A 61,067-nucleotide genomic window follows, 5' to 3' on the forward strand; every position below is an offset into this window, starting at 1 on the left:
ACAACCATCAGCACAAAGCAGTGTAGGGAAAGTGTCAAACCCTTCGGACAAGCAGAGTGAGAGTATAAGTCTCATTCCTTTCTGACACTCTGGTGACTCAGACAGAGTCAAATCTCCTGTAGATTTTGTGTAAGCACGGAGAAGTATGATCCACCAGAATCCTGAATCCACCGGTGCTACTCTTCCTATAGCGCTTTCTCCAAAATCCGCTATGATTGTGTCGGTTTTACGGACTGGATCATGAAGCACCTTGAAGCTTGCTGGCATAACACCTTCCCCGAGCTTGAACCGATCAACCCGTTTCTCCCAACCTTGAAGCTGAAGCGTCTTGAGCAAGAAGTTTTTCACTATATCTGGCTCTCCATTCATCAGAAACGCCAGTGCACTTGGTACAAAGTCTCGTACGAACACCTACACAAAATTAAACTAAAAGTTTTAAGATATTATGTGCTCTGGATTCAAATACTCTAACCAATATAAAAACTAACGTGACCTTTATTTTATGAAATACCAAGACATTACTAGTTTGTTACTAAAATCAAATAATATGACCTTTATTTTATAAAATACCAAGAGCGTTACTAAATAGTGTTTTTAGGTTTGATTACTCAAAATCAAAGAAGATAAGGGTCACATTTCTATGTCACGATTTAGAAAAGTTTGTGTCGTTTAAACCTTTTATATATATTAGCTAAGTCTTTAACCACATTTCTATGTAACAGAGCCATTGAGAATAAAAACGTAAAATAAGCTTCTAACTAAGAGAAAATTTGCTCATTTTATAGAATTATTTCACGACTAGGTCTCCGTTTTTTGCTAATCGATTGAATTGATTATGGAATCATTTAATTACCTGATCGTAGTTCAAGACCTCCTCGGAGGCATGGTCATAAGCTGCAATGGTACCAACAGGTTGACCACGGAAGAACACCATTGACCTTCTCAAAGCTTCCCAAGCCTCAGCAATTATCGGATGAGGCTCAAACGAGTTCCTTACAGAGAGAGGAGTGTCCAATATTGACCTACTTCCAGGAGAATGAGCCATGTCTAAAAAGCTGTCCTGTCTTACATAGCCATTTGATAACTCGCTCATTGACCTCTCGTCGAATGATCTCTTCCGTTCGGTCTTTAGCTGCCTCGGCTTCTCCAAAGCCCGAGTCAGATGGAAATCATCCATCTCTGATAATGAATAATTTGTGTGTGATCCTGCAACTCTTACCCTCAATGGTTCTTTATGACCTTCCATTTCTTTCGTTTTAATTGATAGAACAAGATCTATAGATTCAGTCATTAAAAAAAAAAAAAAAGACACAAAATCAATTATTTAGATAAAATCATTAAACTGATTTTGTTTCTATCTGGAAATAAAACTATCTCCATTTTGTAACAACAATGGATTTTTTCTTTTTTTAGAAATAAATTTGTGTTTCTTTTAAGATTTTTTTTTTCAAAATTCCTTTAACAAATTACTTATCCAAGTTCCAAAGGGTTGAACAAAAAAAAAACAAAAAAGCTTATCCAAATAAATTGTGTCTAATTATATTATAATTTGTTTTTCCTCTGACTCTCTTTTATCTTATTTAATTACTTATCCAAATAATTAAACAAAAAAACTCTTGCGTCGTTGAGTCACGCGAGATTACCCATAAGTCCATAACAAAGTATACATGAGAAATCAAAACTTATCTAATGATAATAGTTCCAAACAATAATACAAGATTAGTACTGTTAATAACAAAAAATATTAATCAAGATCCCCATGATAACTAGATCTACATCTAGATTTAAATACATAATGGTTCTAACATAAGTGAGATATATTTTAAGAAAGAAACCAAACCTGAGAAGACGACGGAAGCGTCAAGAACTCGTACCAAAAACCGGCGATATCGCCGGAGAGTGAGAGAAGAAGGGGCAAGAAAGTAAGAAAAGTGGAAAAAAGAGTCATGAAGAGTGAAGCTGTTGTTTTATAGATTAGATTAGAACAAGAAGGAAGAAGAAGACAAAACAGGACTTCTTAAAGAGACCGAAACAAACAAAACGGGGCCTGGTAAGGGATACATGTCGACGAAAGGGACGGAGTTTACCGGTAGGTACCGGTAAAGATACGGTCAAGTTGTGTTATTGGTGGTACGTGGAGTAACCGGTAATGTACTGAACGAGTAAGTGAATCTCATTGTCTGATTTAGTTATTGGACTTTTCGCTTGGGATACTTATTTTATCGGTTTCCCAGTCATTTTTTATCTTTATTGTTATTATTGATTTTTGTTTTTGACATATAAACCAAACACAGTGGTGGACTGGTAGCTTGCTAGTGTGTTAGGTAGACAATATAATAATAATTAATAAGTATATACCATATTTATGTAATGTTTTATTTTTTTAGTAGAATGATGAGAGCTTTAATATAATAATAATTTTTTTTTTTTTTTCGGGTGCTCGGGTCGGACCTAGAACACAAAAACTGCATACTTTTGATGATGGTTCAGTTGTTAGACAATTTTATTTGCCTCAAGGCTCAGTAAGACTTTTATGAACTTACAGCTTGTTGGTCTGACAACAACAACGAAGCAGAGTTTGGCTGAGGAGCTGTTAAGACTAACTAACTCTTGCTTCTCAACCCAACCTTTGTGAACAATGTGGACAGGAACCGAAGAACCAAACTGAACCGATTAGGAAAATGGAAACCGAACCAAATTGTACTCGATTCCAAATAATTTATTATATTAATTTGTAATAATTTTACTATGAAATTAATTGTAAGAAATTAAATAAATTACGTAATCATTAATGTATGTGAGAAATTATATATTTAACTGGAAAATACAAATTAAAATTTTAAAAAAGAATTGCACAATCATGTTTTAGTGGATAATTGCTGAATCAAGTTTAAAAAAAAAAAATTGGCAACATTATTGATAATGTTAAATATTTAGCAAAATGTTTGGTGATTGACAATTTAACATCACTAATTTTTGTAATAAATGTTAGTAATGAATTTAAAATGTATATATTTTAGATAAAGAACCGCGTAATACACAATTTAATAATTTAAAACTTCTATAAGTTTATAAAACTATAATATTGAATAACTCAGAAATTTAGCAATATATTATTCCTAAATTATAATGTTTGTGGTATAACATACATGTCTTTTTTGGTTACGAATCTAATATGTTTTCCCGTACTCACATGTACATACTATGCTAAAATTTAATCAAACCAACCATATTATTTAATTATAAAAAGTCAAGATTTTAATTAACAAAAATTTGCTTTTAAAGATTCAATTATTATATAAAAATATTAGCAAAATTAGTAAAGATAAGTTGAAATATTGTCTGAAAATTAATATTATGGAAAACATTATTGTAATTAATATCACATATGATTTATGTTAATATGAAACATCCGTAAAATTTAGGTACATTTTATAAAATTTTAAAATGATTATTAGTATTGTACTTTAATATTTTGGAATTGGTTTTATGAATGGTTTAGGTACAACACTGAGAATAACACAAGTAAAAAACAAAATCATATTACTGTACTTTAATCAAAAATATATGAGAAAATATGTAATATATATATATATATAAATTAATTTAAATTTTTAACATTCATCTCAATTTATATACTCTAGAGAAAAAATTATATATCTTTGTGACAGCGTCTTATACAATATTTGTTTACAAGTGGTCCCGTACCTCAGTTGGTTAGAGACTTGGTCTTATGAGCTGAAGGTCGTGGTTTCGAGCCCCTCCATAACCATTTGTCATTCAATTTAAATAATAAATTTTTTCAACAAAAAGATTCATATATCTGAAAATTTTAGATTTTATAAAACTGAAATACTAAGAAATCTGCTTTTAAGGTATTAACAATTCCAAAACAACATATTTCAAAAAGTCTCCATTAAAATACCCTTTTACTATGAATTATCTTTAAATTTAGTTATACTTATTCTAAGTTATTAATATTTATCTCTGGTATTCTTTAATATTAATATGTAGAGATATGATTTACTCATCTTCTTTTATTTGTGTTCATTTTTTTCAAGAAAAGAAAATGATATGCATATTTTAAGTATAAATAAGATTTATAAAAAAATTACTTCATTTTTTCAGCAGGAAAAAAGAAATTTGAGTCCTTTTTGAATTAATATCTATCAACAAAAAAAAACCGGGTAGAATCAGGTTAATAATTAGATAAATTAGAAATTATTTTAATAATATTTAATATATATTAACATATTTTTTATGATGTATATATTTAAATTTTAATATTTTTATTTTAAACATTTTTTGTAAATATAGAATTGACATGTGTTAACATCTAATCTTTACGATTTACATGTGTCACAAATATGTAGAATTTGGCAATATATTTGATAATGGTGAATATGTAGCAAAAGTTTTGGTGATTAACAATTTAACATCATTAGATTTTTGTAATATATATGAATAAGATATTTTAAATATATATATATATATATGTAGATGTAAATTACTTTGTTCATACAAAAAGGTAAAGAATTCTATTTACTAATTGAAAATACTCTTTATTTTTTCCTCAAAAAGAAAAAAAAAACAAAAGAAAATTGCTATCATTTTCCTACAATATATTTTTAATATAAATTTTATTAAAAATAAATAACCCATCTATCTGTTAGTAATTTAGTATTATATTAAAAACAAAGGATTGTATATAAAAACTAAAAAGGAAAGGTTTGACCCAAAAAAAAAAAAACAGGAAAGCATATCTCAAAAATGATTGCTCCTGAAACTTGTATTTTTCTCTATCTTAACCTATGAATGAAAGTATGATGAACAAACAAACAAACATAGGCTAAGATGATCAGATGCAGTGCAAGGTGTTTCAATATCCTTATGATGTTGTAGCATAAAGGATGTCAATCCATAAAGAATGTGATATGTAAGCAGTCAAGATGTGATCAATGCATTCAAGTTAAGCCAAATATCAAGTTGGTTTATTTCTAACAACCTAATGACAAAAATTCAATGCAGAAGATTAAAGCAACTTAAGACAGTACTAATGCATAATTAAACAGTAGAACAAGTGCAATAAACTATGCTAAGCAATAGAAAACTACTAACAAATGCAACTAAGAGCAAACTGAAATAAAATAGAACAATGCATAAACAAGTAAGTAAACTGGAGCTCGACCTAGCACTCGGTCGAGTGCATGGTCGAGTGCATGGTCGAGTGGGTGGTCGAGTTGACTTGCGGATGAAAAACAGAAACAGAGCAACAACCAAAACATAACAAAACTAAAGTAAATCAAATAGGAAGCGAATAACAATGCTTGAACAAAGAAATCAATAAACAAAGAAAGGTCCTAAGGATGGATTCATGGGCTGGGCTCAAGCTATGGTTATCTAGATTGATCAACAAACCTCAATCAACAATGAGCTATCTCTAGACAGTGATCTTCCAAGACTTGTTAATCCATTCCCATGGCAATAACAATGGAGCTTAGATACTCATAGACTAGCTCTCACTAGCTATTACATATAAAAGCAGGCATTAAAAAGCCAGATCAATATTGTCAAAAATCAAACAAAATATCTAATCTCTTAGCATGCTTCATAATAATCTCCAGCATTAGCCTTATCTAGCAACTTAAACATTGGTGTGATGCTAAGAAGCCTGAGATCTATCCTCACCCTATCAGTTTAAGGATAACATAGAGCATATCTAATCCAGAAGAGATATATAACAAACAAGCTTGATCAATCTAAACACCCATAACCTTTACCCAGCCTAATCCATCCTTAAGATCTCTACACACTACTAAGAATCACAAAACATGATGAACAAAGTCATAAACCCAGAAATTAATGAAACTTGCATGATTAGATAGATGAGATGAAGATCTACAATATTGAAGAAAAAATCAAACTCAAATTCTCAATACTTAGAAAGTTGTGGAACCAACAAGTATCAAGGATTTATTGGTTTTTGGTACAAAAGTGGCTAATGATCTAAGCAAAAAGAAAAGAAAAAGTAGACAATTCCCAAAAGGGTAAAAACTAGGTTTAGATATTTTTCCTCTGTAAAGTGGTTCTCTTTGCGGCCATAGGGTACAATAGGTTTATATATGAAGGAAGGGAAGCCCTAAAATGGCTAGAGGACAAAATAGAGAGGCGGCTCACAACTCGACCATGTGCTCGGTCGAGTGCATGGTCGAGTGACCTCTTCTTCTGCTTCTTCCAATGGTCGAGTCCTCGATCTGGGATGATATCTGTTCAGTAAAATCGGGATAACTCTTTAACTAAACCTCCAATTGACTTGAAACCACCGGCATTGGAAAGATAACTCAATTTAATACAGCTCTCGTGAAGACGGCTGAAGATGAATCGCAACAGAAGATCTTCATTTGAATGGATCTTTGAGGAGCTCGTTATGAATCCGACCATGTACTCGACCGTGTGCCTGCTCGAGTGGTATGGTCGAGTGCCTTATTTTCCCTTCCTAATACATCCAATCCTCTTGTTTAGCTCCAGAAATAACACCAAGTCCTTCCTTACCCTTTTAGAGTTCCAAAACCCCTAATAATACTCCAAATGCACAAATGTATGCAATGCATGCTTCTAAACATCCTAAGTGCATATTTGGACAGAAATGGCTATAAAATTAAGGAATCACTTCTATATGATGCAAAACATGAACTAAACAAGGCCTAAAATATGGTAAAATATAGTGACATCGGCTCCTTATTCTCCTTCTTCTTCTTCAATATCATCGGAAGTAAAGGTTATCTCAAAATGCTTCGTCAAACCCAAAACCCTCCCTGAAAAATGGAAAGAACCATACCATTTTTCACCATTAGATCATTTCATTCTCTCAATCCATTACATCCAAAAGGGTCTTGTCTTTCTCAAACCACCGTTTTCTGAATCTGACGATGCAAAAGAGTTCATGGAGACTTTGCTGCAGAAGCTCTAAGACTCGCTTGCCACAACACTTGTCCATTTCTATCTTCTCGCTGGTCGCCTCTCGACTTTATATTCCGACAATCAAAGTCAAAGATCTCACTCAGTGTTTGTGGATTGTAATAACAGTCCTCGTGCTGGATTTATCCATGCTGATGTGTGTGGTTTTTCACTTCAAATCTTTTACCTTAAAAAGACCACACAACTGCTGAAAGTGCACAGCTAATCGATAGTAGTATTTAAGGATCGATCCCACAGAGAGAGAGTTGTTGTTCAACGGAATCCGACAGAGGTAAGAAAGGCTAGGACTAAAAAAAAATAGGGTTTTGGTTGTCACGATTGTAGCAAGCAAATGAATGTAAATAAAAGCAAGTAAAATAAATGAAACAAGCGTTGGGCATCAAGGGGAATCGTAGGGGTTCAATGATCTATCTATCTAGGAAAGTTTAGGGTTAGTTTGTTTATCTAAACCTCGGACTACGAAACACTAATGAATCTTTAACTTAAAGTTCTCAAGCTAACCGTCTAAGATCACTACAATTCGTTACTCAACTGTAGCAGGCAACGACGCATTACAAATCATTTAAGACAGGTTCGATTCTAATCCGTGGAATTCCGTAGGTAAGGGGTATGTGCTTCCTATGTCTCCCCACACATCTAAGCTAGGTCAAGCACACATGCAAGCTTTTGGCAAAGCACACACACTTTAGATCATATTTAGTTCATGAGGCTAACTTAAAGCATTAAGTAAAGACTTAGAATTAAAGCATAGAATAAACAGATTTAAATCTAACAAACCCTAAAAATTGCCACCTAAACTAAGATCATCTCCCCCCTTTGATTTATCCCTTTAAACCCAACTAGAAAACTACTCTAGAATTTTTAAGGGAATCATCAAAGCAAGGTTTAAACAATTCAAAAACATAAAAGAATAAATAGAGAAAAGGGTTTTAGATATTACTTCAATGATTGTCAAACAAAGTTGTAGGATCTTCTCCCTTAGAAACAAAGTACAAAGCAAATAGAATAGAAAGAGTTGGTGGATCTCAAAGCTTCAAAGAGAGGGACGAGGGAGAGGTCTGGACGTCGGCTGCTCCTCTGGTCGCATCTCTTGGCTGCTCCAATGATTGTACACTCAAAACCCTAGGGCTTAGAAGAGTATTTATAGGGTTCTGTCTAGGTTTAGGGTTTGGTAAGGGTAGAAACGTCTTCTCTTGATAAGCACATGGAAATGGCGGCGTAGGAAGCTTCTAGAACGGTGGTGAAGACTTGGATTGGGCCGCCGCGGTGGTAGCTGGTCAGGCCTTCAATAAAAAGCCCATTGGCTTGATGGTTCTCCTTATGTTGGTTTAAGGTACGTCTCGGTAAATCGGGCATAACTTCCAGATGGTTGGATGGATTGACTTGATTCCACTTCGAGGAGAAAGATGACTCTCTCAGATTTCAATAGACACCAGGTACGTCGAAATGTGAGTTCTGAACGTTCTTCAAACGTTGCCCTTACTGTAAAGCTCTGCAACTTTCCTAAAACGTATTTTCCTTGCCTTTAGGTCCTTTTTGCTATAAAACCTATAAAACTTTTTTGAAACCTAAAATACTTGATAATAGACATTAAAGCCTTGAAATCATATCAAACTCATCCTAAATGCATACTAAAACTATAGCTAAATTGGGTAAAATAATGATGTTATCACATGCTGAATCAGATCTAAGTGTATCAGACATTGTTGGGTCTAAGTATGTTCCTTTGGTTGTTTAATCTTTCTTTGATCACCACAAAGCACTGACCCGTGATGGTTACACCATGAGTCTCTTATCAGTCAAGCACTACAAGAAAACATGCCATTTGTGACTCCAAATTTCTTCCCAAAATAGTCGCAAATATGCTATATACGAATATTTTGCGACTATTTGAGATGATCGTTAAAAATTGGTCGCAAATTTTCCTGATCCCAAGATAGTCGCAAAATACCGACTACTATGTGACCTCATTTTAGAGTCTTAAATTTGCAACTATGTTAAGACTCTAGTATGTAGTCATATATTAGAGACTAATTAGTGACGTATATCTATAGTGAGTTTTTTGTGACTCAAGATAGAGACTAAATTTTGACGGTATTTCAAATCGCATAATACTGACATTTTTGCGACGAACTACAGAAGAAAAAACAAATAAAAAGATTTATTATATCAAAGAAAAGGAAATGAAAAATAATTTTATTTGTAATTAAGCTCATTACAACCCGAAAATACAATAATTTTATTTGTATATATCTATTGACTATATCTATTTATTAGCATCATCGACGGAGTGACGGAGAACAAAACGGTGGGTGGTCGGAGACGGCGATGCGGTGGCCGAAGACGGAGAACAATCATTTGGTAAATTTTTTTCAAACTTACATAGCCTTACTTTAAAAACCTACGTAACATTTTCTACATGATTTGTTTTTTTTCAAAGAGTTTAATTAATACATGTAAATTCAATTTTTAAATCTGGAGGAGTTGCTAAAATGAGGCAAAATAGTCGCAAAATTAAGACTCTTTTGTGACTATAGATAAAATCCGGCAAAACATAATTAGTTTTTCTCTTAGGTTGCAAAATAGTCGGTAAAGAGTCATTTATTTATGACTATTTGCCGACTAAGTATATCCGTCGTAAATGTGCAATTCTTTTGCATCTGTTGTCATAATATTCGTTAAGTAGTCTTAAAACAGTAACAAAAGCGTCACAAATATTTGCGAACACAAAAAAAGTCAGAAAAGGTAGTCCCAAAATGCATGTTTTCTTGAAGTGATTAAAGATACATTTTACTCATTCTTGTATATATAACTATCTCTTAAAATCATATTATATATTATTCAAATATATATAACAGAGTTGTAGTAACTAAAGGTGAAACTCTTTTACTAATGGTTGATACTCATATTGTGTTATATAGGTCACAGAATTGGTAGATGGTGTGTTTATAGGATTTTCGATGAATTATGCGATTGGTGATGGAAGTTCAATCTGGCAGTTCTTCAACTCTTTTGCCTATATATTCAATTCACAAGAAGAAAGTATCATTGAGAGTAACAACAAAAAATTGCTCTGTCTCAAGAATCCTCCAATCGTTCGTGAAGTGTTCGGTCCAACATACAGCGTTCCTTTCAATGAACCTGATGATGAGTCCTTAAGTCTTTACAAAACTCCAGTTTTGAAGGAGAGAATGTTCAGTTTCTCATCAGAAATAGTGACGTTGTTGAAATCAAAGGCGAATCAAGAATGTGGAACGACAAAGATCTCTTCTTTTCAGTCGCTAACCTCATTCATATGGAGAAGCATAACAAGAGAAACAAAACTACCGAATGATCAAGAAACCATTTGCTGGGTTGCTGCTGGAAATAGATCAAGAACGAATCCACCACTGCCAATGAATTATTTTGGTAATTACATTTCTCTTGTGAAAACGACTACTAACGTTGGTGATTTATTGGAGAATGACTTCGGATGGGCTGCTTTGAAGCTGCATCAAGATGTATCGGAACACACTATAGAGAAGATCTCTGCCGAGATAAATAGATGGTTGAAGTCTCCTTTACAGATGCGAGTTTGGGATGGGGAAAGCAGTGGCGGTTAGAAGCGGTTATGGCGGTAAGTATGACGGGAAGTATTCAGCTTATCCAGGAACAGAAGGAGGAGCAAACATAGATTTGGAAGTATGTCTATTTCCCGAGTTTATAGAAGCTTTGGAATCAGATCAAGAGTTCATGTCTCTCGTCTCTTCTTCTTCTTCCTGATCCTACTGTCTTTGCTTGTTACTCTCACAGTATTCTGCAGAAGTTAAATCTTTCAACTTCATTAAGATCAGAATAAACATATTGAAATCTACGTTTGACTTTAAAGCAACAAATTCATCAGAAGATTAGAGGAGCTGACGATCTTAGTTATTAACAGAGTTCAGAGTTCTGGCTACTTTTACTTCCGGTTCGATTGGTTGACTTTGTAGTTAAGCTCCTCAACATCTTCGTGAAGATGATCATATAGAATTTAAAGAAGATTAAGAAGACAAGTATAAGAATAACTCTCTTATTGCTTAAGAAAATAGCTCAAAACTTAAGTGTTCACAATCTCACAAAACTCTCTCTCAAATACCGATGTGTTATGTCATGCCTTGACAACTCCTTTTATAATCAACACCAATCCTAATCCTATTAGAAAACCTCTATGTTTAGATAACTCCTAAACATAATTGATCCTTATCAGTTTAGGATTAGGATATCTTTCTTCTCAAGTTATCTTCAAGCTTATACCAACATTATCGCTCCTAAGCTTGAAGTCATTTCCAACTAAGTCTCCTACACCAACGAGTTCCCTCATCACCTTAAATTTAATCCTTCCGAGAACTTTAGTCAAGATGTACGCCTTTTGTTTTTCCCCTGGAACATGCTCAACCTCTATCAGTCCTTTCTCAACACATTCTCTTATGAAGTGGTACCTTGTATGAATGTGTTTACTTCGACCATGAAACACATGGTTCTTGGTAAGAGCAAGCGCAGAATGATTATCAATTCGTATGGCCACCTTCTCTCTCGGTGACTCAATGATTTTACCCAGCAAGTCTTGAAGCCATATCGCCTGTCTTGCTGCTTCGGTTCCGGCCATAAATTCAGCTTCATAAGAAGATAATGCAACCGTTTCTTGTTTCTGTGAGCACCACGTTATAGGACTCCCTCCTAAATAGAATATATGACCGGTCGTGCTTTTCCTGTCATCTGGGTCTACATTGTAGCTACTATCACTGTAATCAATCAATCTTGTGGACATAGATACTGGTAAACGCTCAAACCTGAGTCCAAGTGTGTTAGTGCCTTTAATATACCTTAAACACTGCTTTATCGCTGCTCCATGTGTTTCTTTGGGGTTTTGCATGTAACGACTAAGTACCCTAACACAATATGATAGATCAGGTCTCGTGTGGAAGATATAACGAAGACATCCAATGATCTTTCTGTAATAAGTTCCATCAATATCCTTTAGCTTCTCAGATTTTGATAACTTCAAACCCTCCTCCATCAGTGTATGAACTGGGTTGCAGTCTTTCATACCTGCCTCTTCTAAAATCTTTAAAGAGTAGCGGTTTTGACTCAATCTGATTCCATCTTTATCTTGACATACCTCGATTCCAAGATAGTAAGTTAATTTTCCTAAGTCACTCACCTCAAACTTCAAAGACATCTCCTTTTTGAATCCCTTAATGATCTTTATGTTTGATCTTAAAACAAATAAGCCATCAACGTAAACTGCAACAAGAATGATGTCTTGATTTAACCATTTCCGGTAAACCGACGGTTCCTTTAAACACCTTGTAAACTGAAGCTCCTTTAGAATCTGATTAGCTTATCGTTCCACGCCCTTGGAGCCTGCCTTAGAACGTACAAAGATTTCTTAGGTTTGTAGACTTTATCTTCAGATCCCTTTACTTTGAAACCTTCTGGTTGCTTGACATAGACTACTTCCTTCAAACCTCCATGAAGGAAAGCTGTCTTTACGTTGAGGTGGTGTATCTCCCATCCATTAGCCGCTGCAAGATTAATGAGGAGACAGATTGTTTCTATTCTCGCCGCTGGAGCAAATACTTCCTCGAAGTCGATCCCATGTCTCTGCACATCGCCTTTTGCAATGAGTCTGGCCTTGTATTTATTTATACTACCATCTGAATTCCTATTAAGTAAACACCCACTTCAGTCTTATAGGCTTTGCTCCAAGTGGGAGCTCAACGAGACTCCAAGTCTGATTTTTGTCAATTGAGTGCATCTCATACTCACAAGCACGCATCCATTTCTTGGATTCCTTTGCCTCATAAAAATCCCTTGGCTCGTTATTCAAACATATCAACACTCTTTCTCCTTCTTCTTCGGCTAGTAGAACATAATCTTTAAGATATTTTGGTAAGTTCTTTGACCTTGTAGTTCTTCTTAGTTGTATTGGCGAGTTGTGATTCTCACTATGATCACTAGAATCATCCCTTTCATCATTGATGTTATTATTACCATCGTCCGAGTCCTCACTCTCATCTCTGCTTTCATTATCCGGTTCATTGTTTTCATTGTTCTCCTCTTTTTCGACATTAACGGCTCTATTTCTTGAATTCCATGATTACCGTAGACTCCAAAGTCGATTTTGAGCTACCAGATTCTTCTTGTGCAGTACTCCTTTTATTCCAGTCCCAACTCTTAGATTCATCAAAAATAACATCACGGCTTACCAATATCTTCTGAGTTTGTGGATCAAGCAAGCGATATGCTTTAGATCCTTGTTATGTACCTAGATGAACTAACACTCGCGACCTGTTATCCAGCTTCTTCAGATGCGGAGTAGTAACCTTTGAGTATCCAATACAACACAAAACTCGAAGATGGCTAATGTTGCGCTTCTTTCCTTGAAACGCTTCATATGGAATCTTATCACTAAGCACTCTTGTAGTTACTCTATTCAAGAGATATGTAGAGTGTCTCACAGCCTCTGCCCTCAAATAATTAGGAACATGCATATGTTTTAACATGCTTATATTCATCTCCATTAAGGTCCTATTATGCCTCTCAACAACTCCGTTTTGTTGAGAAGTATATGGAGCTGTGAGATGCCTCTTAATCCCTTATTCAACACAGAACGTATCAAATTCTTGTGATACAAACTCACCTCCCCTATCAGTTCTGAATGTTTGTATACTTGTTCCAGTTTCTTGCTCCACCATGACTTTGAACTTTCTGAATTTTTCCAAAGCATCATTCTTCTCCTTTAGCAAACTCGCCCATATGTACCTTGAGTGTTCATCAATGAGAAAAAAATGTATTTGTTTCCCGCCGACGTACTTGGGGTTATAGGACCACATAGATCGCCATAAATGAGTTCTAACAACTTGGTTGCTCGATAAGAAGTAGCTTTTGGAAACACTTGCCTTGTTTGTTTCCCAAGCACACAGGATCCACAAATCTTTGTCTCATCAAGAGTGCAGTCAATTCCGTAAACAAGCTCCCTCTGTATCATAGAGTTGATTGTCTTGCAGTTGACGTGTCCTAACCGTTCATGCCACCTGCTTGAGTTACTTGTTGTTGTTGTTGTCTGCAAACACATAGTCTTCTTTATTCACATCCGGACTTTGTACAACCGGTTTCTCGACTTCATTGTCTTGACAAGTAATTATCCTTCAAGATCATGAACTGTTAGATAATCACCTCTCATTCTTACATCACAACCGGACTCTATTGCTTGTCCAAGACAAATAATATTGCTTTTTAATCCTGTAATAAAGTAAACACCATTCAAAGTTCTTGCTTCACCCTTCTCGTTTGTGAATCTAACAGTTCCCTTTCCTTTGATGGCAATCTGAGAATCATCTCCAAATCTCACCTTCCCTTTATCGGAGTAATCAATCTTTGAAAAATATCTCAAGTCTCCAGTCATGTGGTTACTGGCCCCATTGTCAAGATACCAAGTATCATCTTCTCCAGTGTTTGCTTCGTATATGCTTGGTATGACTTTCTTCTCATTCAAGTGAACCACTTCATGCATCATCAGTTCATCTGCTACCTTAGTGTCATTGTTATCCGTTTCTTGTGTTTCCTACAATAATGAGTTTGTCACACCGAAAACACATGATTTTGGACATATTTCTGATCTTCCGCGACCTCTTCCTCTGTAAGTAAACCGTCCACCGCGACCTCTTCCTCTGGATCTTCCACCAAACTCACGAAACTGAGATTGTTGAAAAGTCTGTTGTGAATCACTGTTTGCAAACATTAACTTGATCTGGTCTTCTTGAGTTTCTACTTCCTCGCTAATCCGTTCTTCATACACCTTCAAACGCCCTATGATGTCTTCAAACCTAGTGGTCTTAAGATCCAAGACTTGTTCCAATGACACAACTATATGGATGTACTTAGTCCGTGGAAGGCTTGTTAGAAACTTCTTGACAACTATATGATTCTTCAATACTTTCTCCAAGAGCAGCTGATTTTGATGAAATCTCAGACAATTTTCCAGCAGAATCATCAATTTTATCTATATCTTTTATCTTGAGTCGATCGAACTCGGCCATTAGTGTTTGCAATCTTGCTTCTTTGGCGCGTTCTGCTCCCACATGTCTTGTCTGAATAGCAACCCAAACCTTTTTAGCTGTTTCAAGCTCTCCAACCTGCAGTATGAGTGCCTCCGGAATTGACTGAAACAGAAGAGTCGTCGCCATGTTCTTCATGTCACTATCGTCCGTTGGTGTTTCAATTATCGACCAGACTTTATTTACCTTGAGCAACAGCTTCATTCTCATGGCCCATACTGTATAATTTTTTGAATTCAGCATGGGGCACTTAATTGAAGATGTTCCTCCATCTATGGTTTTAACTGTCGCAGCATCAACGATCTCTCCCATTATAAAAAAAGAAATTTGTCACTCACGATCTCACAAATGCTCTGATACCAATTATAATTTAAAAAAGATTAAGAAGACAAGTATAAGAATAACTCTCTTATTGCTAGCTCAAAACTTAAGCTCTTCACAATCTCTCAAAACTCTCTCTCAAAAACCGATGTGAAATGTCATGCCTTGACAACTCCTTTTATAATCAACACAATTCCTAATCCTATTAGAAAACCTCTATGTTTAGATAACTCATAAACATAATTGATCTTTATCTCTTAAACCATAACTCGGTTTTGGATTAGGATATCTTCTTTCTCAAGTTATCTTCAAGCTTGAACCAACAGATCGAGCCATCGAGGCCATGGTTTTGCCTGCAATTTCCTATTTGTTAAACCAAAGAATGTATGAATATTAAGATAGGAACAATAAATAATGAAGTTCAAAGTAACAATATATAATTTTAATATAATATTAATTTAATTGACAACATATATAATTTTTGTTGTAATATAATATTTTTTATTTCGTAAGTAAAAACACAACAAAAATTGAAAAACTAATGAGTTTATAAAAAATATTTTTTTTATTACTCAATGATCATATTAGTATCGTTTTACATTTTTTATTTTATAGATTTTGTTAAAAAAAAATAAAAATAAAAAGGATTAGAAACCTAATTAGAAACCAGTTCTTTTCGAGAAGAACTTTTTTTTTTCATTCTTAAGAGAGAAGTCTACAAATATTTGAAGTTAACAAGGGGAGGTAGTTCCTTTTATAAAGAGAAGAAGATTTGAAGTAGGTAAGAGCTAGGATATTGTCCCAAAAAAAAAAAACCACCGGGGATATTCTAGAAGGTTTGAGACTTACAACATGAATGATAGTATGCAAACTTTCATAGCCACGACTAAGTCGGTGGTGTCGTACGCTAGAGACAAAATGGCCAACGTCAGCATGATTAGGGGGCTTCATGCGTTCATAGTCCCAAAGATCCAGCCCGAGGTACTGAAGCCAACCAAAGAAAGAAATATTATCACATTATCATATCAATATTGTTTTGAACTGAACTACAAATTAACCAACTTACGTTATTGTTTCTAGGCGGATACATGAGATTGTATGTACCCCGGTGCCTCCTTCGATTCACATTGAGATTCATCATCATCATCATCTTCATCATCATCATCATCATCATCATCATCATCATCATCATCATCATCATAATGCTTTCTTTTTTAGTGAAATGAAGACGGCGGAGGAACAGTAGATCGAGATTTCCATCTTGAGAATCCATATAGAGTTAGGGTTAGCAGGCCCATTAATATCTGGCCCATCAAGAAAAATGATTAGGAAATGGGCCCATTATATCAAACTTTTATGTTAGAAAACTATTTATTTTATAAAAAAAACTTAATGATTCCTTACATTCTTCTCCGTAAAAAAATTTGAATGATGAACTATCTTTCTACCAAATCCTTCTCTAGAGATTGTTGGCAAGTAAATCAATGGGTGGAGGAAATGGATGTTCACCGGTTAAGAGGGAAGTAATTAGAAAAGTTTTGCTAATATATTTATTAGGATGAGAAAGGTTTTGTTAAACAAAAATAAAAATAAAAAAGATGAGAAATCTAATTAGAAATCAGTTCATTTGTAAAAAAAGTTTTTTTTGTTTTTTCTTTTTTTCCTTCTTAGGAAAGAAGTCTACAAATATGAAAAATTAACAAGGGGACGTGGTTCCTTTTATAAAGAGAAGTATATTTGAAGTAGATAATAGCTAGTATTTTGTCCCAAAAGAAAAACAAAAAACCACAAGAGATATTTGATGCAGCAGCATCTTGATGGCTTAGATACGTATTATTGGTTTTTACGTGTTTTTGTTAGTCTCCTTTTTCTTGTTTTCTAAGAAAGACTTCTTTGGGTGTTTAAGTCTTTTTATTTACTTTCTCCTACGTCGGTTGTGACCTAGGTTGGAAACTATATAAGTGCTCTTGGGGTTTTAAGGCACCTTTTGATAATTAATAAACGAGATTTGTTTCTCATCCCTTGCCTTGATTTGATTAGCTTCATCAAAACAGGAAGTCGGTCTCAAGAGATTTACGCAAATCTCTTGATTGAGCGAAGTAGGTCTCAAGAGAATAATTCAATTCCCTTTATTGAGCTACAAACCAGTTTCTTACGCTGCGCCAGGTTGGTATGAGAGCTTCGCTACGATCCGTAACCATGCCGCGAGCAAAGAAAGAAGTCCAGCCAAGTGAGGGAGAGCTTAATCGCCAAGACATCGCAGAACTTCGAGCTCAAGTTCAGAGCTTAGCAACGGCGGTTCAAGCGATGAGTTTGCGTACAGCGGCTCCGGAGGAAGACAAAATTTTTGAAGAAGATGACAAAACAGAGTTTGACGAGAATCCTTTTGGTGAAGAAAAGGTGAAGCTTATTCGTCAAAACGGGGAAGATGATAATGACGTGAGATGGGAATCTGGCTTTAAGCTGGAGATTCCAGAGTTTCATGGAGGTTCTTCACCCGAGGAACTTTTGGATTGGTTTGTTACAGTGGAGGAAATTCTGGAGTTTAAACGTGTACCCTTAGAATGTTGTGTGCCTTTAACTGCGATTCGTTTTCGACATCGAGCTGCAGCGTGGTGGGCACAATTGAAAACAACTCGTTCACGTCAAGGGAAGGAGAAAATCACATCTTGGGGCAAGCTTCGTAAGCATGTGCAAAAAAATTTTTTGCCATTCAATTATGAGCAACTATTGTTCCAAAAATTGCAGAATTTACGTCAAGGGAATCGTACGGTGGAAGAATATGCTACTGAATTTTTCCTATTAATCAATCGTGTGGAAGTTAGAGATTCAGAACAACAGTTGATTTCTCGTTTCATTGGAGGACTTCGTCAACAGATTCAACACACACTCAACCTGTTTCACCCTCTTTCTCTTGCCGAAGCTCATCAACAAGCAATCAACATTGAAACACAGACCAAAGGCAATTATTCGTGTTGGAGTTCTTCCCGCCTGAATCGTCCACCTTCCCCTGCTACTCCTTTTGCTCCAGAAGTCATTGTTCCTGTTCCAGCTAAGGAGACAGCTATTGTTCCTGTTGACACGAACCGACCAGTCCGTACGGGAACTCTCCGTTGTTTTGCTTGTGGAGAACCGGGGCATCGTCAGTCTGCTTGTCCGACACGCAATCGAAGAGGACTACTACTTGATGATACTGGGCGTGATGTTGAAGTAATATATGATGAGTATGAGGAGGATCCAATTGTTACGGAGGAGTTAGAAGCAGATTCAAGTCAACTTTTGATGTTACGTCGTTCTTGCTTAGCACCACGTAGCCAATCTGAGGCTCCGCAATGTCATAACCTCTTTCATTCACGGTGTACGATTGGTGGTAAGGTTTGTAATTTCATAATTGATTCGGGTAGTTGTGAGAATGTTATTGCAGAGTCTGCAGTTCAAAAGCTGAGTATTCCCGATGAGCCACATCTCGTCCCTCATAAATTGGCTAGGTTGCAAAAGGGCAATGACGTGAGTGTCACACGACGTGCACTTGTGACGTTCTCAATTGGTGAAGCTTATAAAGACAAGCTTTACTGCGACGTGGTTCCTATGGATGCTTGCCATTTATTGTTAGGTCGACCATGGGAATTTGATCGAAAGGTCGTACATGATGGGTATCATAACACCTACAACTTCAGCTTTCAAACTCGCAGCTTTATTTTGAAGCCTTCGTTGCCTGCTCAAGTATCCTCCCCCTCTAGCTCAATCTTAATTTTACAAAAGCGTCTTTTTGAAGCTGAAATGTGTGATGCGGGTATTGTTTTTGTCATGCTTACGACTCATGCGACTATTCCAACGGAACGTGTTATTCCTTCAGTGTTTCAAGACGTGATTCATGAGTTCGCCGACGTGTTTTCTGATGACCTTCCTGCAGGGTTACCACCTTTACGAGATATCCAACATCGCATTGATTTTGTGCCGGATGCAGCTCTCCCTAACAGATCCCACTATCGTATGAGTCCTAGTGAACATGAAGAACTTCGCCGCAAAGTCGAGGAGTTGGTGTCTAAGGGTTTTTTGCTTATTCCTAAGAAAGATGGTTCTTGGCGCATGTGTGTTGACAGTCGTGCTATTAACAAGATTACTATACGCTATCGTTTTCCGATTCCACGTCTCGACGATTTACTTGACCAGATTGGTAAAGCAAGTGTGTTCTCCAAGTTAGATTTAAAAAATGGGTATCATCAGATTCTAATACGTCCCGGAGATGAATGGAAGACTGCATTTAAGACTCGTGAAGGTCTCTTTCAATGGTTAGTTATGCCTTTTGGTTTATCTAATGCCCCGAGCACTTTCATGCGTGTTATGAATGAAGAACTTCGCCCTTTTATCGGTAAATTTGTAGTTGGTTATTTTGATGACATCCTGCTCTTTAGCTTGTCTCTTGAGGATCACATTCGACATCTCCGTGATGTCCTTCTTGTTTTGCGTTGTGACAAGTTTTACGCTACTATGAAGAAATGTGAATTTGGATCACCGGAAGTACATTTTCTTGGTTATATTGTCTCGGCTGAAGGTTTAGCTGTTGATCCTAGCAAAGTATCGGCTATTAAGTCCTGGCCTGAACCTAAAACACTTACTGATACTCAAAGCTTCCATGGACTAGCTTCTTTTTATCGTCGTTTTGTGCCACAATTCAGTAGCTTGATGGCACCTATTACTGATTGTATTAAAGAAGGTTCTTTCTTGTGGACTCCAGCTGCTTCTACGACATTTGAGATGATTAAAGAAAAATTGAGTTCAGCTTCAATATTAGCTCTTCCGGATTTTTCGTTGGTTTTCGAGCTACATTGTGATGCATCAAAGACAGGCATTGGTGCCGTCTTAAGCCAGCGACAACGTCCCATTGCTTTTTTTAGTGAAAAATTGTCAGGCTCTCGGTCACGTTACAGTACTTACGATGTGGAGTTTTATGCTATTGTGCAGGCAGTCAAACATTGGCGACATTATATGTTTCACAAAGAGTTTGTTTTGTATATAGATCATGATGCTCTTAAACATCTTAGCACACAAGACAAGGTTTCAGCTAGACATGCTTCGTGGATTGGCTATTTACAACAGTTTACATTTGTGATCAAGCACACGTCTGGATCTAGTAACCGTGTTGCTGATGCTTTGAGTAGACACCATGCACTCCTTGCTGTGTTAAACGTCTCTGTTCCGGGTCTTAGTACTTTCACAGATTTATATCCCATAGACCCTTTCTTTGGTCGTATTCTACAAGATGTTGAGTCTGGTTCGTCACGGGATTTTACACTTCATGAGGGATTTCTCTTCAAGGATTCTCGTTTATGTATACCAGATTGTAGCTTACGTTTGCAACTTATCTCTGAACTTCATACAGAAGGTCATGTAGGGCGGGATAGAACATTACAGCTGGTAGCATCTTCTTACTTTTGGCCTTCTCTTCGACGTGATGTCGAGAGGTTTGTGGAGCGGTGTGTTATTTGCCAAAAATCTAAAGGTCACGCGTCTAATGCCGGTTTATACATTCCCCTTCCTGTTCCAACACAACCTTGGACGGATATAAGTATGGATTTTGTCGTGGGTCTTCCGCGTACGCAACGCGGGTTTGATTCTATCTTTGTGGTGGTTGACCGGTTTTCAAAAATGGTCCATTTCATACCTTGTAAGAAGACAACTGATGCAGTTCAGGTTGCTAATCTTTTTTTTCGCGAAATATATCGTTTACATGGTTTACCATGCTCCATTGTTTCTGATCGAGATTCTCGCTTCCTTGGTCATTTTTGGCGTTCTCTTTGGAAATTACTTAACACTAGCTTGGACATGAGTTCAGCTTATCATCCACAATCTGATGGGCAAACGGAAGTTGTTAACCGTTCTTTGGGAAATCTGTTACGGTGTTTGGTTAGTGAAGCTATTCGGTCATGGGATTCAAAACTCCCTCAAGCAGAGTTTGCTCATAATCATGCCATCAATCGTAGTTCTGGTTTTAGTCCTTTCCACGTTGTGTATGGTATTTCACCACGAGGACGGGTGGATATTTCATCCTTTCCTGATCGTACTCGACTTCATGGTGATGCTGAGGTTTTTGTTGATATATTAGCACAAGTACATGCTGACACTAAAGCTCATTTGGAATCCTCTACAGCAAAATACAAAGCTTCCGCGGACACGCACCGTCGACGTCTTGTTTTTAACACAGGTGATTTAGTATGGGATGTACTCACTAAAGATCGAATGCCAGCAAGAGCTTACAACAAGTTAAAAGCCAAGAAGATTGGTCCTCTTGAACTGTTGGAATGTATTAACGACAATGCTTATCGTCTTCGTCTTCCCTCTGACATAAACACTTCTGATGTGTTTAATGTACGCTACTTGTCTCCGTTTGTTCCTCCACCACTCCTTCTAGATTCGCGGTTGAATCCTTCTCACCATGGGAGTCCTGATGCAGCAGCATCTTGATGGCTTAGATATGTATTATTGGTTTTTACGTGTTTTTGTTAATTTCCTTTTTCTTGTTTCCAAAGAAAGACTTCTTTGGGTGTTTAAGTCTTTTTATTTACTTTCTCCTATGTCGGTTGTGACCTAGGTTGGAAACTATATAAGTGCTCTTGGGGTTGAGGTTTTAAGACAGTTTTTGATAATTAATAAACGAGATTTGTTTCTCATCCCTTGTCTTGATTTGATTAGCTTCATCAAAACAGGAAGTCGGTCTCAAGAGATTTACGCAAATCTCTTGATTGAGTGAAGTAGGTGTCAAGAGAATAATTCAATTCCCTTGATTGAGCTACAAACCAGTTTCTTACGCTGCGCCAATATTCTAGAAGGTTTGAGAATTACAACAGGAATGATAATATGCAAACTTCATAGCTACCACTAAATCGGTGTTGTCGTACGCTAGAGACGAAATGGTGGACGTCAGCATGATTAGGGAGCTTCATGCCTTCATAGTCTCACAGGTCCATCCCGAGGTACTGAAGCCAACCAAAGAAAGAAACATTATCACATTATCATATAAATATTGTTTTGAGCTGAACATCAAATTAACCATCTTACGTTATTGTTTCTAGGTGGATACATGTAATTGTATATACCCTAGTGCCACTTTCGATTCACATTGAGATTCATCATCATCATCATCATCATTATCAGTGAAATGAAGATGGTAGAGGAACAGTAGATCGAGATTTCCATCTTGAGAAGCCATATATAGTTAAGGTTGACAGACCCATTAATACCTGGCTCATCAAGAAAAAAAGATTAGGAAATGAGCCAATTATATCAAACTTTAATGTTAAAAACTATTATTTTTTTTAAAAAACTTAATGATTCCTTACATTGTTCTCCGTAAAAATATTATAATGATGACCAATGTTTCTCCCAAATCATTCTCTAGAGATTGGCAAGTAAGTAATTGGGTGGAGGAAGTTGATGTTCACCGGTTAAGAGGAAAAAAATTAGAAAAGTTTTGTTAATATATTTATCTTAGGATGAGAAAAGTTTTGTTAAACAAAAGTACAAATAAAAAGGATGAGAAACCTAACTGGAGAAGATGTTTTTTTTTTCTTTTTTTTTTCCTTCTTAGGAGAGAAGTCTACAAATATGAAAAATTAACAAGGGGAGGTGGTTCCTTTTATAAAGAGAAGAAGATTTGAAGTAGATAAGAGCTAGGATTTTGTCCCAAAAGAAAAAGAAAAAAACCACCGCAGTTATTCTAGAAGGTTTGAGACTTACAACATGAATGATAGTATGCAAACATTCATAGTCACGACTAAGTCGGTGGTGTCGTACGCTAGAGACGAAATGGCCGACGCCAACATGATTAGGGAGCTCCATGCCTTCATAGTCCCATAGATCCAGCCCGAGGTACTAAAGCTTACCAAAGAAAGAAAGATTATCACATTATCATATCAATATTATTTTGAACTGAACTACAAATTAACCAACTTACGTTATTGTTTCTCGGTGGATACATGAGATTGTATGTACCCTGATGCCTCCTTCGATTCACATTGAGATTCATCATCATCATCATCATCATCATCATGCTTTCTTTTTTAGTGAAATGAAGACGGCGGAGGAACAATAGATCGAGATTTCCATCTTGAGAGGCCATATAGAGCTAGGGTTAGCAGGCCCATTGATATCTGGCCCATCAAGAAAAAAGTATTAGTAAATGGGCCAATTATTGATAACAGGATTTTCATCCAGGGTATCGATTACCTATGCAGTTGTAGTACAAAGGGTTATCAATCCAAATGGTTGTTATGCTAGCAGATAAGATATGATCATAACTATGCAAGTCAAGCCAAGCAATAGTTGGGTTTGATCTAACAATCCTAAAATAAGCAAAAGAAAGCAAAAGAACAAGAACCACATGACCTAAGCACTCGATGCAAGCATTCGAGTACAGGATCGGGTGGGGTGATCGAGTAAACAAGAGAAGCAAGAACAGCTCGAAGATATACTCGAAGCAGGTGATCGTGTACCTGTTCGGGTAAGGGATCGAGTGATGAATAAAAACGTACACAATCTAAATACAAAAGCTCCTAAGGATGGGGTACTCGACTCCCAAGTGTTCCTGGCCAATATGGATATCCTACATGCCTCAAGCAAATATTCCTTAGACAATGAATCTCTAAAATCTTGTTAAAACACTCTCTTGATAGAAACAATCAACCTTAATCACTTCCCTACCCAACTCTCGTTGGAGAAACATGACCAAGCAGGCAATACAAACCGATTCATTATTGTCAATAAACCCCCTTACTCATCTAATCTCTTAGGCTAAGTGATTAAATCTCTAGCATTAATTAATTCAAGCATTTCATCTACACCTCTCGGTGGTAAAACGCCCTAGATCTAATCTCAACCTCTCGGTCTGTTGACAGCATTAAGAACACCAATCTAGAAGGGAATTTATAAAACACAAATATCAAGCTAAGACATCATAATCGGTCAAGAACAGAAAATTGTCTATCCCATCCCTAGAAACTTTACTACAGTACTCAGATCTCATTGTCGAAAACACAAAAGCATAAGTGAAAGAAAATTGCATTATATCAAAGATAGAGTAGAGTAGAAGAGTATAAAGCAGAAATCTAAAAATGATAACAAAAAGAAGTAAAATAAATCCTAACAAAAGTGGAAAAGAGTTTGAGTCGCTCTAGATCTCTCTCAGAAGCTCTCGCTCTTTGGTTTGAGGGTCTACGGCGTGCTCGTTTGCGAGGAAGAAGAGGGGGGGTTTATATATGGAAACCCCTTTGACCTAGCTTCCCAGTCCTGCCCGAGGGTCTACTCGATGGGGTACACAAGGATAAGGTCGGGTTACTCCTCGGGTAGATCTTCCTGCTCTTGGTTCCTCCTCGATCGTGTTGGGGTTCGGACTGTTCTTCCAGCTCGATGGCTCCTTCGGGTACATGCTTGGATTTGTCCTTGTTTCTCCCCATTTTAGGCTCTAAAGCACCTGTTTTCATCCAAAGTATGCAAATGCAAGAATGCAACACCCTAAATGACCTAAAAGTGAATTCCTACAGTTAATGACCTAAAAATGCTAAGGTAAGGGTATAAACAATGCAAAATATGGACAAAAAAAGATGCTAAAAACATGTAAATTAAAGAGTTATCAGACCCCCAAACTTAAATCTTGCTAGTCCTCTAGCAAGGAAGTAGGAGGGTGCGGTTTGAAAACGGGGACTCATAACCTTTATATGCTAAGCGAAGGATTCAAGCTATAGTCCTTAAAGATAGATTAATGGTGCTAAGATCAATCAACATACTTACAAAGATTTTTCTATGCTTATTACCATGCATCGATCTAGTTCAACCTCCAACTAAAAGTAATGAACATCTCTTTCACATTCATTTAAGTGTTTGGCGAATTCTTGCAAATGGAAGGTGAATCAAGATCAATCGTTTTCAAGGGTAAGGATTTTTGGTAAGGTGGTTTCAAACAAATTCTTTGGATGGTTTTCTCTCAAAAGAAGGAATGCTAGACAGTTGTGAAAACTATCTAAGATTGAGAACAATTTGGGCATACAAAGCTTAACTCTTGATAATCTACCCTTTTCTCATTCACTTTTTTATTTATTTATTTAAACCCCCTAGAATTAAACTACCCACAACCTTGATTTTAACTCTTTTTTTGTAATCCCTAAGGTTTAGACTTTAAACATTTAGCTCTCTTCTCTTTTTTTTCTTTTCTTTCTTTGCTAAACTCCTAATATGTATATTTTTTTTTTCTTCTTTTTCTAGGAGACTAGCAAGATGTTTTTTTTTTTTTTACTAAGAGACTTAGAGCTACTTGATTCTTTTCTTCTTTTCTTTTATTCCTTAACCCAACCCAAATAAACATGCTAACCACCTATCTTTCAAAACCGATTTCATTAGCTAGTTCAAATTCTAACTTAGCTAAATCAAGAGGCAGTTCTTTGTCGTTCTCAATACTCTCAAGGTTTCACAACCTATAGCACAATGAAAAAGGTCTCACTCAACAATTCACAACAAGGTTTGAAAGAATGGTTTGAGTTCAAGGGTAGGAAAAACAAATCGGGTTAAACGAAAAGATTGGTAAAAAAAAGGAGTGCTAACCCGAGTTTAGAGTTACCATCAGCAAGTATTCAAATTCCATAAGCAAGATAGTTTAAGTTCAAATTAATTCCAATATTATAGAGATGTTGCAATGTTCAAACAAGTGGAAGAAGTTTTCAAAAGATGCAAGGTTCTAAACAAAGATTTTTCATTTTTTTTCCAAAGATTGATCTAGCAACAATGAACTGTGATTAAGGGCTATAGCTTCAATCCTAAGGTTTGATTTTAAACAAGGTGGTTTTAATCATTGTCCCCTAAAATGCATATGCAACAATCCTATATGAAGCAATCTAGAATCAATCCTATTATGAAAATGTAACTACATGACCACTCTTTTTTTTTTTCAAATTTTTCAAATTTTTAGGGTTTTTTATGCAAATAGATGCAAACTCAAATGAATAAAACTAGCATGCAAAAAAATGAAATAAGAAAATAAAACACAATGTTATATACATCGTAGGACCCTCCCCCAAACTTAAATTACACAGTCCATGTGTAAATAAAAGTCTGAAAAGGAGTCCAAGAATCATACAAGATGAAATAAAACTAAATGCAATGTTATTTACAAAGGTGGATGAATGAGGTACCTCATGGGTTGGTGAAGAAGGAGGTTGTAGCAGCCTCCATACTCGCCAACGTGTAGCCAGGGTCGTCACCGGCTTCAGCAGGCGCCGGGATTCGCTCATCAGAGAGCTCGGTTAGCCGCACGGACCACTTGCTCGGACCAGCATCTGTGGGGTTGATCGGGTAAGTGCTCGCGTAGATCATCGGGTAGGGCATCAGGTAGTACGACGGATAAGGTGGGAGAGGTCCGGAATGATCACCTGTATAGCCGCTTGCAGGGTGCATCGAGTAGGGCATCTGATACGGCATTTGGTAAGGCGGAGGGAAAGGCCCCGAGTACTCACCCGAATGGGTGCTCGATGGGTGCATCGTGTCGTGTACCCCATCGTGTCGGGCATCAGATAGGCATCTGAGTGGCTTCTCCGCGATCTTTCAGGTCTCTTGACACCCTCCTCTGCTTGGGGATCGTAGGATGATGCTCTGTGAGGTTCTGGAGGTGTCAGTCCTCGAATCCCTCCCACCGGTCCGCTTCTCCCCATCCAAGTTGGTGCGTATGCCGAGGTAGGAGCTGAGGCACAGCTTGCCTTGTCTTGCAGCTCCTTGATCTGACCTCCCATCATCTTCACTGAGCCAGTGAGGTCCTTTACCTTCTTGGCTAGGAAGTTGTTCATCCTTTTCAGCCAACCGATCCTCTTCTGAGCTTCCCTCACCCCAACAGGTTGCTTTTGAGAGCACACATACTCCTCAAAATCATACTCATCCGAGTTGTCTGCCTGTCCTTGCTCTGCTTGCTCTCCCTCAGCTTCGAATTCCTCCTCCGGATTGTACAGCTCCTCCAAAGGTGGTGTGAATTCTATGTCCCTAGCCGGAGTTTGGTGCACACGACGTTGGGAAGGATCATTTGGGTGGGTCCGACGGTTGGATGGATAAACTTGAAGAGCAGCATGTCGTTTGGCTTTTCATAAGCCAGGAACCTCGCCAATGTGAGGTAGTCGACGTCTAGCCATTTCGTCTCATGAACCACTCCCTTTAGGGGCACATCGCAAGCAACCACGATTGGTGTGACTAGTCCTCCAATGGAGATCTCTCCAGCTCCATCCCTCCTCTCATTTTTCATGGCTCAAGACTTCAGGTAAAGGAACTGATAGAGCAGCACAAAGACCATGCTAGTATCTGCAACATCCCCTACTAGTGGTGTAGCATCCCTAGCATTGTCTAAGACTCCACACAAGGAAATATCTAGCAGCTGGAGCTCATGATCGTTCACATTCCCAGTCTCCTTCCTAGCGAATAAGGTACAAGCTAGAGACTTGTGAAAGTACCTCAAAACAGGGCTCCTTATTTGAGCAGATTTGGAGCTTGTGGATTTGTAAGGGAGCTTGTCGCCTATTGTTAGCCATATGGACTTCATTTCTGTCTTGCTCACCTCCATGTTCTCCCCACTCCCAGCCTTGAAACCGTACAGCTTCTCCATCTCCTTGAATGTAAGACGGTACTCCTTGTTGCGCACGGAGAAGGTGATGAACCCAATCCCCCCATCGGGTAGTAGGGTCGAGTTGTCGTCAAAGAAGTGTAACCGCAGCGTGGATAAAAAGTGTACCGTCTCCTCCTCATAAGCCTCGAGGTTGGCTCGCATCATCTTGCCCAGGTGGCACATGTCGAACAGGAACTCGACGTCTCTAGCGGTGCCCAATTGCTTCATCGTTTCTCGGTGGGGATAGCGGGTGCCGAAGAAGCTCATCTTGCGGAGGACCTTGAAAAGCTTGGCTGGAGTTTCCACCTCTTTTTGCTTCAGCCTCCGCAAAGCCTGGCGTGTGCGTTCTCTTTACTCCTCTTCTTGGTCACGGCTCTCCTCCTCTGAATCTCGATCCTCTTTCTCAGCTACTCTCTCGCCTACCTTCTCAACCCTTTCAAAGGCTGGTCTCTTCCCCCTCGTCACTGCAGCTCTGCTCCTTAACCGCGAGGTTTGGGTTTCCTCTGGTTCTCCTCCACCGACATCAGAATCGACATCCATCATGTCGGTAACGGTTCTGTCGGACGTAGACCGGTCCCTACGTCAAGGAGATCGACGGATTATGACAGCTACATGATCTGGGCAGAGAACACGGGTCTCTACTCTATCGGCTGCTCGAGTATCTGCTCGGGTGTAGGATCGGGTTGAGCATCAGGTTGGGGATGCGAAACGCCCAGTCGACGGTTGGGAATGCGGAACATCTCCTTTTCCTTGGGATTCTCGAGGTTTGACGGTATCACCTCCGATTGTAGCAGCGGCGGAGGTTGAACGGCTCCCCTTCTTTTGGTATGTCTTCATCTTTGGAGCCATTGTGGACACTTGAACTTTAGAACAGAGAATAAGCTGAGATTAGTAGGGTTAGTCCACAAAAATAAAGAAAAGTCGATTTCTAGAGAGAGAGAGAGAAGGAGTTTTGGAAGACAAAGAGTTTAGGGTTTAGAGAAAACTTATGGAATTATGGAGTTGTGAGGTTGAGGTTCCTTAAATAGGGAGGGTTGGCTTCCTGGGCTTCACCGAGAGTGGGCTAGGGTTTTGTGGAATTCGGACTCCACTCGCCACTCGATGAGGAACACGACCAGACGCTTTGGATACGGATTCGGGTAGAGCCTCGTGTTCCCAAAATTTCTCTTTCTTCTTTTATTATTATTATTATTATTATTATTATTATTATTATTATTATTATTATTATTATTATTATTTTTTAGGTAAATAAAAATATGGGAAAGAAAATAGAAAATAAGATTTAATAAATAAACAAGAATTAAAACAAAATAAAGGATACCTTTGGGACTTCCTCCCAAGTGAGCTTGTTTAAAGTCACTAAGCTTGACTCTTCATGCTCTAAGCGTGGGATCTAGGAGGGAGAGGTTCTGGAATTCTCTCCACTGTAGCTGGCTGATTCAATCGATTTTCCATGTCTTGTCCAGGTTCCACAGCAAATGTGGTGTTGACTTCTTCAAGATGTTTGACTTTTCGCTGCTTTGTCTTAGTGGAGAAAGCTTGACCATCAATAGTTGGCCTCTTAATTCCCTTTTTGACATCAAACTCCATCTTGAAGTGCTCCCCATGCTCAATTCTGATCTTGCCTTGCTTCACCTCAATCACTGCACCTACTGTTGCCAAGAATGGTCTCCCTAGAATCAGTGGATCATCTGATTCCTTATCCATATCAAGGATCATGAAATTAGTAGGGACTTCCACCCTTGCAATCCTCAGAACGAAAATTTTCCAGGATCCCAATCGGATGTCTGATTGTTCTATCAGCTAGAACCAAATACAGACTACTCGGTTTAAAACTGATGAACCCCATCTTGTTAGCAACTGATAGCGGCATGATTCTGACTGAAGCTCCCAGATCGCACAAGCAAATTTTGAAAATCTGAAGTCCTATAGAGCATGGCAAAGTAAAAGAGCCAGGATCTTCCAATTTCTCTTCGATTCGTAGCTCAGGATCTAAGCACACTCCACCCCTGAGAATCTCATACCCAATCTCCTTGACAGCTTCCTTAACCTCAATCTCCACCTGAGCTGCCTCCTTGGTGATTTCCTCTTGAAGCTCGTGTGGTGGCAAAAGTTTAGGAGGTGGAGCTTTACGCTTGGCCATACGCTCTGCATGTGCCTCTAATTGGATGTCAAGAGCAGCATTGAACCATTCCTCTAGTTCCCATTATGCTGCTTCAAGAAATTGAGGTTGATCTGTCATCTGAACATCTACACGATGTATCATCTGATCACCAACATCGGGTGAGTCATCGGTTTCAACCTTGGGTAGTTCAATAGATTGTGATTCTCGAACCAATGCTCGATCATCAACTCGATCACTCTTCTCAGGTAAAGGCTCGGGTTCATACTCGGATATGTAGTACTTGGCCTCATTTATCCCATAATGATCCATAGCATCCCCATCTTGAACATCACTGTACTCAGTGAGGTAGTCCTCATAATCATCATCAAGGAAAATGGCTTGGGCAGTGGCACAATCCTTTGGGTTCTGAACAGCTTTACCTGGAAGCTGGTTAATCTTTGGAGGTGGTTGGTTGTTGTGGTGGCCCTCGAGGTATCTCAGCTTGGTGTTGAGAGAGTCATACTTAGCAGTCGAGTCATTGTATCCAAAATCGATCTTTTTGCTCATATCAGCAAAACGTTTGGCATCGTCCACTGCAGCCGATGCTTGACTCTGGATCATTTGTTGAATCAGCGCGTAGATAAGCTTCTTGGGATTGGTTCTACAGGCTTTGTTGTTGTTGGAATCCAGGTGGTGTAATTGGTTGGTAGTTACCCGAGTACTGCTGCTTATGAGCATAGCGTTGATTGTATTGAATCAAAGGCTTTTGCTGACCTTGGTTCCTTTGGACTCTGGATGGGTAGACTTGGTCTTGAGGATTAGTAATGTTGGGGTTACGGTAGGACAGGTTCGTTTTTGGTTTGTAGTTGTTGTACCCCTTGTTGTAGCCTCCTTGATTGTTGACGTAGTTCACATCCTCAAGTTGCACATTCTCCCCATTATGTTGCATAAACTGGTCTTCCTCGTAGATGGCATGGACGTGCTGCTGCTGGCTTAGGAGCTTATCCAACTTGTCATTTAGGGCTTTCATATCCCTCTTGTACTTGGCATCTTCTTCTCCTGTAGATCGCACAGTAAGATCATACTCCTCATTATAATGCCCGTCAGATTTAGCAAAGTTCTCCACTAGGTCCCAACCTTCATCAACATCCTTGTTGAGGAAGTTACCATTGCTTGTCGTGTCCAGCAACATCCGTATCTTGGGGACCACTCCTCTATAAAGTGTACTCAGCAATGAAGCATTGCTGAAGCCATGATGAGGACATCTGGTAGTGTATCCCTTGAAACGTTCCCATGCTTCACTGAACGTCTCATTGCTCTTCTGAACAAAGTCGGAGATATCATTTCGCAGCCTTGAAGTTCTGGAGTTGGAGAAGAATTTGGCTAGAAAAGCCTTCTTGCATGCTTTCCAGGTGGTGATGGACTTCTTGGGGAGTGATTTCTCCCAGATGTGTGCTTTGTGTCCCAAAGAGAATGGGAAAAGCCTGAGCTTGAATCCATCTTCACTAACTCCATTTATCTTTGTTAGTATCATCTGGATGAGACTACTCTTGATCTCAAAGTTGTTGTTCTGGACAGCAGGTGGCACAATGCCATGTCATTGAGTGTGATTAGATGGAGCATCTCTTGCTCCTATGTTGGTCCGTGCTTGAGGAGCTGGTGGACCGTTCATCATTTCTTCCTCAATTGTTGTTGGTTGTGGTTGCTAGACTTGTTGTTGACGTAGTACCCTAGGTCTATCGATGTTGTCGATGAAAGGACTCAAGTGTTGGCTACCTTTGGATCGTGTTTGCATGCACAAACAGTTGACCGAGTGACTATACGAGGGTCAACTCGATCCAGGTGATCGAGTAACAGGTCGGGTGGGTTCTCGGGTTGTACTTGAAATGCAAGACAAACAAATACGAAAGTAAACAAGTCAGTAACTAACCAAAGTAAATTATAGAACTTGATCTAGCAAGTGCTCAAATCCTAAATGTAGCAAATGAAAATCAACCAAATGGCAACGACGCCAAATTGATAACAGGATTTTCACCCAAGGTATCAATTCCCTATGCAGTTGTAGTACAAAGGGTTATCAATCCAAATGGTTGTTATGCTAGTAGATAAGATATGATCAGAACTATGCAAGTCAAGCCAAGCAATAGTTGGGTTTGATCTAACAATCCTAAAATAAGCAAAAGAAAGCAAAAGAACAAGAACCACACGACCTAAGCACTCGATGCAAGCATTCGAGTACAGGATCGGGTGGGGTGATCGAGTAAACAAGGGAAGCAAGAACAGCTCAAAGGTATACTCGAAGTAGGTGATCGTGTACATGTCCGGGTAAGGGATCAAGTGATGAATAAAAACGTAAACAATCTAAATACAAAAGCTCCTAAGGATGGGGTACTTGACTCCTAAGTGTTCCTGACCAATATGGATATCCTACATACCTCAAGAAAATATTCCCTAGACAATGAATCTCTAAAAATTTTTCAAAACACTCTCGTGATAGAAAAAAGCAACCTTAATCACTTCTTTACCCAACTCTCGTTGGAGAAACATGACCAAGCAGGCAATACAAACCGATTCATTATTGTCAATAAACCCCTTACTCATCTATTCTCTTAGGCTAAGTGAGTAAATCTCTAGCATTGATTGATTAGAGCATTTCATGTACATCTCTCGGTGGTAAAACGCCCTAGATCTAATCTCAACCTCTCGGTCTGTTGACAGCATTAAGAACACCAATCTAGAAGGGAATTTATAAAACACAAATATCAAGCTAAGACATCATAATCGGTCAAGAACAGAAAATTGTCTATCCCATCCCTAGAAACTTTACTACAGTACTCAGATCTCATTGTCGAAAACACAAAAGCATAAGTGAAAGAAAATTACATTATATCAAAGATAGAGTAGAGTAGAAGAGTATAAAGCAGAAATCTAAAAATGATAACAAAAAGAAGTAAAATAAATCCTAACAAAAGTGGAAAAGAGTTTGAGTCGCTCTAGATCTCTCTTAGAAGCTCTCGCTCTTTGGTTTGAGGGTCTACGGCGTGCTCGTTTGCGAGGAAGAAGAGGGGGGTTTATATATGGAAACCCCTTTGACCTAGCTTCCCAGTCCTGCCCGAGGGTCTACTCGATGGGGTACACAAGGATAAGGTCGGGTTACTCCTCGGGTAGATCTTCGGGTTGTTCTTCCTGCTCTTGGTTCCTCCTCGATCGTGTTGGGGTTCAGACTGTTCTTCCAGCTCGATGGCTCCTTCGGGTACATGCTTGGATTTGTCCTTGTTTCTCCCCATTTTAGGCTCTAAAGCACCTGTTTTCATCCAAAGTATGCAAATGCAAGAATGCAACACCCTAAATGGCCTAAAAGTGAATTCATACAGTTAATAACCTTAAAATGCTAAGGTAAGGGTATAAACAATGCAAAATATGGACAAAAAAGGATGCTAAAAACATGTAAATTAGAGAGTTATCAATTATATCAAACTTCTATGTTAGAAAACTATTTACTTTTTTAAAAAAACTTAATTATTCCTTACATTCTTCTCCGTAAAAAATTTTGAATGATGACCTATCTTTCTCCCAAATCCTTCTCTAGAGATTGTTGGCAAGTAAGTCATTGGGTGGAGGAAGTGGATGTTCACCGGGTAAGAGGGAAGTAATTAGAAAAGTTGTGCTAATATATTTATTAGGATGAGAAAGGTTTTGTTAAATAAAAAGATAAAGAAAAAAGATGAGAAACCTAATTAGAAACCAGTTTTTTTTTTCCTTCTTAAGAAAGAAGTCTACAAATATGAAAAATTAACAAGGGGAGGTGGTTCCTTTTATAAAGAGAAGAAGATTTGAAGTAGATAATAGCTAGTATTTTGTCCCTAAAGAAAAAGAAAAAACCACCGCAGATATTCTAGAAGGTTTGAGACTTACAACAGGAATGATAGTATGCAAACCTTCATAGCCATGACTAAATTGGTGGTGTCGTACGCTAAAGACGAAATGGTCGATGTCAGAAGGATTAGGGAGCTTCATGCCTTCATAGTCCCATAAAGAAAAAAGGATTATGAAATGGACCAAAAATATCAAACATTTATGTTAGAACCCTATATATTCTTTAAAAATAAAACTTAATGATTCCTTACATTCTTCTCCGTAAAAAAAATTTGAATGATGACCTATCTTTCTCCCAAATCCTTTTCTAGAGATTGGCAAGTAAGTCATTCGGTGGAGGAAGTGGATGTTCACCGGTTAAGAGAAAAAAATTAGAAAAGTTTTGTTAATATATTTATCTTAGGATGAGTAATGTTTTGTTTAACAAAAATAAAAATAAAAAGGATGAGAAACCTAATTAGAAACAAATTCATTTGGAGATTTTTTTTTTTTTTTTTCATTTTTTCCTTCTTAGGAGAGAAGTTTACATATATGAGAAATTAACAAGGGGAGGTGGCCCTTTTATAAAGAGAAGAAGATTTGAAGTAGGTAAGAGCTAAGATTTTGTCCCAAAAGAAAAAGAAAAAACCATCAGAGATATTCTAGAAGGTTTGAGACTTATAGCAGGGATGATAGTATACAAACCTTCATAGCCACGATTAAGTCGATGGTGTCGTACGCTAGAGAGATCGCTGACATCAGCATGATTAGGGAGCTTCATGCCTTCATAGTCCCACAATTCCAGCCCGAGTTACTGAAGCCAACCAAAGAAAGAAACATTATCACATTATCATATCAATTTTTTTTTGAGCTGAACATCAAATTAACCAACTTACGTTATTGTTTCTCGGTAGATACGAGTGATTGTATGTACCTCGGTGCCTCCTTCGATTCACATTGAGATTCATCATCATCATTATCATCATCATGCTTTCTTTTTTAGTGAAATGAGGACGACGGAGGAATAGTAGATCGAGATTTCTATCTTGAAAATAATGATTCTTAATGCATGTAATCATAAGTGAAACAGAAAAATAACTTGAAAAAAAGAATGATTCTTAGAGAAATTTACGAGATAAGCATTTAATCTCACGAGTATTGTCTGATTTGGACTTTTTGTCCGTACTTATGTATTTATCATTTCTTGCCTACGTTAAATTACATGAGTAACCCTCCGAAGTCGAAGGCTACTGATTTTCAAACTTTGAATATATTTTTTTTTCTTTTTTCCTTTTTTCTATTCTACTGTTCGCTAAACCTTCTCCTCTTGCCGACATTGATGACTCTTCAACATCAATGTGTATCTACAATATGCAGAAACATTCATGAGGCCTCCCAATTATTCCTTTCTATTTCTCATCTGACTCCTTCTGCAAACCGCTAGATTTAATTTCAAATTTTAACTTTGGTCTGGAGAATCAACGAGTACCATCCTCCAAGAACTTCAAATTTGTCTGCTATTCTTAGGCTTCAAATCGCAATCTACAGGCGGCAACTCTGACTCTGTCTGTAGTTCTCTCAATCGGTAGGTCTCAAGCACTTCAGTTATTGGGATCTCATATCTGCTCTTCTCGATTACTTATGTTTTCTCATCCGCAGTATTGTCGACTAACTTATTTGTGTTGCTTATCCCTCCTAGCGATTTAAATTTTCTTATGTAGGTTCAATTGGAAGCAATGTCTTCCTCTACTAACCAACATAGCACTTCACTATCATCAGGTATAAATTTTGAAGTAGATCTCTCTAACTCTACTTTTATTTGTTTCGTCTATTATTTGTCTATTCTACCATACCCACATGCGTATTAATTGTCTTCTTGTTTTATATTTAGCTGATTTCCTAAGTAGACAACTCTAGTGTATGCTTCTTCTTTGTCGACACCTCTGCTCTGCTTCACTTGTTTTGTTATTAGTTTAGCTCAATTTTAGGCTACATTATGGTTCCATATAACTCTCCAATATAGGGTTATCCTATTTGCCACAGATATCCTCACTATTAGGGTTTACTGTTATCTGTACATCAAGCCTTTTTCGGTTTTTGCTCCTGTTATTCATTTCTCCATTGGGTTCCCTTTATTACAATCCTGAGGGTTTATATGTTTATATTATTACAGCTATACTTAACTTTCTGCTTATGTCCCTTACTTTTCTTTAGTATCCAATGGCTGCACAGTCACTCCTCTCTCATCTGCTTTCCCTACTAAACACATCTACATGTTTAAAAATGTTGCTCTATTATGTACCTTTGCTTACTAACATTCTCTATGTTGTCTCTTATTTTCCCCCAAGGTGAGAGTCCTCAACGGATTTTTGCGGCTAATTGCTACCCTCTTCATGTTGTTTGTATCAACTCCTACTCAAGACCTCGCTACCTAATTGACATCCTGCAAATCCTCGCTGGGTTGCCTGAGCTAGATATGTTGTTGGCATCTCCTCTTGGGGCTCTCTTCTCCTTGCCTGTTTGGTTTTGCTCTCTATCTTGTCAACTAGTCCACCAGCTATTATGTAGACAACTTTATACTCCTAATAGTGACGAAATGTTGTTTGTTAATGGAGGCCAACCTTCGCGCTTCTCCTTGATTGAGTGTGAACAATTGACTGGCCTTTCCTTTGCACCTTTTCCACCACCTGCCGAACTACTCCCTCTAACCAATCATGCTAATGGATGTGCTCCATACTGGTATAAACTTATAGGTCGTAACATTGCGTCAACAACTGTTGATGATCTTATCACCCTGTTGAAGGCTGAACCAAACATGCCGGTTTGGCGGAAGTTTAGAGTTGCATTAGTGGTTATTGTTGAAGGCATTCTCCTTTGCAGAACGCAGCCTGTGAAACCTTCTTTGGAAGTTGTTGAGATGGTTAAAGATATTCAATTCTTCCTTCACTATCGTTGGGGTCGGCATTCATTCGAACGCCTATTTAGGATGGTAACCATTGGAGAGTACATCCCAGATCAAGCGGCTCTTATCCAAAAACTCAAACAATCATCCTTAGTTGCGCATGGGTTTCCTCTTCCAATTCAGCTCCTCGCATTTAGATCCATCCCCTCGTTGCTCAAGTTTCTCCCACATAATTAAGGCAGGTCAACGTTTCTTGACCATTCTATTACATATCTCCCCAAATGTAAATCCTACCATACCTCCAACATCGTCTCGACTGAACATGATCCATCTGTAAGCGCTCTACCTCGATCCTTCTCCTCTTCGTACTTCTACTTACTTTCTTACACATCTACCTATCATATGTTCCAGTTGTAAGTTTTGTTCCCTTGGTCAGCAGCAACTGAATTCAAATCTACTGCCGGAGGTGATCCAAAGAGGCAGCTCTTAGAATCACTTGTATCATCTGGATACAAGGTTACCCCAGACTTTGGATTTGGAGGCGACTCATCTCTACCATCTCTGAACGCCCGCAACACCAAAAAATACATAGTCGTGACTTGGTGACTTCCTCTTCAGAGGTTGATTCCACAAGACATAGGAGAAGGCATTGTAAAACGTCCAACGTCTTTGAGTGTGCTCAACAAGTTGATGGTATTGTAACTTTAAAGTTGAGAGCTTTTAAGGAGTCTTTACTGGCTAATTTGGGACAACTTCAACTTAAGTCCAAATCCAAAAACATAGAGGGCTCTACCAACGGAAAATCTTGCTCTCAGGTTGCATCTGACAGCAATCTTTCCCTATCGCGTGTCACACCTTCTGATTATGCTTCTCTACATGGCCACACTGCTTGTCCTACTGCAGCAACGTCAAAGGCATATTCCGAAAACTCCTTCTTCTTCGCATCTTCCAGCACTACAAGAAAACATGGAATTGCCGACTGCAAGTTGCGACCTAAAACACAGTCGCTAAATTTAGCGATTGAATTGCTATTGTTTTGTTACTCAATGGCTACTAAAATAAAACAGTCGCCTAATAGATGCTAATTCGAGATTGATGCATAATGTCGCAGTGTAGTCGCCAAATTGCGACTAGTTTGGAGACCAATTTGACAGTCGCCAAACATTGCGACTAAACAGCTACTCTTTAGCGACTGTTTTATTTAATTTGGACTTTAAACCAAATTTGGGCCGTAACAAAACGGGTCAGACCCAAATCGTTTCGCTTCTTCCCCGAGAAAACCCTAATCCCTCAAATCTCTTCTCAATTGTTTCTCTTCTTCTTTCGTTTATTCCTCAAACCCTAATCCCTCACATCCCCAACTCAATCGAGAAGCGCCATAGTCCCTCCTTGTATCTCTCAATTGCTCTCAATCGTACTACTTCCTCCATACCCCGATCAAAAACCCTATTCCTCATCATTCCCCTCGTCGTCTTCTCTCTACTACGCATTCAAGCTATAACGCTGCTGTTTCTATTGTCGTTGATGTCTCCTTTTATCTCACACGATTCCAGTTTCGGGTTACTAAAGGAGATGGGCTTGTGATTCTTTCTAAAATTGCAAAGAGTTCAGGTTAAAGATTCAAACTTTCTTCTAACTTCACTTTACATATTTCATGTTCAACTATCTCAAGATGTCTCTAATTTTAGGTTTGGTTCTCGGCTGAGCTCAAAGTGTTTCTTGCTAGATGTCTTTTTCAAAGCTAATGAAGTTTTCCAAAGGATTTATTTATAGTTGGATAGATGACTCTGATTTTCTTTATTCACCTATTGGTTTGGCCAGAATCTCAAGATTTGAAGTAAGACTTGAGTGTTAGTCTGCAAAGAAGGGAAGCAAGAGAAACATCATTGTTGTGTCGTTCCCTAATTTCTATTTCAGAATTAATAAAATCTGCTTGAAATTGGAGAACTATAACAGAAGAATTTTACTTCTTGGTTTGCAGGTGTAGTCGATAGCAGGTTAGTCCATATATCCAATACCGTTGATACTTGCAGGCGTTCCATAGATCATGAGGAATAAGAAAAATTGTAAAGGACTGGTTAGTTATTCATCTTTACACATAAATGAACAAATGTTCTAGAGATTGAAAAAGTAAAGAACCTTTGATTCATGTTTTAACCTCCGATGTTTGCAGGAACGAAAGTAAATTGTTGTAAGAAGTGCAAGTGGCTACCTCGGTTCAAGAAATTTGTCTATGTTCTCGATGAACACTTGCAGGACATGCTCGAAAATGAGTTTCAATAACTCTTGTGTTTTTCTGTTATGGACTATTCAACATGACTTAAGCTATTCAATAACTCTTGTGTTTTTCTAGTGCTAACAAAACTCATATTTCTTGTAGTGGTGGGTCTCATGTTATATCATTGTTTGCAGTAAAGTTCAGCATCAAGTCCCTTAGGATTTTGGAGCTTGTTATTGAAGTTCCAGAGACAGCAACTGTAGGCTTACTGAAGGTGTGTGATTAATTTGTCTTTTCCTATCCATCTCTTTAGATGTTTTGGTTCTGCTGTGTGCAATGATCAATGTTATTTCATAACATTAGGCATGATACTTAATACTTTTGGTTTTAGAGGACGGTAAAAGAGGTTGTTACTGCTTTACTCGGTGGTGGAATACGTATTGGGGTGTTAGTCCAAGGGAAGAAGGTTAGAGATGACAGCAGCTGTACCTCTTTGCTCTGAAACTCCTGTTGTTTCTATGCAAACCGATTCCACTTCCTGTACCTCTTTGCTCTGAAACTCATAAAAACTTTTGTAATGATTGTTTGGATATTTTCTGGAACTTATTATGTTGGATGTATGTTGATACTTATGTCTTTGTTTAATTTCATGTTTGTTATGTTTTAGTTATAGTTATCATAATCAGTTTTGTTATTATAAAATCAAATAATTCATTTTTACCAGAATTTTTTAAAAAACATAATAATTAAACAGTCGTAAAACAGTCACTGAAACGTACACAAAACAGTAACCAAAACAGTCGCAAATGAGTAACCAGATCGATCGCCAAAGCGTTGCAATTCAGTCGCTAAATTTAGTGACTGTTTGGCGAGGGAAAAACGACCACAATTATCAGTCGCCAATTAGTAGCTTTGTTTCGACAGTTTAGCGACTGATTATTTTAGCGACGCACTGTTTACCGACTGCGCATGTCAGTCGTTACTAAGTAGTTTGCGACTGTATAGTAGTAACTGTTTTTGTAGTCGGCGATTCCATGTTTTCTTGTAGTGCAGTACATGAATCTCTTCAAAAACATGTTTTGTAAAAAAAATAATTTATAACTGTTTTTGTAGTCGGCGATTCCATGTTTAACTCAGCTTCCTTTTCTTCTCTCTTGATTGTGCAGGAAAATCTAGAGAAGAGATGTTTGTTAGTTGATCCTCCCCCTGATTCATTCCCTTATGTTTCCCGTCTTCACTCCCTTCAAGATCAGCCATCTCCACCCAAGAAATCTCGCGTGTCTGAAGCTCCCCTCCTTCTCTCCTCGCAGTTGAAGCATAATAAAACTCGTTGTCTTGCGATTGTTCCAGTCCTTCCATTACCTAATTTTTCCAACCGGTTTGCACATCATCAGCATGAAACTCGGTTGGCCAGGTCTAACGAACCTATTTCCAGTTAATTCCAATGGTCCAACTCATAACGTCAGCAGGAGGAATGTTGCCTATCAACTTTATTCGAGGACCCGCTTACGATCTTCATACCAAACTCTCCCACCCGTTACCCCAGCTGGTGAGGCCATTGTAGGTTACACACATGCATCTATATGACGAGTATCTCTCTAACGTCTAACCGGCATCCGACTACTGACTACTGACAACGCATTCACTCCCATTTGGCGATAGTCAGGACGATAGTCAAGTCAAAAATGTACTTCTAATGGTCTCTTATTACTTACGCCTGTTTGGTCTTGTTATTGCCTACTATGTTAAACATTAAATGCAGATGGAAATTTCATATCTAATATAACTTGTTTCCTTCAATTCTATCTGAGTAAAGTCATCTATAACACATCTCTGACTTAAACGCTTTGCCAATCACTAAAACAATCCATACAAAAGCAATCCTTACCACACTCTGTATGCCACCTCCCATAAAAGTGCACTTGGGATGTTATTGTGTATCTCATCTTACACACCGTATTATCAGAATTTTAATGATCTGCTTACCACCATAAATAGACACTAACTATGCATCACATATCATTCTTCCGCCTTTCTCTCTCAATTAAATTATTTTTTAACCTGCAATGGACAAACTTGATATACATGTTGCACTTGACATTGCTTCCCGAGTTGGTCGTTCTACTTTTACTGATCTCTCAGGTATGCTTTCGACATCTAATTTTTAATCCTGTCTTGCTTCCCATCCTACCGTACTACATACACTTTCCCTGCAATTCCTCCTCGAAAATCCAAATCTTATCAACCTCACCTCCCCTTATTGTCCTTTCTTCTCTCGTTGTCTAATGGCACATAATCCAGCTGCTTGTTATCTTGAGAGTTTGAAACTTGCAACCAAAGATGGCCATGCCGAAACAGCTCTGCAACTCTTACAGAGCATACCCAATGGTCAACGGCATGTTTCGTTTACAACATCAGTCCTCCAAATTTGCCTAGGGTTCTATGAAGATGCCATTCACCAACAAGATTTATTTGTAGCATCAGTTGGTTCTTTTAAAGCCGCGGATAAAATTGGCAGTACAGTTTTCCGTCCAATCCTCAAGATAGGTCCAAGAAAGGTTCGGTCTCATGGAAACACTTGGAGATATGACCATATTCCCAAGTGTGGTCCATGTTCCCTAAACAATCGTTGTCCAAATTGTTTTCTGTACTGGTTTTCAGTTATGTATCTCCTCTTATGTTAGGCTCTCTCGTCTATTTCCCACATTGTCACATTTCTCTGGCAATGTTAATGTCAAGTCCACGTTTACCCTAATTTATATCTTACCTCTCCCTATTACATTAGCCATCTTATTATCTATTGCTCACAATATTTATTGCATCAAAGATAAGCTTATTCAATACGCAATCACCTTTTAACTCATCTCTCCATATATCTACTTGCTTCTCTTATTTCACCAGCAACATAATAACATCATTGACTTTCAAGCAGTTGGTAGGTATTATAGTAAATGCTTTGCTCTCACTCACCAAAAAATGTTCACGATATTTAAACCAACATCAAATCCCTTGATAGAGTTACTCAAACACAACTACCAAACTGCAGAGTATTTCAATGGACTCCATTCCTCAAGTTTTGCTTGTATAGATATAGTTAGATGGGTTGCCTATCATGGTTTTCGTCAGTTGGGACCTTTACTGGCATCTGGTCCTAATTTCAATAGGATTGTCCTCGATCCCACTGTGTTACAAGAAGTTGACATTGACGAGTTCATATTTGTAAGCCCCCTTGCTAATGAAAATTCTATCTACCGCCCATTCTTACTCTGCTTTTTGGATGCTGGGAACCAGAATTCCGAGTGTGTCGAAGGATAGCGACTTGCTGCACAAAACGGACCTTCAGACACCTCTCGAAATCTGCTCAGGTCATCAGCTTCCCACAACATATGCGTTCGCTTTGCTCTAGGCACGTTCCTCATTTGTTCTAGGTCCTTTGACACTGGTATGGAAGTAATTTGTGCATTCTTATCTTTGGTTCCGTCAGTCGAGGAGGCAGTTGGAATTGTTGAAATGGTTGTTTCCCAAATAACAGAGATGGGTACACCAAATGCTGGTCTCTATGAGCCTTTCATGCGTTTTACTAGTCTTCCACACTGTTACCTTAACAACTTCTCTGTTCTCCACCTCTTTCCCAAGTGTTTTGCTTTCAAGTACGCAGCTCTCTTTCTTGAATTATGTTAACTCGACCTTAATGTGCCTTTATATTTTCAGTTCTTTCTATTATCGTCTACTGTGTAGTCTACCTTGCATAACATATCATGTTGCATGATGTGCAGTCCAATATGTACTCTTATATGTACCAGTTGTAATTTATGCACCTACGTATGTTCATGTGACCTTATTTTGTGTAATCATAAGTCTATTATGCACCAGACGCTTTCTCATATATATATATATATATGTGTGTGTGTGTGTGTGTGTGTGTGTTCAATATTCATATAACTACCATCAAAGGTTGAACCAACAGTTTGAACCGTTACTAACACAAACGTATAACAACCTACATAGTCATTGTTTCAAGAAATGATCTATGTTCCAAAAAACCATCACAACAGCCTCTCTGATCCACCTCCACTGCTTCCACACATCCAACTCCAGTACTTCATCCACATTGCTCGCAGAAAACAATTTCCTGTATGCTGCAACCACAAAAAGGTTTAGCAGTGCAACCAGAAATATTTTCTCTTAATTACTACGCCAGCTTGCCCAAAAGAAGCTAATTCCACTTCAACCGCCACTCCTTCTATTTCTGCAGACCAAAATCAGATGGTTCCTTCACTTTTAATGAAGCTTAAGAAAACCCTGCATTTACCAACACTTCTACATGCATCTGGTGCCCAAAAAACATCCCGATGTTACCTGGAAACCGAAATTGAAACCGAATTATTGTTTTGTTTTAAACTATTAAATTGCCATATATGAGTTAGAGCGCACACGAAAGTAAACGACCTACCACACACATATAACATCCAATACCTTATCATATTATGTTTTTGCAAGTAGCTCGGTTATGACCTGTTTGCCCACATGTTGAACACTTATGGGGGCCGTTTTTTTCCTTTTATTCCCCTGCAACCATCAAACTCAATATATTGCCTACAACACAAATTTACAAGGGATGAAGACAATTGACCGACTACATTACCGAATGTTCTCCAATAGAAGGAATCCTTCTTTTCCTTCTTCGTCCTGGCCCTGGTGGGTTAGTGGGAAGGTTGAACTCATTCTCCACTACTGCTACAGGTACATCGCCATCATATTGATTTAGGACAGGGTATATTAACGCCTCATAAGTAGCTCCAAACACAGGGACAAGATACATTTCACCTAGAAGCGACGTAATGTATACACCATCTGTCCTCATTGCATCAAAAGCATGACAACAAGGTATCCAAAGCTTCTGAAACCCATTACAAGTACAACTTTTCTTCTCAAGATCAACAAAGTTGCCCTCTGTTTGACTGACTTGGTAAGTCCAATCTGAGACTGTTATTACTGCCAACCCAGCGGATGCAACATGGTTGTGAAGCATGAACTTATTCACATTAGGTGTTATTGGCTCAGGAAGGGTAGCCAATGTTTTTGCCTTTGCTCGATGAATTCAGAACCACTGCATCAGCTTCATCCTTATAGACTCAACCATAGTCACTATTGGGAGCTCAACAATCTTCGCTATAGCACTATTCAGAGCTTCAGCGACGTTGCTACTCATTATATTATACCTTTTATCGGGGCAGTAAGCTTGAGTCCAATGTGCAACTGGTATTGCAATTAAATACTCTGTGCAACGGGTGCTTCTATTAGCTATTTCGAGTAACTACTCGTTGAAAGCTTCAACATTGAAGGCACGAGCAGCTTTCCCAACTAATGCAGACAACCCTTTACCAGCAAAGCATGTTGGTAAACCTGACCAATTCCAGCATATATAGCCCGGTGCCTATCAGATACAATAACCAAGTCTTCAGCATCTGGAACAATTAAACTAAACTGCCTGAAAAATCACGTCCAAGCAGTTTCATTCTCAGTCGACAACACCAAATGCTATTGTGTAAACTTAAAAGTTTGCATCCTGCATGCTTAGATTGGATGATGACATTAACTATGAGCAGACATTGCCAACTGATTCTTCAGAAGCTGCAGAGTTTGGTGGATCTATTATGGAAGAAGGTGGGCCATCAACGGTAGCACAACCTCAGGATGCGGTCGGCTAACAACCAGAGGGTGGCAGAGCAGATGTAGGCGATCAGGTTCTCTAATATGTTAGTACTGCAAGACATCAACCTATCTCTCGCAGCACATTGGATGATGACATTAACTATGAGCCGACATTGCCAACTGAAGACGCAGAGCCGGTGTTTGATGATGTCATTAATTTGACCAACACTAATGGTTGTGGACCTGTGTCAGCTGAAGAAGATGCAATCTATATTGGTCGGCAGTTTAAAGACAAGGACGATATGCAGAATACGGTCTCCGGGTCAGACCTTGTTTGGCCCACCTTCTTCCATATTAGATCCACCAAACTCTGCAGCATCTGAAGAATAAGTTGTTAGGCCATCTGTGAAACATTCATCAATGGCAGGATCATTGACGTCTCCACCATCAGGGACAATATAGTTGTCAGACTCTGCCAAAACTTGCTGTGGTGATAGAGGGACAATTTGTTCTGGTGATTGAGGAACAATGATAACATCATTATTTTACCCATTTTAGCTATAGTTTTAGTATGCATTTAGGAAGAGTTTGATATGATTTCAAGGCTTTAAGGTCTATTATCAAGTATTTCAGGTTTCAAGAAGGTTTTAAAGGTTTTATAGCATAAAGGACAAAAAGACAAGGAAAATACGTTTTCGACAGATTAAGAGCTTTACAGTACGGGAAACGTTTGAACAATTTTCAGAACTCACATTTTCACGTGCTTGGTGTCTATCGAAAGCTGATAGAGTCATATTTCTCCTCGAAGTAAAATCAAGTCAATCCGATCATTCATCAAGAAGATATAACCGATTTACCAAGACGTGTTATAAACCGACGGGAAGATAAGTTTGAAGCCAAGTGGACTTTAATGACGATCCGATTAGCAACCAGGTTCCAGAACCTTCTTCAGCCGCCCCTTGTCCTGAGGAGGAGTCACCAGGTTCCAGAACCTTCTTCAGCCGCCCCTTGTACTGCACTCAACAAGAAAAGACGTTTCTACCCTTACAAAACCCTAAACCTAGACAAAACCTTATAAATACTCTTCTAAGCCCTAGGGTTTAGAGTGTACCTTCACCTGCCTCCAAAGAGATCACGACCAGAGAAGCAGCCGACGACCTGAAGCCCTCTCTCGTCCCTCTCTTGAAGCCTTTGAAGATTCACTAAACTCTTTTCTATTCTATTTGCTTTATTCTTAGTTTTCTATAGGAAGAAGATCCTACACTTTGTTTGACAATCATTGAAGTAATATCTAAAACCCTTTTCTCTATTTATTCTTTTATGTTTATGAATTGTTTAAACCTTGCTTTGATGATTCCCTTAAATATGCTAGAGTAGATTTTTAGTTGGGTTTAAAGGGATAATCAAAGGGGGGAGATGATCTTAGTTTAGGTGGCAATTTTTAGGGTTTGTTAGATTTATATTCTACTTTATTCTATGCTTTAATTCTAAGTCTTTGCTTAAAGCTTCAAGTTAGCCACATGAACTAACTATGATCTAAAGTGTGTGTGTGTTGCCACAAGCTTGCATGTGTGCTTGACCTAGCTTAGATGTGTGAGGAGTCATAGGAAGCACATACCCCTTACCTATGGAATCTCATGGGTTAGAATCGAACCTGCTTAAAATGCTTTGATCTATGTGTCGTTGCCTGCGACAGTTAAGTCTCGGAGTATAGGGATCTTAGACGGTTAGCTTGTGAACTATAATTTAACGGTTCATTCGTGTTTCGTAGTCCGAGTTTTAGATAAAAAAACTAATCCTAAACTTTCCTAGATAGATAGATCATCGAGCCCCTGCGATTCCCCTTGATGTCCAACGCTTGTTTTATTTATTTTATTTGCTTTTTATTTACGTTTATTGCATACTACGACCGTGATAACCAAAACTCCATTTTTATTGAGTCCTAGCCTTACATCTCTTCCGACGGATTCTCTAACCAACAACTCTCTCTCTATGGGATTGATCTTTAAATACTACTAACGATTAACTGTGCACTTTCAGCGTTGTGTGGTCTTTTTAAGGTAAAAGATTTTGAAGCGAAATAAACCACGCACATCAAACAACTTCTTTCCCCTTCCCTCTGGCTATCTGCTATTGTTGCACCTCAAAGAGTAATATCTCATAAAGGACCCGGTCATCCTCAGAATTGCAGTTATTTTCCTCCTTCGTGTTGGGTTCGATGTTATTTGATGGTGAAGGTGTCGCCGCATCTGCAAGCCTTATTATACCAGCAGTATATGTTCCTGGCCACTGTTCTGCACCAGTATCTGGCACCACCCTTTCACAACCGCTAGTTCCTTCTCTGTAGTCTCTCAAACACCCATCCCGAGCAGAACTATCCTTCCAGCCAGTGAAAAAGCGCCCATCATCTAATTGGATGCCTTTCCCTTTGTCAATACTGCCATGAAACAACTGCCGCCTCACACCAGTTCTAGTAGTCCCTTGATTGCTCTATTCACTGATAGATTCAACGCTATACAGCCTTATGCACTCGTTTTCTTCCTCAACATGGTCTCCGGAGATATCGTTCAGTCCATGGTTCTCTCCACCATCGTTGGCATGACAAACCTGCCTCAAAGTCCTGCTACCACTAGCTACCTCCTGCAAAGTTTCCAAAGATAGCAACAAATTTAAGTGAATGGCTCCTCTCCGAACATTGATAAAGTTCCTCACACTCATTCTCCTAGTAATAATCACTAGAGGCCTTCTGTTTATTGAGAACATCGAAAGTTGACATGGAAGCCAGCAACTCAATTTTGGCGTCAGACTCATTTGTTGTAGCTCAAACTCATCACTTACATGTGAAACCAAATCTTCATAACTCATGGACAAACGCATACTGATATTCCTCGCATAGCATTCCTTCACAAGAACAAAATCCTAAACTCCAGATTCTAAATATTCCCAACTCCCTGCAATCACAACGACTTCAACTTCTTCCGCCTACACAAAGAGAATAAATTAAATGTGGTCAACGAAGCAGTCCTCACTATGTTCGCAAAGTCTATAGACAAAATTACATCAACAGATGCTACGAAGACTCCATACTATTAGGGCAAATACTATCAGTCTTCTTTGGAAACTAAGTCACACAATAAAGCTATACTATCGAACTAAACTAATGCTATTGAATGAGCAAGACTTCGACATGAACAAGTGACATCGGACAAATTATAGAAACACAACCAACTATTTGAAACATAAGAGGGATGCTGCTACATACCTCATCGGCCATTGATATATCATGGTTTTTGTGGTTTTTAACCATGATATAAGGAGTCTTTTAGAGTCTTTTGATTTGTTTTCTACGATGTTTTAGAGTTTTTACAGGTTTTCTAGGATTTTGGCATTAAAGGAGCAAAATGGAGCAATTAGAAGGGATTTTGGAGCATTTAACCGAAGAAGTCCATTTGGAGTCTGATCAACTGACCAGCATCGATCGACACTGAATGAGCATCGATCGACACTGAATGAGCATCAATCGACACCCAGTCCAAACCAACGAGAGAGCCAAAATTGGAAGTTTTACAATTTTGCCCAAAGTCTTCCATAATTGCAACATAAGTCTCTGACGTGTTTTAGGACATATATATATATATAGTTTTTGGGTTTTGTAAACCCTTAAGTTTTATTCTAGCAAGTTATTTTCTAAGCAGCTTTTTGAGAGCGGGATATTGAGAGCGTTTTGGGAGAGAGATCTGAACTCCTTCTTTTTACTTTTCAATATCTATTGCATGTTATTTAGAATAATTTGTACTTCATTAAATATGTCTGAGTAATTTGTTTGTTAGGTTTAGGGTTTTTTACAGGGTTCTTATGATTTATTAGATCTGTGATTTTTAGGGTTCTTAACCTTTATGATCTTCATCCTTGGTTGTTCTTCACAATAGTTATTGATTGATCACCTAGAATTATTATCTTAGGGAAATTAATTGATATGAGAATATAATTGTTTTCCTGATTAAAACCATTGATGAACAAAATTATTTTTTACAAAGAGATTTAAATTAGTGATTTTGTGAACTTTTCTAAACCTGTTTTTAAAGCTGCTTTTTAACTTAGAATTTTACAAAGAGATTTGGATATTCTTGTTTTTAAATTTAGATAATATTTGCAGTGAGAACTGATTTATTTTACAAAAAAGTTTAGAGTTCTAGATCAGATTTTTAATCGTTTGAATCCTATTTAATTATTAATTTAATATTTTATAATTTCCTAAGAATTTCTCTGGACCTAGCTTTTTGATCTTCTGAATTTACAACAGTTTTATTTAATATTTTGCATTGCTTTTCTTTATATAAATCAAGTTGTTTATCTTAATTATAAAACTCTATAATTTATTGTGTAGACTTGAGTCCTTGTGGAATTCGACTCGTAAGTACTACTTTGACCTTTTAATTTGAGAGAGTAGTTCTAGGGTTTAATTTGAGCATATCAGCCATCGTTGTCTTTCTCTTGCACACGGAACTTATGTCGCTTTATCTCAGATCTATTTATTTTGCGGTATGTTTTTTTAATTTATCCCGAAATGTCCACAGAAACCCAACCCCTCATATATATCCTTAGGGAGTAGAAGCTTTAACCTAATCCACTGCTACAACAAGCCACATCTTCAATTCACAGCCATAGAAAAATCAAACAGTAGTCGCCCCATCGCATCGGCTGTACAGTGATCGCTTTTGAAGGTAAACAAATCCCGCGCATCAGAAAGGCGGGTATATACGTTATTTCGCTGCTATAAAAAGCCTAAATTTAGGAGAATGCGCAGAAAACCTCAATTTGCAATTTTTGGTGCCACAAAGGCTCATATGGACAAACGCCCCATGATTCTTATCAAAATAAATTTTCCACTACTTGATGAGAATGTCGATATATTTATTTTATTTTATTTTATAAATTCTAACTCATTTAATGTTAGTTTGACATGCCAGAAAAAAGTTTAGCTAGGAAATTAACCCAAGCAAGTATGTTTGTATCGATTTTTAATATATTTTTTCGGTTTAGTAATCTTTTAAGTAGGTATACACTAACATATAGTATGGAAAAAATACTATAATGATTTATTTTGGATTATTTTAACACAAATTTTCTTTTATTTCTTTTTTTAATATCATTTCAAAACAGTGATTCAATATAAAAGAAAAAGCAAAAAAAATGATAGACCACTAATGCTCATAATTATTAAAATATCTTTGGTATATTGGTATTGGTAATAATATACATCTAAAAATTACAAAAAATAACATCTATTATTATTAAATATTGGTATATATGTAGGATTTTCAATCTCGAATTTTTAAATTATTATTAAGGGAAATATTTTAGCAACAAACATGTTTGGATTTTTTTTATTTAACTTTTTCTATTTTGTTTACATGTTAAGGTCTCTCTACTAATTGGAGATATTTGTTTGTCTAGAAAATGACTGCAATAATATGAATAACTGTGTAGTACCAATCATTCGTGTGTTCGTAATTCTTGCTCTTTGTTTCATTTAAGACACCAAATTTTATTTTGGAATATTAGACTTTATAATAAAAAAAAAAAGAAGGACCAATTAAACAAGTAACACCAGTGGTTTAGTGGTCGAAATAATTTCGAATAGTGATGTAATTATCTTAATAATTATCTCTCGATGTCTCGGTCCATTCTCTTGGACACTTCGAGCGTACTTAAAAAAATTATGTTTATGCAATTTCAAACTTTCATGCAAAATCTATATTTTGATCCCAAATATATTGACCAATGCACTAAAAAAATTTAAATTTGCTTGACTTTACACTGATGAGATTACACAGTACTAAAAGAGGAAACAGCCACAAATTCCTATGATTTTTGCAATTAAATCTTAGGGAACAAGAGAAGACCAAAAGCTAATCATTCTCATTCTGTCATTCATAAGAAAAAGTATAAAATTGGGGCCTGACCAATTATGTTGCATGCAAAGTAATATTAAGGATACAAATGAAGAAATGGTCAATTCTAGAGGGACCTTTTATAGAAATACGAATTAAGAATATTAGTTTGCATGGCACATAATTTGTCAAACTCATCATATTCGTTCTTGCACAAACTAAAATTGTACATATTGTTTACTTTATCGATCACCAAAGTTTAATTCAACACGATTATTTTCAAGTTTAATACTATAAACTACATATAACCAATCTCTTGAGATAAGAATGTACCCATGTCTTAGGATTGAAGATGCCTTAAGATCTAAGAGCATAATTACTAATGGGTTCTCTCAAAAATACTCTTGGGTTTGGGTCCCAAAATATTAATAAAACTTATTATTTGAGTCCATTTGTCTGAGAATCGATTTTGTCGGAATCATTCCGAGTAATCCTAAGAGAACGCTACGTGGCGTCTTCTGAGTGGTGGATTTTTAAATATAAAAGAGAATTTATTTTTCTCTCATTTCTTTTTCCCTTTCTCGCCGACTGTTTCTCTCTCTTCTCTCTCCCTTGCTTCAAAGATAAACCATGCGATTTCTTGAGAAATCGGAGAAATCAATGGATTCACGTCGAATCCATTGAATTTTCCGGCGTAAAATGGTTGTTTGTTGCTCAGTCGGAGGCGATGACTTCCAGATCGGTGTAACGGTGAGATACGACGGTTCGGTTCTCACGACAATCGATGGCGGAGATTAGTTTGATGTTATTTTCGCCCAAACGACGACGGGAGACAAACAACGGCGGTGTAACCGTGAGATACGAAGGTTCGTGTTCTCAATTCCGATTTATTGATGGGATTATTCTGATGTTTAGGGTTTCGGATTGTTCTCGAAATATGTTTAATATTCTGATGTTAAATTGATTATGAGATTAGTTTAATGTTCAATTGATTAAGAGATTAGTTTGATGGCGTGTTGATTTGGAGTTTGGTTTGGAAGGTTTATGATTTTAATCGGTTTATTGTATTTTTTGTTGAGATTAGTCTCTTGTTGTTATTAAGAGTAGAATGTGTTTTGTGTTTGTTTGTATAAGTAATTGTGTGATTACTATATATATAAATGTCATGTTTTGTGCGAGGTGAAATGGATTTGATTTTGGAGTGATAAACATGAAATGGTGACAGCGGAAAGATATGTGGCATTTGAGAATGGTTTATCTTATGACAGTAGGAAAGATATGTGGCATTTGATAATGGCTTATCTTATGACAGTAGGAAAGATATGTGGCATTTGAGAATGGTTTCTGATACGACATGGCAACACGTGGGTTAAATTCGTTACGTGAACTAATACTACTCCACCTAAACCGAGTTGTTTCCGGACATAGACTAACACTCATCTCCCACAGAAGACAGAACACACACAACACGGTCGAGTTCCTCAGATCCTATTTCTCTTTATCTCCAATGGCACAAATGAACCTACCAAGCCACCACGACGAGACCAAGACAGAGTCAACAGAGTTCGAGAAGAATCAGAAACGATACCAAGACCTCATCGCCATGTTTCCTCACGTCAAAGGCTGGTTTCCGAAAGCTCCACTGATCGAGTACGGTGGCCACTGGATCATACAGCCTCTTCTAGAAGGTTGCCTTCACGCGCAAGAGTTCTTCCAAGCGCGACCCATTGACTTCTTCGTTTGTAGCTACCCAAAGACAGGTTCCACTTGGCTCAAAGCTCTAACGTTCGCCATCGCCAATCGATCTAGCTTGGAAGATTCCTCGAACCCTCTCCTAAAACTTAACCCTCATGAGCTTGTACCTTTCATTGAGATGGAGTTCGCTTACTTCCCTCAAGTTAATTCTTTCAAAGAGAAAGGAAACACTCTGCTTTCGACTCACATGCCCTACGGGTTATTGCCCAAATCAGTTGTGAAATCGGGTTTTAAGATGGTTTACATCTGGAGAGACCCAAAGGACACAGTCATCTCCATGTGGACTTTTTTCCAAAAGAAAAAGTCAGGAAAGGGACCTCTACATATTCTTGAGGAGTGTTTTGATATGTTCTATGGAGGTTTCTCTGGTTACGGTCCTTATCTAGACCATGTCTTAGGGTATTGGAAAGCTTACCAAGAGAATCCAGATCATGTTTTTTTCCTCAAGTACGAGACGATGAGAGCTGATCCTTTGTCGTATGTGAAGAGACTGGCTCAGTTTATGGGTTATGGATTCACAGCTGAGGAAGAGAAGAAAGGTGTTGTTGAGAAAGTTGTGAATCTTTGCAGTTTCGAGACGTTGAAGAATCTTGAAGTGAACGAAGGGGAGAAAACAAGAAAAGACATCTCTTGGGTTTACTATCCGAATAGTGCCTTCTTTAGAAAGGGAAAGGTCGGAGATTGGCACAACTACCTTACTCACGAGATGGCAGCTCGAATCGATGAATTGATGCAAGAGAACTTCAAATGTTCCGGTTTGCTTGAACATGATATATGACACAGGTCAGCACACGTTGTATTAAGTTATGTATATATCGGAAGAATAAATCTTGATGTTGTTTTTTCCAAATGACCTGTTTCTAATAAAAAGGAATTGGCTTCTACAAGTTTTTTTTTGTTAAAGGGTTTTCATAAATATATAAAAGATCAAGTTTACATAATATAACTAATACAAGCAAAGAAAAAAGAACGAGGACTAGCAACAGCTAGAAGGGTGAACGATTGAAAACAAACAAAGATCGAAGAAAGCAGATCGAAGAAAGGAAAGAAAAAACAGAGCCGAAAGCTTGTCAAAAAACTTAATACAACCAACATTGAAGAAGAGAGATCCCTCGCTTTAAACCCAATTGCAACATAGAACTACCTTTGTTATTCATAGTGGAGATGATGCTTGTTGCTACTGAAACTGGGGAGACCAAAAGACCTTCATGGAATCGCCGATTTCTCTCTCTCCACAGTTCATAGATTGTACCCTGCCAACTTTGAAGGAGAGCAAGTTTTGTATGCTTTGATGCTGAAACTGTTGGCATCCAAAGGAGGATCTGGTCCCAAAGAAGAGGAGGAGATGATATCTTAAGTCTTTGTGTTATCAAACTCCACACTTCAGCCGAAAAGGCACATTCGAAAAAAAGGTGATTTCGAGATTCAGATGCCAAACCACAAAGAAGACAATCTAACTCCATATCTACTCCCCAAGTAGACAAACGATCAAGAGTTGGGTTGCGATTCAGTATAAATAGCCATGAGTTTATAGCATGCTTTAGAATGACAGCTTTGTGCCACACAAGAGGGGCCCAAGATTTTACTTGATTCGAAAACCTAACAACATTCCACACAGCTTTAGAAGAGAAAGATTGTTTTATACCGTTTATTGCACAGACTGGAATATCACTTGTTGATGACATAGTAATGGTAGAGATAAAAGCGTGGACAAGAACTTGTCTCTCTGATCTGGCACTAGGAAGAGACCATCCATTCTCATTTCTCAATTCAGCGACAGTTGAAAACAAAGGGATCCCTAAGTGACTAGGCCCATCTGAACCAAGGAAATGGTAGAGAGATCCAAAAGGAGTCCATGGATCCCACCAAAAGAAAGTAGAATCACCATTTCCGATATGGATGATGAGAAATTTAAGAGCTTCGGAACGAAGCTTAAGTAATTTTCTGAAGTTCCAAGAGTAAGAAGCATTATTTTCATTGAGTGCCCATAAAAGAGATGTAGAAAGATACCTACTTTCTATCCAGGCCTTCCAAAAAGAACCAGCTCTAAAAAACAGCATCCAAAGAAGTTTCGAAGCACATGTTTTGTTCCAACTACTAATGTGCCTCAAACCAAGTCCACCTTCTAACTTAGGGAAGCAAATGTTAAACCAAGACACTTTAGCACCCGAGGGAGTGTCTACCTTTCCATGCCAAAGGAAGGAGCTGCAAAGACTGTTAATTTTTCTAATAACCTTCTTAGGGAGGAATAACGCACTAGTCCAAAAACCTATAATTCCAGGGATAACAGAAGATAAGAGAGTTAACCTACCAGCCAAACTCAGAAACTTATGAGTCCAACCATTCAGTTTCTTCCGAATTTGAGATAGCAAAGGATCACAATCTTTCACTGAAAGCTTTTTGGAACATAGGGGAAGACCTAAGTACCGGACTGGAAGAGTGGAAGAAGTCAAATTAAAAACAGTCTTTAATCGGTTCAAGTTATCCTCACTTACACCGGAACAAAACAAGGAGGTTTTCTCAATATTCATTGTCAAACCAGAGATTTCCTCAAATTTTGCAAGAACAGACATAACTCCGCTCAAAGAATGCTCAGATCCCTCTAAGAAGATTAATAAATCATCAGCAAAGTGATGTTCATATATTTTACCCTGTTTTCCCTTAATATATTCACATCTTTTGCATCTTTTGCTATCCTTTTTCACCATATTTGCATAGCTTTTAGGGCTGTTCATGCATTAGAGTATAGTTGCATTGCATTTGCATATTTTCTTGCATAACCAGGTAATTTTGGAGGCTAAGGAGCATGGAAGCAATGCTGAAGAGGAGTGAAGCTATCAAGAGAAGAAAGCAAGGGAGTTAGAGGTGAAGAATCAAAGGTCTGGAGTTCCACTCGACCGCCTACTCGACCAGACACTTGACCGTGTGCGGAGAAGGACTCGACCGAGTGGAAGGAGCACAAGAAGAGCCAAATCGACCGGTCACTCGACCGAGCACCAGGTCCAGTTGACCGAGCCGCCTAGTTATTTTGTCTTTTAGCATTTTTAGGGCTTCCACTACTTTTTCTATAAAAGGGCCTTGTACCCTTCAGCCACCAGAGAGCCACCTTGGAGAAAACCTAAAAACTTAGTTTTTACCCTTTTGGGAATTTATGCTTTTTGTTTTTTACATTTCTTAGATTTTGTTCTACTTTTAAAGGAGAAAACAAGAGATTTCTTCATACTAGTTTGTTCAATAACTCTCAAAGTATAAAGAATTCGAGTTTGATTCTTTCTTAAATATTGTAGATCTCTGCTTTATCTTTCTAATGATGCAAGTTTCGTTATTTTCTGGGTTTATGACTTTATTCATCATGTTTAGCATTTGTGAGTAGTTGCTTAGGATCTTGAGGATGGGTTAGGCTGGATTGTGGTTAAGGTTTGTTTAGCTAGGTCAAGCTTGATTGTTATAGATCTCTTCTAGGCTAGATGTACTCTATGCTGATCCTATAACTGAGAGGGTAGGATTTGATTTTAAGCTTCTTAGCATCACACCAGTGTCTAGATTGCAAGATAAGGCTAGATCTAGAGATTATCATTAGGCATGCTAAGAGATTAGATGTCTTGTTTGATTTTTGACATAAATGATCTGTTGCTTAATGTTTGCTTGTATAAGTTCTTTGCTTTGTGAGAACAAGTCTAGAAATATATGAGCTTGATTGTTTTTGCCATGAGAGTGGATTAACATGTTCTAGGAGATCATTGTCTAGAGATTAGCTCAAGTTGATTGAGATTTGTTGACCAAGTTAGATGACCTTATTCATTAGTCCAGCCCATGAATCCCTCCTCAAGACCTTCCTTGTCTATTGATTTCTTAGTCTAAATCTTGTTGTTTGGTCGTTGTTTGATTTACTTTTGTCTTGCTCTGTTTTGTTTGCATTGCTCTGTTTCTCGCATTTGTCTGACTCGATCGCACACTCGATCGAGTGCTTGCTCGAGCTCATCCCCAGAATTCTTGTTTATGCTTTGTGTTTGTCCTGTTTCAATTCCTATTTCATTTTAGTTGCTTTTCTGTTACATTCATTTAGTTTTCTGTTCATTACTTGCCTTGCATTAGTTTATTACTTGCATTACTATAGTTTTTATTTCTGTTTCATTGCATTGTTGTTTAGATCATCCTGTTCTCTTTACTTTTAGCATCTAGTTTTATAAGCTTTTACATTCTGCATTTTACATTCATCATTAGGTTGTTAGTAACAAACATCCTACATACTTGGCTTGACTTAGAAAAATATTCATAACTTGATTGCTTGCATAACACTCATTTAGGATTGACATCTCTTATACTACAACAGCATAAGGGAAATTGAAACTCCTTGCATTCCACTTGTTCATCATCACATCATATCATCTCATTCATCATCACTCACCATAAAAATGCCAAGTTTCAATTTGGCGTCGTTGCCCATTTGAGTGTGTTTTGTGACATTTAGGTTTTCTATTAGTCTAAGATTAAGTTCCTTTATCCCCTTGTTCGCTACTGATCTTGATTCTTCTACTGCTTGTTTGTGATTGAGTTTCAGGTACCAACTCGACCTTCAACTCGACCACCACTCGACCGAGTGAGTGCTCGAGTACCTGATCGAGTCAGAAGCCGGATACAAATAGACCCCACTTCCCAGTCGACTCGACCATCCACTCGAGCCTGCGCTCGACCGAGTGCCTGTCCGAGTCTGTACTCGAGTCTGTTGATGCAAACAAGATCCAAGGGTCATCACAATCTTCAGAGACTCCTTGATCACATCAACCGACCACCAAGGGACCTGAGACAGCAGAGAACAAGAATCAATTAGGAACAAGAACAACAAGTGCTAATGGAGCAACAAGATCAACAAGCTCCAAGGGCAAGGAACATTGGTGTTGGAGATGCACCACACACACATAACCAAAGAGCTGGTATTGTGCCTCCTGCAGTTGCTAATAATAATTATGAGATCAAAAGTGGACTGATCTCTATGATTCAAGCCAACAAATTCCATGGGTTGCTAATGGAGGATCCCCTAGACCACCTTGATGAGTTTGACAGGATTTGTGGACTCACTAAAATCAATGGTGTGAGTGAAGATGACTTCAAGTTAAGGCTATTCCCATTTTCCCTTGGAGACAAAGCTCATCTCTGGGAGAAGACTCTTCCTACTGGAGCAATAACCACATGGGATGCTTGCAAGAAAGCTTTTCTAGCCAAGTTCTTCTCCAATGCAAGAACTGCTAGATTGAGGAATGAGATTTCTGGTTTTGCTCAAAGGAATAATGAAACCTTTTGTGAGGCATGGGAGAGATTCAAAGGTTTCCAAACTCAATGTCCTCACCATGGTTTCAGAAATGAGTCCTTGCTCAGTACTTTGTATAGAGGAGTCCTACCTAAGATAAGAATGCTTCTTGATACAGCCTCCAATGGAAATTTCCTCAACAAGAATGTGGAAGAATGATGGGAATTGGTAGAGAATCTTGCTCAATCATATGGGAATTATAATGAAGACTATGACAGAACAGTAAGGTTCACCTCCAATGATCAAGAGGAGAAGTACAAGAAGGATTTGAAGATGTTCAATGAGAAGCTTGACAAGATTCTCCTCAGCCAACAAAAGACCATTCATTTCATTGGTGAAGAAGAGGTTCCAGTTCAAGATGGAGATAGAGAGTTTGCTGAGTTGTGCTACATGCAGAACCAAGGAGGATTCAAAAGTTACAATCAAAGAGGAGGATTTAAGAACAACAACCTCTCCTATAGAAGTAATAATGTGGCCAATCCTCAAGATCAAGTCTACCCACCTCAACAGCCTCAGCAACAAAACAACTATGCACCCAAGCAGCAACATCAAGTGTTTCAGCCTCAATTGTGTCCCCCACCAGGGTTTCAGACTAACCAAGGCCAGGAACAAGACTTAAGAGCTATGATGCAACAAATGTTGATTGGGCAAGCCAATGGTAAGATTGAGGAGGCCAAGCAGTTTGCTGAGTTGAACCAGCGGTTAACATCCCAGTATAATGATCTCAACATGAAGTTTGAAGGTCTCAACTCTAGAGTGAAGTATATGGAGAGCAACCTTACTTCTACTTCAGCTCCTAAGCCTAACCAACTCCCTGGAAAATCTGTTCAAAACCCAAGGGAGTTTACTGCTAAGGCCATTCATGTCTATGAAGAAGAAGTCACTGAGGACAGTGAAATTCAAGCTGGGGAGGATTGGTCATTCCTTGAAGACCAGAGTGAAGATTGTGCAAAGCAAACTGAATCCGGCATTTCACTCGACCATGTGCTCGAACCAGCACTCGGTCGAGTGCATGATTGAGTGGTCGATTGAGTTGACGATTCTGAAGCTGTTAAGCCTGTCAAGTACATCCCTCCTGCTTACAAACTGCCTCTACCATTCCCAGGACGTTTCAAGGCACAGAAGCTGAAGGAACTAAGGGAAATCATTGAGAGAAAGGAAATGATGGCTTTGCAACAAGAGGAAGTGAGGGCTTTGAAGGAAGAAGTTGTGATTGAGAAGAAGGAAGTGATGGTCATGCAAGAAGTCATCATTGCTTACCAAGAAGAAGAGAGAGGACCTGCCTTGGAACAATATGATCCATATCCTCTCTATCAGGATTTTTTGCTTGAAATATCAAAGAAGAGAGCCCATGCTCAAGATGAAAAGGACCTTGAAGAGCTTGAGGGAGTTATCATCCCAATTAAACTTGAGGATCCAGGACCATTCTATCTGCCTTGCTCACTTAGCTACCTTCACTATAACCAGTGCTTATGTGACTTGGGAGCATCTATCAGTGTGATGCCTTACTCTATATCACTAAAGCTTGGGCACACTGAATTCAAGTCCACCAACCTTCACATATGCCTAGCTGATGGGTCAAACAAAGATGTGGTTGGTAGGTTGGAAAACATTCCAGTCAAGATAGGGAAGGCAAGGATTCATACAGATTTTGTGGTTCTAGAGATGGATAAGGAGCCTGAAGATCCTATCATTCTAGGGAGGCCATTCTTAGCCACTGTTGTAGCTGTTATAGATGTCAAGGAAGGTCTTGTAACCTTAAACATTGCTGAGGATTTAACCATGAAATTTGACATCTATAACCCAACCAATCTGCCTACCATTGATGATCAATCTTTCACTATCAAGGACAAAGGAGGTCATGAGGTCTCAAGTGAAGTGGCAACTCCAAAGGCTAAGCTCTCTCCTCAAGAGGAATCAGTGGAAAAGCTTAAGGGTTCAGTTCAAGAGCTGACTGATCTGGTGAAGGATCTCCAAGTCAAGCTTAACAAAGAGGTCTTTGAAGAAGGTAAGACCAAGGCTCAAGATTAAGAAGAAACAAGGGTTATGTGTGAAGGGTGAAACTGATCCTTATAAAATGGTACCAGGGTGGATTTCATCACCTCCTTGGTCTCTAAACCAAGCCTGAAAAGACATTAAAAGTCAAGCTTAGTGGCTCTAAACAAGCTCACTAGGGAGGAAGTCCCTAAGGTATCATTGTACATATGCTTTATTTTCCTTGTAGTTTTGATTTCTTTTCTTTTATGTTTGTGTTGGGCAGGCTTTTTAATGAAAGTGTAGATGGGTGTGGAAAGATTTGGATTTGTGGAAGTAGACTCGCAAGCCCACTCGACCGGCCCACGAGAGGTACTCGACCGAGTTGTGAAGAAACTAAGGCCCACTCGATTCCCATTTCTCTTGAATGATCGAGTGGGGGGAGAAAAAGAAGAATTTTTTTTTGAATTTCAAACTTTGGTCAAGGAGCTCGACCACTTGCAGTCGAGTGTGGGGTCGAGTGGTAGCAAAAAACAAGTCAAAGATTCCCATTTCAAAATTGAACGGTATGGACGCTCCACCCTTGTCTCCTTGTCCCCTTAGCTTCTTTATATAGAGCTAAACTCGATCATATGCTTCTCACACTCTCTCATTTGCTCAAAACAATTAAAATCTAGTTTAAAATCTCTCTCAAGTTCATCTTTTTGCTCAAAGCTTAGCTCTTTTTGTCTTCTGGGTCACTAACCTATTAACTTTAAGCTTTGAGTCTATTCCTTTCAGTTCTATTTAAAAATGTCTTCAAGGATTACAAGGAAATCTCAAAAAGCTGTTGATAGCTCCCTAGATCGCCGTGATGCTCACCTTGCATCAAGGAAATCACCTTTTCAATTTTGAGCTTCCAACAATTGGGAAAAGCCAGTTTGTTCTACCTAATCAAGAGCTCACCACCATACAAGAAGGGGCAAACATTGAATTTTGGCCAGCTGAGGAATTCCTGTTTGATGGGACAGCTCAAGTTAGAGTTGATGAAGCTGGAGATGTGGAAATGGCTGATGGAGAAGAGTAGTTTTACTTTGAAGATTATGAGCCTAACCCAAGAGATAGTAGAGGAGTGAGAGAGACTAGTAAGAGGTTTACACTCCTACAAAAGTGGAACAAGTGGCATGGTAGGAACTTTGAGAAGCTGAAGAAGAAGGTAGGAAGAATGACCAAGTCAATCAAGGGTTTAAAGAAGGAGATTGCTGAATTGAAGAGTGGAAACTCATCACCAAGCCATTCTAGCCCTTTGAGGAGGTGTAGCTCAACCAGAGCACTTTCAAGAGCTGATAATCTTGTGGAACCAGCTAGAGCTTCAATGCACGAGCCAATTCAGAGGAGGAGAAGTTCAAGTT

The 61,067-nt window shown here is 38.2% G+C and overlaps 4 protein-coding genes, 2 non-coding genes and 3 pseudogenes across 7 annotated transcripts in view; 4 read left to right on the forward strand and 5 right to left on the reverse strand.

Annotated features, from left to right (window-relative positions):
- LOC104736951 (alkaline/neutral invertase CINV2) overlaps nt 1-2,187 on the reverse strand; it is a 3,492-nt gene extending 1,305 nt beyond the window's left edge. The window contains exons 1-3 of one of the 2 annotated variants that reach the window (XM_010457039.3): nt 1,841-2,187; nt 854-1,275; nt 1-411 (exon numbers count right to left, since the gene is read on the reverse strand). The exon at nt 1-411 is cut by the window's left edge and continues 21 nt beyond it. In XM_010457039.3, the coding sequence (XP_010455341.1) occupies nt 1-411; nt 854-1,246 (804 nt within the window). In that variant the 5' untranslated portion in view covers nt 1,247-1,275; nt 1,841-2,187. The remainder of the gene's footprint in view (nt 412-853; nt 1,276-1,840) is intronic. The other variant, XM_087482116.1, reaches the window with a different exon arrangement.
- Nucleotides 2,062-10,740, forward strand: LOC104738308 (putative acetyltransferase At3g50280; annotated as a pseudogene).
- A 3,403-nt stretch (nt 10,741-14,143) lies between these two features.
- On the reverse strand, nt 14,144-15,188 carry LOC147929717 (uncharacterized). Its single transcript, XM_087480702.1, has 4 exons — nt 14,939-15,188; nt 14,742-14,850; nt 14,632-14,698; nt 14,144-14,566 (listed from the first exon to the last, which is right to left on the reverse strand). Exons 1-4 carry the CDS (start codon nt 15,186-15,188, stop codon nt 14,144-14,146), a joined length of 849 nt encoding a protein of 282 aa, XP_087336828.1.
- Nucleotides 15,189-31,362: 16,174 nt separating this feature from the next.
- LOC147929718 (small nucleolar RNA R71) lies at nt 31,363-31,469 on the forward strand. Its single transcript, XR_015578988.1, has one exon. It is a non-coding gene; the product is annotated as a small nucleolar RNA R71 (small nucleolar RNA).
- Nucleotides 31,470-35,697: 4,228 nt separating this feature from the next.
- On the forward strand, nt 35,698-40,529 carry LOC147929719 (uncharacterized; annotated as a pseudogene).
- A 2,607-nt stretch (nt 40,530-43,136) lies between these two features.
- Nucleotides 43,137-44,302, reverse strand: LOC147929720 (uncharacterized). The gene is made up of 3 exons (XM_087480703.1): nt 44,231-44,302; nt 43,736-44,176; nt 43,137-43,229 (listed from the first exon to the last, which is right to left on the reverse strand). Exons 1-3 carry the CDS (start codon nt 44,300-44,302, stop codon nt 43,137-43,139), a joined length of 606 nt encoding a protein of 201 aa, XP_087336829.1.
- Nucleotides 44,303-52,091: 7,789 nt separating this feature from the next.
- LOC104738309 (cytosolic sulfotransferase 18 pseudogene) lies at nt 52,092-53,280 on the forward strand (annotated as a pseudogene).
- Nucleotides 53,281-53,473: 193 nt separating this feature from the next.
- Nucleotides 53,474-54,967, reverse strand: LOC147929721 (uncharacterized). Its single transcript, XM_087480704.1, has one exon. The coding sequence runs from the start codon at nt 54,965-54,967 to the stop codon at nt 53,474-53,476; it is 1,494 nt and encodes a 497-aa protein (XP_087336830.1).
- Nucleotides 54,968-57,642: 2,675 nt separating this feature from the next.
- Nucleotides 57,643-57,749, reverse strand: LOC147929722 (small nucleolar RNA R71). Its single transcript, XR_015578985.1, has one exon. It is a non-coding gene; the product is annotated as a small nucleolar RNA R71 (small nucleolar RNA).
- Nucleotides 57,750-61,067: the final 3,318 nt, after the last annotated feature.

The sequence above is a fragment of the Camelina sativa genome, chromosome 13 (assembly GCF_030686135.1).
Source record: "Camelina sativa cultivar CO46 ecotype springtype chromosome 13, ASM3068613v1".
Taxonomy (NCBI): Eukaryota; Viridiplantae; Streptophyta; class Magnoliopsida; order Brassicales; family Brassicaceae; genus Camelina; species Camelina sativa.

Bases quoted from the DNA above. Each gene is read 5' to 3' on its own strand.
- LOC147929717 (XM_087480702.1), bottom strand. From the start codon at position 15,188: ATGGCGACGACTCTTCTGTTTCAGTCAATTCCGGAGGCACTCATACTG. The intron at 14,851-14,938 runs GTATTGAAGAAT...CATTGGAACAAG, and splicing joins ATCAGCTGCTCTTGGAGAAA to TCTTGGATCTTAAGACCACT. The intron at 14,699-14,741 runs GTTTGCAAACAG...CAACAATCTCAG, and splicing joins GAAGACCAGATCAAGTTAAT to TTTCGTGAGTTTGGTGGAAG.
- LOC147929720 (XM_087480703.1), bottom strand. From the start codon at position 44,302: ATGAGTAGCAACGTCGCTGAAGCTCTGAATAGTGCTATAGCGAAGATT. The intron at 44,177-44,230 runs GTTGAGTCTATA...CATCGAGCAAAG, and splicing joins AGCTCCCAATAGTGACTATG to GCAAAAACATTGGCTACCCT. The intron at 43,230-43,735 runs GTAATGTAGTCG...TTGTGGTTGCAG, and splicing joins CTTCTATTGGAGAACATTCG to CATACAGGAAATTGTTTTCT.
- LOC147929721 (XM_087480704.1), bottom strand. From the start codon at position 54,967: ATGTCTGTTCTTGCAAAATTTGAGGAAATCTCTGGTTTGACAATGAAT.